This window comes from Thermobia domestica, chromosome 5 (genome assembly GCF_964235325.1).
Source record: "Thermobia domestica chromosome 5, izTheDome1.hap1.1, whole genome shotgun sequence".
Taxonomy (NCBI): domain Eukaryota; kingdom Metazoa; phylum Arthropoda; class Insecta; order Zygentoma; family Lepismatidae; genus Thermobia; species Thermobia domestica.
The window spans coordinates 238,586,079-238,658,167 of NC_137458.1; the positions used below are offsets into that span (position 1 = coordinate 238,586,079).

Sequence of the window (72,089 nt, forward strand, 5' to 3'; positions counted from 1 at the left end):
ATAACTCACATAGGAAACAATACTACCGTAACCAGCCAATGTCCCAATTTTGGGACGCTCGAAATAAATATATGAGAAATTTAACTAAATGCACTTATGTTGCATAGCAGACGATCATATTAGTTTGAGATACATGTTGTCATAGAACAAACGTTATTTTATTGAATATGTTGTACAAATATTACGCTAAAACGGAAAAAAGTTTGCACAGCTGAAAAATGCAAATTCGACATAACGTTGCGCCATATCTTGGCCATCGTATTATTAAAAGTTTGCAAGTAACTTCTGTATCATGCAGAAGAGACTGTAAACAAATGAAAGGAAATGAAATATTTGAAGAATATCTTTCCAAACACTTTCAAAAAGTAGTAAAAAAGAACCGTCCCAAAAAGGGACAATGGCTGATAATGGGTTAAGAGTGGATTCAAACTTTCGACCTACAGTTTATCACTTCCTTCGATTCCACGCACTTTAGCACTGTGCTTTTTTTTTTCGGTGAATAATATCGTTCTGTTGATAATTCAAGTAGACAGACTGAGTAAGTATTGCATTTTGTCAAAATCTTGTTCTAATTTTCTTTATTTACTTCAATATATACAGGGTTCCCACAAGAAAATGAAGATCGATTTCACTTATACAAATTCTTGAATATAAATGGGAAATTATGGGGTAAGTTCTACCATACACTTTTTTTTAACGACCTTCTCCATCCCCATAGCAGTCTAACACACTCCTTTAATTACCATTTACGAATTAGTTATGTTTAATATGAGTAATTGTAATTTACACAAAATTTATTATGTAAGTATAATAATATATGTATGATACAGTACTACATACCTTGACATTGCAAATTAGACTTCTTTTTAGCTTGAAGAAACAATTAAAAGCAACATAACATGTAGTCAAGAATATATTGCCAACTTTCCCCGAGACCTAAACTATCAGTCCTAAAATGACATGAAATCTATAAGTTTTACGTTCCACGGTTATGCATGGTTCCATGGTTGTACTCGAAGTATGACTTGCATATGACTCTTGGCTAAAGGAGACGATGATAATGAGAAATGAATAAAATGGTGGAATAAAGAGGAGGAAGGAAACGGGAGAACCTTGAGAAAACCCACGCACAGGGAGTTTGTCCACCACAAAGTTTGATCTGGTACGAGCTGGAATCAAACCAAGGACTCCATGCACAAGAGGTGAACACTACCACTAAGCCACCGTGGTCCACTATCAGTCCTAATATTACCAATTCTGAGACATGTTAATCCTCAGATTTACATTTTTAAACAGATTTTTGTTTTGCTATCAGTTCTAGAATTTGTTCTAAAAGAGCGTGTTGTTCTTGTTTGTAGCATTAGTCCATCTGTCTTTTCTTTGCTTCCAATTTCTTAACTTCAGCATTTAATTTTCTTTTTTCACCTTTGATTTTACTTTCCTCTGCACTTTTGATTCGTTTCTCTTCAAGGTATTCATCATGGCGTCTCCCAGCTGGGAGAAGCATTCTTCGATCAACACGAAGAAATTCGATACCTCTACAGTACATAACTACATCGTGCACCCGCCTCTGCGCTACCATAGAATCTTCGATTTGGTTTTGTACAATAAGTGTCTTATTGACTGAGAACCTACCCTTCACTGAGGCAGTGCCACGGAATGAAATTAAACATTTTCACAACATACCACAAATCATAATATCCTTGTTTCTTGGACATTACCTTTCCAAAGAAGTCATCTAACCTGATGCTGCCCATCTCTTCGTATCCTCTGAAGTCAAGAGACCCCTGAATTTCAGCACAGAAAAACAAATTGACACTTTGCTTCCTCAGCTACACAATCAGATATTCTATTATGCTCATGCAGAGTTTGTAGGATGCGTTTCATCCTACTCTGAGGAAATTCTGGATTTTTTCTTTTGCAACCTGAGGTCCAAAGCTGACAGAGCACGTACCAGTTTTTACTTCCGAGGGCTCCTTTTCACAACGTTCTTGATTGTGTCCAGCAAAAGTCTCGACAATCAAGTCTGAAAGCTATGCTTTCAGTTCTTTCAATAGTTTTTGTCTTAAAATCGATATCCACGAAGAGACATGTCATACTTCGATTTCTGCTTTTACATGATCAACTATCCCTCCTGTCTCTCACAAATACAAACGTGTACACAGTACCTCACTGCCTCAGCAAGAAATAGCAACACTGCATCACTGTCATTATTGGGAATGCTGTATCTTTGTGGTCCTCTTCACATGTCAATGTATACAACAGAGGAAACTTTTTTTTTTTTTTTAATAACTTACACTTGCACATTTACGTTCCCTAACTTTCCATGACATTTTACGCAAAATGTATGATTTCCCTGATTTTCCAGAATGCGGGAAATTGCCCTGAATATATTGCACCCTTGCTACAAAAGTGCCACAACTCAAAAGTTGTCAATTTTAAGTTATGTATATATTCGGATTTGTGAACCTATCCTTTATCCGGCAATATAAGAATCATGGCTCTAGCTTTACTAGAAGCTGCGTGAAAGCGCTAGTTTCACTAGTGAATAACATCAAAGTGAATGTATTACAAACACTTTCAAAAAACAATTGTGCCATTTGTAGCAAAAGTGCGATATTATATATATATATATATATATATATATATATATATATATATATATATATATATATATATATATATATATATATATGCAAATCTGTTTAGATAGAACTATTCAGACTGTGCAGACAATGTATATAATTACTTTATAGGAGAAAAGGAATGTAAGAATTCAAAGTTAAAATGTTTCGATGATCTGTGAGCACAGGGTTAGAAATTAAAATCATACAGAAAAATGCATTGCATTAAGAAGTGCAATATAAAAAGTTTTAAAACAGTTAAATGCCACGTAAATCCCATGCGATTTTATGACCTTTCTGTATGAGCAGCAAATAATAATGAAACTATAAAAAATACACATATACTGGGCCGCTTTCAGAAAACTTTTCCTCATGGTCCGTCGGTATATTCTATTGGGAAAAACCACGATCGACTGACGGACTTTCACCAAAGTAGTAACATATGGTACATGGAGGACTCATGGGATATATGATGAGTTTACAGAAATTTTGCTGTAGGTCCGCGGCAGTTCTCTTGTTAGAAAGAAAAGTAACTCGCCAGGGACGTACCCAGTGGGTGGGTTCTCGAGTCTAACCTCTCCCCCTCCCCGAAAGGCCGACTTTTCTGCGAATTTTGCATACTTGTGGGGGCGATTTTACAGAGTTTAATACAAGTTGTACTCATTGAATTTGGTCCCTGCGGAGAAGCTTTCGATTTCCTTCTAAATGAATTCCTGCGTACGTCCCTGGATACGATGAATCACATGTTACCACGAAAGAGGAGAACCTTTTTAAATATTCTTGGTTTTATCCTGCTGATTTAGACATACTTTTCATGAATTGCTCCTTAGTTTGGCTTCAATGAAGCTGAATGGGCAAGGTCATGCTTTTGGGAAAGTCGAATTGGCAGTGAAACAAATCGTGTGAAACAGATGGTTAATCTAGGGTGACAAACCAGTTCCTGAGTTTGCTCATATGTAAACCATACGGATCAATAGGCTCAATACACAAGAGGTATGTAGGAAACTGAAAATTGCAGGTGTTTAGGACATGGTGTTAACTACAGAATTAAGATTTCTGGGATTTAGACAGCTATAGTCATGTTTGTTCGTCAAACATGAGGGATGACGTCCCTCGGTGATCACATTAATCGGGGATTTGGAGAAAGAAAGCGAGCTGGGACCATTAGGTTAGGTAGCATCCCGGCATTTTCTTGGTGTGAATAAGGTAACTTCACTCCTGCCCCTTTTACTTTCTTGACCGACCCGCTCTTCTTGTTCTCGAAGATGTTCATAAGGAATGTTCCTGATGAAATCACGGTCATTTAAAAGCTTCTAAAGCGTGTAGTGTTTCCCCAGTAAACATTACCTTTTGCATAACCACAGAAGGAAAAGAAAATCTTAGAAATGGTTTATCTAAAACCTTGTCCAGTAATTTCATGGATTAATTTCGTCCTCAGCTGATGAATTATTCCACAGTAACGATCTAAATTTGTTTCTGCGAATATTGGATAGACTATTCTGAATACTGTAATCCAGACCGCTATCTTTTGGTCATGCAGAGATTTCATCTGCGGCACGTGGGTTGTTGGCAGACCAAAAATATGATTTCCGTGAGTATACATACCCTGAAAAATGGAACAAAATGCGTTATCGGTATAGAAAAAGTCCAAAAATTACCACAATTGTTTACTACAAAGTGCTGAACCATTCGCAGTATTAAACTAACTTTCCAGTTTGTGATCAATATCATTTCAACTGCTTTGACACATCGAGCTGAAGTGACACCCTTCATGGCAAACTGTAATGTAGTTTGAGAAAATGTAAAGAATCATTTCTGGCGTTGAATTTATGTTGTTCTTTGTCAAACTGATTGAGCTGATTGTATCAATCGTTTGATTTCTCCTACCAGTGTCGCATGCTCTTTAAGTGATGCATATACTACTTATAATGCCTGTGAAAAATAACCTGGAAGTATCAGCTCTATCTTATCAGCAATGTTGATTACGAATATAACAACTGCGACAATACAATTACCTGTCTCATCGTAAGAATATATTTAACAACAGCCTGTATCCTCAACATAACTAAAAATAAATGAACTTGTAGAGTCTGTGATCAACTCAACCCAGTCAAATGATGTTCCTATTTTGCTTTGAGTATGAAGTGCATATACAAAACATTCCAAATCCTGCCCCTTTTATAATTTCTACAGAACTCCACATAAATGTAATGTTATTGACATCCACAATATTGTTTTCAGATTGGTGAATAACCAACACAGAAAAACGGACGGCTGTAATTGAGTTCTTGGAGGGGAAAAAAAATTGAGGTACCAGAGATCCATAGAAGACAAACCTTCATGTGAAGATGCCACAATTGGCAGCACTGTGGTAAGACTGACAAATGTTTCAAGAAGGAAAAATCATAACGGAGAAACAACGTAGTGGAAGACCAATAACAGCAAGATGTGAAGAAGGTGAACGAATTCATTAATAGTGATCGTCGTCTGACAACCAAGAACTTCGTGATGTAATTCATGTGGTCAGTGATATGGAAACAGTGACCAAAGATTAAGACAAAATTGACCAAACAATCGATAGTGATTGACTGGTTGATCACCGCTTGAGTAACGATTCAACAGCGAAACTAAAGTGATATCTAAAATCTTACATATTAAAATCTTTTGTAGAAGGATAAATGAGTGCGTTTGTTGTGCAACGCTTATGTTCCTCCGATTAAGAACAATTTAGAAAGGTATTACTCCATCTTACAAAACTTTCCTCCTAAAAGTGCATTGAGGAAATGAAAGTACACTCTCAATAGCAATTGCACAAAGATAGATCGCTAAAATTTTCAATCTGAATTAGAGAACGGAATTGTAAAGCTTGGCCACTCTTCATTTTGCTTATCGAAAATTCTTTTGATGGTGGATACCAAGACACCAATGAACAAAATCAAGAAAAGGTGGAGGTCTAATAGAATCTTTTGGATTGTTTTGAAAAGGACTACGACTTTCTAAGCAATGTGATAACCTGGTATAAAATATACATATTCTCTATGACCCAAAACGAACGGCATAATTTCTTCGCGTACGAAGAAAAAGGCGAGAACTTCACACTAAAAATTTGTGATATTTCGGGATACACGTACTGTCATTTAGATTAATTTCCTTGAACAAGGTGTTCTTCCAATCCAACCAATCCAAGGCCATCAGAAAGAGCAGACTAAGCATTCTACGTAATAGAGCTGACTTGCACTATCGTACAGCAAGCACCCCCCACACACACACCACCTCAATGGGGACTGCACAAATGGGATAGTTTAATGCCTAAATTTGCCCATACAGCCCGAATTTGGTCCTTTCATACTTACAGCTTAACGTGGGATCCGAATCACATGAGCTCCCGCCGGGTCTCCCATGCCAAAGGTACGTATGCTATCCACGAACTCGACTGGTTCCTTCGAAAACAACAGGACAACACTGATGACGTGAAAGATGCTGTAAAGCTTTGGTGAAAACAGTAGGAAGAATTTCTCCAAAATAGTTTCACCCAGTGGATTCAAAGATGACCCAAATGTATGCAAAGCCAAGGACAATACTTTGAATAGATTTTATCAATTCCCGATACTTCATGGTAATGTCACAAGTATTACATATATATGAATAAGAAATCCCGAAGCGAATGTGGAAAACAAGGAAAATATAAGGCTTTCGCAGAAATGATTACAATAGGAAGAAAAAGTAGTAGGAAAATTAAAAAAAAAAAATCCATAAACACATAAGTAGCTCTGAAGTGTCCAGGTGGGTGCCTATTGAAATGTATGATCATTTGCTAAGTACTGCCAGCCTAAAAGCTTACTGAATATAGTGTAGGTATCCTGTCATTGCACTCAACAATCGATTGACAAGCCGCTCCGATTCCTTCTGTGTACGTGAAGTTATTCCATTTTCTACCAGCGAATAACAATTATCGGAGATTCATGTATTTCAATCAAGTTTCCGGAAAGATAAACGGGAGAAAAAAAAAAATCTTTTAAATCGAATGCTCTTAACGTAACTTTCTGCAAAAGCATGAATTTCGTACCCGTTGTTGTTACAATCGGCATATGCACACCAATTCATTACTTGAAATAAAAATTACGTGATATATATATATATATATATATATATATATATATATATATATATATATGTGTGTGTGTGTTAAATATTAGGATTCGTACTTCCTATGGAATTTAATCCTGTTACACGCTTGAAAACTAACCTACTTACATATATTCACAACATGTGGACCAATTCAAACTCAGTATTCTATACGTAGTTTTTATTCTGTTTTGTTATTTTTGTAACAAGTGAACTTAACATATCTTAAATGAGGTCGTTTTCTTTTAAAAAAAGTTTATTACATTTATGATCACTATCTGTGTACTCACAGAAGTCCTTCACACATTACATCTCGTGAACAGCGTTAAATACATAAAAATGACGACGACATGACAATGTTTAAATATAATATATTGACTATCTTTTAATCTTCAAATTTTATAGAATTCACTTCAAACGTTATTTGTCCACCTCTATAACTGCCACGCTTCTTTTTTGTCTTCTCATGGCGGAAACTTTTTCCTTTGACGTTCTTCAATACTTTATAGGCCTTTTCACCCCAGCTTCCTCGTGCTCCTTTCTGAAAAGTATAATAACCTTTCATTAATGTTTCAACGTTACAATAAATGTTAATAATAATCACTATTGGATTGGTGCGATTGAGATGTCCAATTTTAAGTGGTGAGACACCACCCTCTAGCTAATGAATGGATGTCACACATACGTAGTCACATTAAAAAAAAACACAACAGACATACGTGTTAAAAAAAATAAATCTATTACAATCGCAAACGGTCAGGACAGTGGTTGGTATGGTGGGGGCTATCATGACTTTCTCCATCGAGACAGAAGCATTATTATGGACCGTTACAGTGCGCTCCATATGGACCCGCTAACATCAGTAACAGTCTACAGACTTGTCATGTTACACGAAAATGTACGTCCACATGTCGCTCAAAGGACACGGTAGACTCCCCGAAGTTGCGCATTAATCTCCTCGCTACACCTATCTTTCCTCATATTTTCCTAACTTCTCTCCCACCGACTACCACCTGTCCTGACATCTCGACCATTTCTTGGAATGTAAGAACTTCCCTGATGACCGGGCCGTAGAAGACTTATTCGCATTGTACACTATAAACTTCTTTCGTCATGGAATCCAACTGCTGGTTGAGCGATGGCAAATGTAAAAATTTGTACATGCAGCCGAAGATACTTGCACCAAAGATCAACCATGTGTTGTGGTTTCCTTCTTTTTACCTTTTAAAAGTAACATTAGTCGAGCACTTCTATCGCGCCAACCCGACAGATAAAAGTGCATTTATTTTGTCTGAAACTGAATTTTCAAAATTTCAATTTACAATAAGGAAATAAATTAGTCCTATGCTTTTCTATTAACGTTTGGTTTAAGGACCTTCAAGGTTCAGCATCGGAAAAAGAAGGCACCAGATGATCATATGTGTCGAACTAATCAAGTCTGGTTCATTACTAACTTGTTTAACATTAAAGGACACTGTGAAAAGCATAGTTTACAGGTCTTGGTAAATATTTGTCACTAAGATTTAGTGTTTTCCATTACAAAAATATGCTCAGATAAAACATTCACAGGTTGCCATTTAATTACCAACAATACTAGTTTAGAAATCCAAAATTTGAAGATTTAAAAAAAAAAAAATATCTCCATTATGCATGGTAGATTCGGAAATGATTCTCAAGTATAATATACTACAAGTATCCATATCTATGAATGAGAACCCAATATAGGCACAAAGTATAGCACCAACTTGAAAAGAGTCTTACTTTGGTGGCAACCTTGCAGCCAAAGAAGCTTTTACAGTATTTTTTACTTTGTAACATTATTTAGTGTCTATAGTATAGTTGAAATAATTCCATTCAATATAATACTATAGTAAGTTTTGCATCATTTCACTTCCTGAGTGAATTCTACCGTCTTTATAAGCAAAACTAATAATTTCACAGGAATATGTTTGTAAGAAGTTGGAAAGTATTAATATATAGACATACAAATCTCATCAATTTAATACAAACACATCAGATGTCTGGTTTAAGTAGTGTGTTAGGGCAAAACTTACTATGTTAGCAATAGAATGGCAGCGTGAATGGACAGATGGCAATACTATGAAATGATCAACCTCTAGTTTCCACACTGGTAAATTGTTGGTGCTCGGTTATGTCGTACGAGAGCAACGAAAGTGGTAAGTGTCTTGGGTGTGTCGTGCGGAACAGTATCCAAGATGATGGACTATAGAACTCCATCGGTGAAGCGGAAGTGGTTGGAAGAAAACAAAGTGACAGGTTCCACCGAGCATTAAAGCGGATTATTGCTCAGAACCATTGTGTGGGGCTTCGGTGCAAGGATGCAAGCACCTCGCACATGCTGTCGATAATCACAGTTCGCAGCGAATTACCTGACAGACATACAAGGTTGGGTTGCACGGGTGAAACCGCTAATAAGGGACTACAACAATTTAACATGACGTCAATGGTGCCGTGATCATGTAACATGGACCGCTGATGACCGGAAAGGTGATATGGTCGGGTGAATCATCTTTCACCTTATTTCAAGCCATGAGCCGTGTTTGTGTGGCGGCTGTGATGCTGTGGGCTGCAATATCCTGGTTTTTAGTGAGACATGTACTAAAGGCTTATCAGCGCGTCACCAATTTAGGACACTAAATGCATTCTGTGGTTCACATGTTCCACGCAACTATGCTATATTCGAGGATAATATTTCCCCATTCTCAAAGCTAGAGTTGTTGCGGCGTGGTTCGAGGAACATCGGGACGAAGTTGAACACCTTTCCTGATCCGTCCATTTCACAGACTTGAACATAATTGGACATCTGTGGTCAACTTTGGAGACACGATTAATCTGTACTTTTCCCAACTGCTTCTATTAAAGTGGCAAGTATCTGTATATAAAAAATCCTCTCCTTTAGTTTAGTGTAGTGTCTTCGGTAGGAGAGCAGAAAAGATCAATTTCACTTTCACTAATCTTTTTCTCCTTTAACTTAAGAATAACTGTGAGACGTTAAAGTTAAAAAATCATTTCATATACATACAGGATGAGCTATTTATCTTAAAACGCCCTTATAAGCTTAACGCAATCGACAGAAAATGCTGAAATTTTGCACCGTGCAAATATCAGCAGTGGGACAACGTTTGAAATACTCTCGAATACCACCAGATTAACAATGTTGCGAACAGTTTTATTTATTTTTTTTTAATAGCACGACGCTAGGTTATTGTGTATATATATTAAATCTAAATCTTAAACGAAAAATTACAATACCACATTGTTCAGTGTTGCAAACGAAGACTGCTACAGTATCACAATCAAACATCGAAAAACGACCAAAATTTGAAGGCCTCAACAATAACACAAGACTGATGGGGCAATGCACGTTCACAGTACCTTAAGGGTCCAATACTATGATAGTATGAGGTATTTTGAATTAACAGAAACAAAATTACAAGGAATACAATTACATGGGTCGCTTCAAAAAATGATAAGATCATAGGGCCGCTTACAGCAATGTGATCTCAAATCAGTCCGGAGATATAAACATGGCAAAGTTTGCGACAGTGCTTAGAAGCAGTCTGCAACATTGTTTAAAAGCAGTTTGCAACAATACTTAAAATGCATGTATTAGGAAGAACTGGTATTAACTGCAATTATCAAAAACTGTTGCTGTTATGTCAAAAACACAAGAAAGCAGCAATCAAATCAATTTCCCAACACAACATTTTGAATAGTATAGCAATCTCTATCCATGTTTTTCGTAATTCCGGAACGGTTTGAGATATAAAATTAATATAAATGGCACTACGATCTTTACGTCTATTGAAAACCATCTACCTGATCAGATGTGATACTTATCTAAGCAATTTATCGAAATAAAGCCTTTGGAGAAACTTTTGTCCCTATTTATTCGAAGTACTTCATATCATGATCGTAGCACTAGATCAGTGGCCGCCAAACTTATGAAGCTTCTGAGCTACGTACAGTTTCTTAAATTCTACTATGGGCTCCAGCTAAAAGATCAAAATTAAAAAAAAAAAAAAATCTTACATTTGTTTATGGAAAAATCAAGGTTAGCCAATTGGAGCGTTAACGCGATCTACCGAAAATGTCCCCGCGAATTACTAGTAGCTCGCGATCGACTATTTGGCAATCACTGTATAGATACTAGGTGCATTATCCCGTCCGTTTTATATGCGTTTTGACTTACAGAGGCCTCCAAAATTTGGTCATTTTTCGATGTTTGTGGTACTGTAAGCATCCTTAGTTTGCAGCACTGAGCAGTGGGTGTGGGATTGTATGTTTTCATTTAATTTGTAAATTTCACATGTAGATAATCTGACGCAGTTCCATAAAAACAACTAATGTTGATCTGGGAACACTATAATCTGGTGACACTGGAGAGTAGAGTATGTCCTACTGCCGACATTTGCACGGTGAAAAATTTTAGCGTTCTTCATTAGTTTAAAAATGCAAGTTGAGTTTCAAAAAGATGTCCCATTCTGTATATATATATATATATATATATATATATATATATATATATATATATATATATATATATATATATATATATATATACATACACAATCGTGTACATTACTTAAATTTCTAGTTCTTTGAATGCAGTTTCCACATTTAAGATAAATGTTTTACAATCATGTTTCTATAATCACCTTCCCTCAGTAATTTTAGAATTCTCTGATGAACCAAGGTCAATATTAGAAGTCGCCCATTATTATTATTTATTATTATTTAATGATGGTCAATTACTCAATCTTAAATTGAAAAAAATTAAAGTACGCAAGATTTAAAACTTGGTTCTTCATACTACACCAAAAATATTAATAGAAACTTAACATTGTATTTAAAATTGATAACGAATATAGTACGATTTGAGCTGTAAAAAGCTCAATATAAACTTTACGGCTAAGAACTCCGCAAGCAGCGGTATCTACTAGCTTAACGCAAACGAACGATTGCTGTTTATTATTACGATATTGTCAGTTACTCCGTAGCTTCCGCGTACTCAGAAAACATTTACATATTGTTAACCACACATGTAAAATATTCCCTCAATAAACTTTGTAGGCAAATTTGATGACAATGAACATCTTACTTCCTAATATTGTACATATACTATGACCCAGTACATTAATCAGTAGCGATCTTGCTTTCCAAAAATAGACACACTCGTGCGAAAGCCCACGATATGATACATAGAATGAACTATTTACCAAAAAACATTCTTTCGCTAGAAGGTTACCAGGCTAAGAATACACTGATTTCAGTAAAGTCAGATACAACTAAAGTAATAAAGTCTTTAAAAAATAATCTACTTTTAATTCCTGTCTGATGAGTTTCGTTAATCTTTATATAGTGTATCGTTCTAGTGTATGCTGACTGTCTTTAATTCATTTTCCTGGTAATTCATTTTCTATTCTTGCTTCAAGATTCCTTAGCCTCAACTCAAATATACATATATCGATATTTCTTACTAACCTCTGCTTACGATTCGTTCTTCAGTCATCGAATGTGATTTTCTTGTTGCCACCTCCGCTTTCTGAATTAAAATGTCCACTTTCTCTGTTTTTGAAGTCACCTCGACCACGGAATCCACCACCACCACCTCTTGAACCAAATCTGTCTCTATCACCACCTCGTCCTCCTCGGAAGCCACCTCCCCTCCCTCTGCCAAAGCCTCCTCTTCCACCCTCATTGTCTCTGTTACCAAAACCTCCCCTCCCTCCTCGACCGCCACCGCGGAAGTCTCTGCCGCCACCTCCTCTTCCCCGCCCACCACGGAAACCTCCCCGAAATCCTCCTCGATCACCACCTCCACGAAAATTGCCTCCTCGTCCACCACGAAATCCCTGTCGGTCTTCCCTCCACTTCTGTCTACCACCCTCATCATTATCTCTGCCCCAACCAAGGCCAGGCCTCCCGGAAGAATTCTCTTCATTTTTATTATCATCATCACTATTCTCATCTTCGTTATCCTACAAAAGAAAAAAAGCAGTAAGACCAACAAAGCATGAAAGGCTACAGTTTTTAATCATAAACAAAAATTTGAATAAAATGACCTGGAAATCGAGGACTTATCTGGAAAAAAGGTAAACAAGCTTGTGAAACGATCTCCGCACTTTCATGGTTTGTCGGTCCTACAGAAACAAAGCCATGAATTAAGGGATTTACCTTGGCTTCGAATGAGTTATCCTTCAGCCGAGGATCTACTTCCACTGCGTCCTCTTTTACTCGCCTGTAGGGTTCACTTATCTTGTCGAAAACGAAAATAAAAACTGTACATTAGAAACAAAGGGAAACAATCTGTTTAATTCATTAATACACAATAATCTATACTTGCTATTTCTCTATTCATAATACGTTACTAAACTTTTTTTTTTTTTTTTTTTTTTTTTTTTTTTTTTTTTTTTTTTTTTAAGGCACTGATGAATACCAAGAGAATTAATGTTGAATGGCAACTTGCAATTTTACCAAGCCATATAAGTAGTAGTCAATGTTAATATGGAAACTTAATCATGTATTTTATTATTTCTAGAGTTAGGAATGTTAGGTGCTGCACCTTACTTTAAATTTTATTTTTATTTATTTATTGTTATTAAAATGCTTAAATTAGCTTATCTTTCAAAGTAAACAAAAAACTGTTTTTGAATAGACCTTTTTGCACTTTTATTTTTAAGACTAACACCTTTTCTTAATGTCCATAAACACTTTTGCAGTTTCTTCCTCCTTTTCCTGTAATAATTAAAGAAGGAACACTAAACTTGTACAGAATCACATTACTTTCGTTTCAGTGGAATCCCGTTACGCGAAAGCTATTGAATAGAAACTAAAAACAGAGACAAGCTGAACAATAACGGAGATCAATCTCAGTGCCTATATACATATAAAATATTTACTTAAGTGACCTAATGGGTTGACTGGTTAGCTGATTTGGACTTTAGTATTCCCTTTAGCACAAAGGCTATGTGACACGTGGATCTACACTTAACGTGGGATCCGAACCCCACACAAGCTATTACCCGTAATCGAACCCGGGTCTCCCGTGCCAAACTGCTTACTAATCATACAGCCATGTGCCTTACTGATCGAAGATGCAGTCTCATTAAAACAAGTTAAATGCCATCTGTTTTAATAATCTCGGACTTCTGACGTTAATAACATTGTATTCTGAGCTTGACCTATGTAGACTTCAATACATCAGTTAATTTTGAGTCCTTAAACATGATGGACTGTTTGTATGAGTATAAATTTGAAACACTTTTATTATTACTTATTTATTTGCACGAAACCAAAACTTTGCAACTAACATTCCTAACTAGTTATTGATATGTAGCTAAAACTGAGATTGTGTTATTTGCAGTAACTTTTATTCGTTAGGAATACGCAAAGTATCCTTACTCAAAAATATCTCACTTTTGATTAGCTAGTTTCTGTAATTATATAGGAAGGGTGGGGAACTGGAATATTAGTAATGAAGTAGGTTATACGAGAACTTACTGTGCGACGAAGCTGGCTCCCTTTTTCTGAAATAGTTAGTATCGTTTTTATAGGGTAGCAGACCGTATTTTTACAGCTGCCAACGGCTTAAAGCGTTAGGAAACTAAACGTGCTAGAGAAAAAAACAAAGTAATCGCGAGGGAGAGGCAGTATCGATAGCAGCTAATACATGTTAGTGCTCGGTATCTTATCTTAAACGATCGGCATACGAAGAGCAGAAAAAAATATTTCAGATATAATAAAAACTTGTGCTTTCTTCTAATATTAAACAACACGGCAAGACCATTTGAAAATACAATTATTATTATTTAACAGTTATGATGCATTTGTTGTATACGCGGCGACGCAAGTGGTGGGTTATGACCCTGGGTTTCACGCTTTTAGAGGCCTCACAAAACCAAAGAACGGGCGACAGGTAGTGAGCTTTATTTCGAAAATTTTTTATTATTATTATTATTATTATTAGCTATTTGAAAAAAAAGGAAAAACTTTTCTTACCCAGGGATCCGCGAACATTTTTCGCCAAGGTGGTCGTAAGAATTTACTATGCCGCTAGCTGTATGTTGCCTTAATAAATTGAAATTAATTTCTTTAAGCAAGCAACAAAATGTTTTTGTCTAATGCAAGTGTAATATTATACTGCAGTGTATAATTTCTGTAAACATCTCAGATTTTAATACGATTTGATTGCCGATTTTTTTTTTTTTTTATATATATATATAACCGGAAACAAAGGCGATATCTGGGGTAGATAAGACATGAAACAGAGGTTAAAAGGAATATTCAGGTGGTGAAGATAATGCATGCACCCCGCAGATTTCGGTGAACTAGAAACATCTGGGAACTCCTTGTCATACTTTTTGTGAAAACATTCGAAATCCCAGTACGATCAATCGGTTCTCGTTCAATTGTCATACCAGTGACAGTGTGAAACTACACGAGTGATTAAACGGAACGGTGTGATCTTAGTGAACTCATTCTCATTAGTGTCCGTAATTTGTATCAAGTTGTGTTTTGTGTACTCTGTATATGTACTTGGTAGAACAAATAAAAGCATTTAGCATTCTGGTTTAAAAATCGCTGAAATCTCGGGTTCAAATTCTAGACTCCTCAATTAGTAGCAAGATTGTTCCGCGAACTACGGATTATAAATCAATGTTACTGGCGCGAAGTCCAATTGTCCATCAATTACCAGTTATCCGACTAAATTTATCAAATTCCCTCTAAACACAGTATTAAATAACATTGCACAACATTATTAAATTAATAATGTACTGAATAATATTTCAAAATTCTCGTACATTTTACACAACATGCGATCAAACAAAAATGAGTGGATGCTTTTTACTTGGGACGCAGATTACTGAAACATATTCTGTAGTTGGTAACAATACTGGCAAGGGATGTTTTGATGTTGGTTTCACTTGTGGCCACGACCCGCTCACCGCTCTGTTGACCTATATTTTATATAATCTTAATGAGTTTCCTGACATTTATGTTAATTGGTTGATTTATTATTATTATTACAAATTACTGTATGGTTTATTACATATTGAATTACAGAATAACGACAAATCTTGTAAATAAAGTATAAAGAATTTAAAAGAACTGAATGTGGAACAATTTAACTTAATTTCACTTCATTCACTTAATTTACAAAACGGAGATTTTTAAAATTATATTCCTTTATATGCTAACAGAAATGTTAAAAAAAAAAAAAAAAATAATTTGAACTTCCTTGTTAAAGTAAAAGAGAAAATAGGAACGTGATAATTCAGGTATCCTGAAAAACAGTAATGGCTTATTAGTAGTAAAGGGGATGCCACCAAATGTACACTACAGGGAACTGCTCTCCTGGATCTTTCATGATTTTAAAATATGCAGTTACGAAAATACTGGGAGAAAGCACATTCAACAAAACCACTCCTCTTGCATAATATGCAGTGCATTGGCGAAACTGGAAACAAGAACGCTGCTGCAAACTCACCCTATTTTTAGATTTCTGTTCCAACTGAATGTTTATTTCGCCTTGGCCGATATTCTAAAAAAGGAAATTGAAAAAAAATAAAAATAAAAATTAGCTTTTGTCAATGAGTTAACTACCTCTGCTGTATTTCGTTATTAGTAATGACCAATCTTACTTTCCAATTATACATGTAGCAAAATTAGAAATGAATTGACAGTTCAGAACCACGTGAAAATTTGTGCTGAGAATGGAATCTACGTCATGGGTTTATTAAGGTCACAGTGGTATCAGACGTTGTGCTGATACAAGTGGGAAGTATCTGCAGAAGGGAGCAACATTACAATGTTCGATTTGAGTTTACTGTCCTGTTCAGCAACGAGGCTACATGAGACGTGAACCACACATCTCAACATAGGATGCAAACCACATGAGGTGAGGTGATTTTAGTTTAGCGTCCCGTTCAGCAGCGAGGCTATATGAGACGTGGACCTACTGATTAACGTGGAATCCGAACCACATGAGCTCCCGCCGGGAATCGAACCCAGGTCTCCCACGCCAAAGGCGCGTACGCTAACCGCTTAGCCACGAGGGAGCTCTGCAAACCACATGAGCTCGGTTGGTAATCGAACCCGGTCTCGCGCGCTAAAGGCGCGTAACGCTATGCACAGCTACGAGGGAGCTCAACATTACAATGTTGTTTTGTTATGTCCTGAGAAATGTTTGCCAATTGAAGTAAAAGAAGCACATCTGTAACTTCTTAGAGGCAAAGGGAAAGCCCTTGGTTTGGCGGAGATTTTTTTTTTTTTTTTAGATCAAAAATGATCTACTCTATTACTCAGTCCCTTTTTAGGTCAATGCATTTTATTCAACGGTTTTCGTCCCGTCAGATGCCAAAATCCCTGAAAAGTGTAATTATAGGTCTGCGAAATACTCGTCTACTGCTTCCAAACCTCTTCACTGGACAAACATTTTCCAGCCACAAATTTATTTAGATGTGGGGAAAGGTGGAAAACAGAAGGTGCCAAATTTGTGATTCGTAATTCACAACCCTTTTTTCACCACTGCCAAAGCACGTTAGTGGATAGTTGCAGTTTTCTTTTTAACCCAAACTTTTTTTTTTTTAATTAGTTAATCCAGAAGACGTAGTATTCGTCATTTAAAGTTTTATAGTTTGCACGGTAATCAGTAAGAATCCCTTTTGCATCCCAGAGAACACAGGTCAAATCTTCCTTGCAGATGAAATCTATTTAGCTTTTTGGGAGGAGAAAAGGGATGCAAAACCAATGACTTCCACCTATTGCTTTGATTGAGGTTTCGTTCCTGGTGTGTAGAGGTAGGCCCTAGTCTGATCCACGGTCAGCAGTCCACGAATACGGGTATCCATTTTCCACAAAGCCCTCTCATTTAATTCACCTAAAATGTACTGTACTCTTTCTTCTGATATGCTTATGGCGTCAGTTATTTCACACATCTATCCCTCAATATAATATTGTGCACTTGCTCGATGGTTTGATCTGCTGTTGCAGTTGACGAATGTTCCTAATGTTGATCTTCTTCAAAAGAAGTACATCAATGTTTAAATTTAGCCGTCCATTTTTTAACTGGTAAAAATTTGGTGGCAGAATCCTTGCAAACATTCAACTTTGGATTAACTTCCGTTGGCAATAAACAGTCCAAAACAACTTTATGACGACATTATATTCCAATTTATCCATTTGAAGGAAACGTGTCTACTTGCAAACAGCTCATACTTGACTTGCGTTATTGCGAAACATGTATTAATATAAAATTTCATTGATATCAACGCCATCTCTGTGCAAGGCCAAAATTGTTTCACCTTGCTCACAAATCTGTACGAAATTATTTTTGTTTACTTACACGTGTTTGTCTTCTTATAGTTTGTAAGTAATCTGGATTTCAAGTTTTAATGTAAATATATTTTCTGAGTATTTCTTCGTACTGAGTATTCAAATTACAGAATGACTTCCGGGACCAATGTGATTCATGAATTTTACAGTTGTCAGGAAACAACTTACGATTCTATATCTGCTAATATCTTATGTCGGACATGTGGTTTTGCATAATATATCTGCAATGTGTAGAACAGGAATGTCAAATTCAGTATCCTAACTGGAGCAAATAACCATTAATGTACAATAATGCGGCCGGCTTAAAAACTTAATGATGTATTTAGAGTTAGTAAATATATAAAATCTTACGTAATACTGCAGTACATCAAAAACAAAGGTGTTGATTTACAAGCGATACCTACAAATTTATTTCTCGACACCTGGTATATTTCTTCGGCAACCAATTTCTGATGTCGGGAAACATGCAGCTCACACTAGCTACTTTTGCAGCAAGTTAGATGTCGTAACTTAGATCTCGCTGGAGACTTACTTATTTTCATACGGAAGAAAATATCCACACTTATACGTACTGCCGAGGATGGCAATCAGGTACAATGCTAATTTGCGGGTTTCTGGGAACTTCATTATTAAGCAAGTATTAGTAAAATTTTGGGATATTCACTTTACTAAATTTTGCTTTCGAGTTAGGTGTTCGAGTTGCACTTCATTCCTATTAGTTCAATCTCCAGACAGAATAGCACTTTCCCAAAGTGGGTTGAAAAATTAGCAGGAAACCGGGAAAGCTCGTCTTCGATCATCGAATGTCACGGAAACTTTTTTCGAATTCACTCTTCAAACCCTGAAGCTTAACAACTATTCTGTGCAAAACGGGCTCATTTAGCTTATTTTCTGCTTTTCATTAAGACGGAAAGAGCTCAAGTCTTCATTCCGTAACTTTCTTCCACAACAGTAACTTGCATTCGAACGTTTTTCCTGATTATTCATGTCTGTAATAAGTATATATTTTCTTTGTAGTTTCAAACACAAATTTCTCAAGTTATACCTTCAGCCATAAAAGATAGATCTCGACCCCCCCCCCCCCCAAAAAAAAAATCCAAGTAAGCTAATGTTTTGTTCTTTGATTTACAAGAAGAAAAAAAGATTAATTTTAATTTGATCTTTCAAAATCCAGAACCTTTCGTGAACCACAGACTATGACAGCCAGAATATATGCTTTTACAAATAGAAAATTGTTACTGATTTAAGTCATGACATCTTATGATTTAAATTATACAAAGAAGGACCCAAAAGAAAGTAGCTCTTAAAAATAAAGTTTTCTAAAGTTCTTTCAGTCTCCTTCAAAGTACTTTCTATTAGATGCAATGTACTTCTCCAGTCCTCTTCCCACCGTTTGAAGCACCTCGGGTCTTCATGGTTCAATGTTCTCTCCGAGGCTCTTTTTACACCTGTTTTTATCTTTTTTCAATTTGCGGGAAGAGATAAAAGTCGCATGTGGTTAGGTTTAGCGAAAACGGACGGTGGGGAAACGATAGCCCATCCCTGAGAGCCGAAACAGCGGTTCACAGATAAGGCAGTGTGTACGGGGTCGTTGTCATCGTAAAGGAACCAGTCATTTGACTGCCAGAGTTCCGGGCGCTCCCGCCGCACGTCCTCCCATGAACTTCTTACAACCTCCAAATAAAAGTGATGGTTAACAGTCTGACCAGAGAGGACAATTATCCGGTGCACAAACAAAACCAATGATCATCGACTTAACATTCGACCTCACTTGTCTTGCTTTTTTGATCGAGGGATTTTTCTAGTTAGACTCTTGCTTGGTTTCGGGGGCAAATCCGTAACACTGGATCTCATTACCTATAATGACCATCAAAAAATTAGACACACTTTCAATCTGATTTTTGTCTTGGCTCAAATACAGACGATTTATTTTATTTTATTTATTTATTAATTATTATTATTATTATTATTATTATTATTTAAATCTTGTCTGAGCAGGCGAGGAACAAACTTAACGGAACATGTCTCATTTGCAAATCCTCAAAGTCCGCTGGCATGAGCTTCAACTCACTACTGTTCTGAAATTTCGTCGATCGTCAAACTATCCTAATTGATTTTTTAGGATCTTTTCAATGCTTTCGTCGTTTCGAGATGAAGGCCATCCAGAACGAGCATAATCTTCAACATTGATTTCAACAAGTTTTAAAGTGCCCAAACCACTCAAAAATTGAGGGCAGCGTAACATCCTTCTTGAAAGCCTGTTGAATTTGGAAAGCTTCCATTGCTGATTTTTCGAACAGGAAGAAAAATTTCAAACATTCTTTGTTCCTTTAAATCTGTCAACGATTTCACTACTGCAAACGAGAAGAGTTTAGAAAAACAACACTACCATTAAACGTTAATCTCCTATGCGACGCCACTTGGGCAACTGATTTGGGAAGGTTTACAAGATCCGCCTAGCGGTAGAATTAAGACTACGCCTAGGAACGGCCACATGCTTTCTATCTGGTTTCCTTTTGGTCCCCCCCTCGTATAATTTTGTTGTTTTCTCAGAGTGAACAGAACCGCCCGCGAGTTTGACATGCTTGGTGTGAGGTTGTGGGTTCGAATGCAGAGAAAGACGTCTTTGGCTCCCACACTTAATTGTAGATCTATGCCTTTTTCACATACAGAAATAAAATTAATTTTCACAGCCAATTAATGTTCCTCAAATTCAAGAATAAACCTGCATACGGTGAACTGTATTATGATTCGTTTTCATTTGTTAATCCATCTTCCATTTGTCGGTATTTTACAGTGTTTAATAAAAATATATATAAGAACTTTTGACAACTGGACGTGTTATGCATATGCATCAATTGACCAAGCGCCATTTTTCGATTTTGGAGATTTTTACGTCAGTGTGTAGGAGACAATGAATGAATGAAGAAAGAAAAAAAAATACTATTTGCTTAAACGTTCAGGAAAAGCTGTTCGACCAAGTGCCAAGAACTGGATCGTAATGGTAACATGTATGTGTTTTCCTTCAATATCTCAGAACTATGTTTTGGTGCTTGGTCAATTTTGGTGGATAACACCGTCCAATTATTAAACAAATTTTTTCTCCTCTCTTCAAACAATAAAACATTAGTATCACCATCCAAACAAAAAATAAGCACTATTTCTTTCGTCAGAGATGACAGTTATAGTAGACGGGTCAACGGAACATTTACGACGTGGTAACAGGAAAATACACGTTCCTCTGTCAATTCGTTTCATATTTTGCTCCGAGTACATTAACCAATACCTATTAGTACACATATACATGTTACATACTAAACATAATAAAAGTAATGTAATGTTTATTTAACTTGTGAGTATTCTTTCATTCCAGTTTACAATTAAACTACTTAGGTATTTAGTTATACAGTAAACGAAATGAGGGTTCTCACACATTTTTGTAAACTGTTCTCCCTGGCAAAGGTTTACCTACTTCCCGAACAAAAATTTCATTTTCCCACTTTTTAGTAACCATGTTAGTTTAGATAGATATCTAAAGGTAGGGCACTAACTTCCTATAAAATGGGCCGGCCTAGAAAACACGTGACCAAATATTACATATATGTTACATAAATCGGTCTATGTGATACGGAATTTTACGTGAACATACACATGGTATTAAGACTACCAGCTGTTGAGTTTCACGTCTAACTGTCATTAGACGCTGATAAAATTCATAGAATCTGCAAGAAAGTATAACCTTTGAAACTAAAAGATAAAGCAAATACATCCGTTGAAGTTATGCGCGAGCAGGCACACAATGAAGTCCGTTAATTACATTATTAACACTATCATCTGTTGAGGAGTTACATGATCTAGCTCCGATGACTATCGTAAGATCGTAATTAAATTTATATGAAACCACTGTGAGAACAATCTTTTCAAACAAAAAGTAAATCAACCAAATTGGTGCGCCTATGTTGAAATTAAGCGTGATCATACACAACTATGGTATGGTTACCAGCTATTGAGAAGTCTCATGGTCTAGTTCGAAGAATATGGTTAGATCCTCATGAAATTTATGTGCAACAACCAGAAAAGAATATTCTTTCAAACAAAAATAAATAAATAAAATCTCTGCACCTGTGCAAAAGACTTACACTTGAACATACCCACACACAAACGAGTGAAATTGAGAATCTCGTCCTGTTTTTGAAATCTGTTAAGACTCAGTTCAGAAGGTCAGAGATGACACTGTCTACAGTAAGGATTCAAGATGCTGTAGCTGAGATCAACGCGATTTGCATATTCTCGGCATATTATATAAAATCATCTACGATCCCTACACAAATACGAAAGAATATTCTAAATAATATCCTTTACATACAAATATGTAATGTTTGCAACACTTACTTCATTTAACGTTCCATTTGTGAATGTTTTACTCTTGTTAAATGGTGACTTCTTCTCTACAGCAGCTTTTTTCTGAAAAAGACAGAATCCTCACTAAGTTTATATATTCAAACACTGATGATATGGAAAGACGTAAAAGACTATTAATCGATATATGAAAAAATACCTCTCTGCCCCTACATGGGTACCAAAACATCTATTTCTCTTTCAGAGTAACATCCTGCAGGTATATATGAACGAGATTTTCGAAATAAGGTCTTTGTCGAACATTTATCTTGTCTGCTTGGCTATTGTCTAGTATACAATTCCACTACTTAGAAAATTATGAACCAGAAATTCTTTCCTCAACCTTCCTTAATTTTAAATTTATTCTTGTAACTCATTTGGGTCCCCAGTTTCATTACTGATCACGATGGACAAGCAAGTTCTGACATGAAAATTCCCCACTTTGATTTTTTTTTTTTTTTTTTTTTTTTAAATAAGGCCGAAGAACCTTAATGAAATTCATATGCAACCCTTTAGAGAACTCAGTATAAGAACGAACCTGTTAACTAAGAAATATACAAATCGAACCGATTTTATTCTTGAAATATTCTTTATGTACTTAAATTAATTACCAACAATGTAATCATACAAATCAGCCCAGAATTTTGTGTGTCATTATATCACTACAAAATTTTAATTTCGATGAAAGGTCCAATACTGTCAATATGTCATATCTTGAATAAAAGCATTAAAAATTTTCACCCTGTTATTTTTATCCTTAGAAACCAGTTTTATTCTCAAAGCCAGCTCACCGGATAAAGCCTTAACACCACATATTGCTATAGTACATTCCCGAAGTCACTCGCAGTCGAAGCTTGTAACGGAAAATTTCGATCCGTTACATTTGTTTGCTTACCTCAAATATCGACCAGTTCCGATTTTCAATTATCATTCTTGAATCTATTGTATATTATGTGCGAGTTTAGTTGTATAACAAAGAACAGAATATTCAGAGGAAGGAAACGTTGAGGCCCACCTTAAAAGCTTACCACCTCTGGTATAAACTGTCCTCGAAACTTATTTTAAGAATTCTGAAGAATGTCCCATTGACTGATTATCAAGTTCAAGAACTTCATAAGTAGCTAAGTCTTAAGAAAGAGGGGAAAAAAATCACCTGTTGAGGTTCTTCGTCACTATCGCTCTCACTTTCTGAATCTGAACTCTCGTCTCGTTTCCTTTTCGCTGTGGATACGGGTGTTTTCACTTGCGTTTGTGGTTTTTTGGCTGGTTTTTCCTCCTCTTCCTCTTCAGACGAATCGTCCGAGTCGTCCGAGCTTTCTGCTTTCGCCTTTAACTGTGCCTTAGTTTTTGTAGTGGCTGGAGTTGCTACAAAAACGAATACCATGAACATTAATAACTATATTATAACGTAAGAATCTGATTCACATTACCAGATGAAAGAAAATACTTTTACACACAATCATTCACGTAATTCTTAAAACTAAAATTATGATTTTTCAGCTAGTTTATATTGACTGACAGTTTTATTATATGACAGACAAAAATTTTAGAGGAAAAAAAAAAAAAAAAAAAGCGATCTTGGCCAATAATCAGTTTTTGGATCAGGAGTCACAAAATTTTTCAAAGGCCCCTAAATTGGGTTTTTGTATTTTTTTACGGAATAAGCACATCATAGTCAGTTAATTGTTAATTTCGGTTTGATACTATATGTAGTTCTCCATATATGGGACGTACAAGAAAATGTTTGAATGAAATATGTTGAATTTTTTAGATTAGAGGCCACAAAATTTTTGAACGGCCCCTAAATCGAGTTTTTGTATTTTTTTACGGAATAAGCACGTCACACTGAGGTAAGTGATAGTTTTGGTTTGGCTACACTATATGTAGTTCTCTAGATATAAGGCCTACAAGAAAATTTTTGCTTGAAATATATTGGATCCAACAAGCAAAGAAAGAAAGAAAGAAAAAGAAAAAAAAACTCACTTTTCACAGTTGGTTTAGCTTCCTCTTCTGATTCTGAATCGGAATCCTCTGAATCTGAAGATTCCTGCTTCTTAGCTTTGGCTCCTTTGGCACCTTTATTCACAGCAGGTGTAGTAACTTTAGGAACTTTCTTCGCAGTTGGTGGTTTTGCAGTCTCTTCTTCGTCAGACGAGTCTGAACTCTCTGAACTTGATTCTGTTTTAGCTTTGCCGGACACAGGTTTTACTTGTGGAGATGGTTTGGAAGGTTGTTTCTTTGGAGCAGGCTGTGGTTCGTCGCTTTCTGAGGATTCGGAAGAGCTGCTGCTGTCATCTTTTTTTACGGATTTAACTAACTGTGCAGGGGATTTGCTTTGTAATCCTGGCACCTTTCCTTGAACTTTTGGAGATTTCCCCTGAACAATATTTTTGCCGGGCTTCTGGATAGTTTTCACTGGGGGAGTCTCATCTTCACCTAAAAACAAGGAATCAATACACATAGCAATCTATAGTAATATTATATCTGAACATGATTGTTATTAATTTTAATGGAGAGAAGATGGAAGCGTTAAGACAAAGTGGGTAAATAATTCCATGGGATAAGCAAACGTTATTCCAAGTACGCTACTTATGCACCATCATTATCAAAGGTAAAGGATAAATAAGTTTAGAATTATATGAAAAAACTTAGATTATACAATCCTCTTTTCATTTAATTAGTCATTACTTGAATGGGTACCTTAACACATTCAGTTAAAATTTCAACCTTTTTAATAGGTAAAAAGATCAAAGAAAATCGATATAAAAGAGACTAAATATTTTAAAATTCGGTATAATGTGACTCCAAAAAGAATATTTTTTGAAGTGTTCTCACTTTCATAGCGATATAGTAGCCAGAACGGACGCAGAAACAAATCTTCTCAGAAATACGTAAGTTACTTTGTCTTTTTTTGTGAGAAACTGTTAACGATGCTGTTGCCGTATTTTATAGTGCCTCAATAAGAACGAGGAATTTAATATAAAGATTATGTAAATAAAAATGTTTAATATTTTTATATCATTACATAGGGTTTATGTTTGAATTTAAGAATAAAAGATGGCATCCGACATACGTCCCCCCCGTCTTTCTCTGCAGGATTTCATTCTCAAATTTATAATTATTTTCTCATACTTGCCCATGGAGATAGATATGTTCAATTTCCTCACTGACTTCTCGCATTAGTAGTTTTAACCTGTTTCCGAAACTTCGCACAGAAGTAGTCGCAAAGAGTAAAATCACATGACCTAACTGGCCAGTTTTGTCACCACTGTGAGAGAACAAGCCACGGAAATTTCTCACTTAGCAACAGAAGCCTCTCGTAGGAGGTGTGGCAAATAACGGTATCTACGTTTTGCGTTGAATCTACGCGCGTTCAGATATTCCGCTCAAATGTGTCACAAAAAAGTGGTAACCATACTGCTGTACAGTTCATTTTATTGTTAAGGCATTCCCCAACACGTTTCTTTATATAGCGCTCCACGTCAGAAGTTGCAAAAATAACTGAACGGATCTTTTTAAGAACAGCGTTACCAAACCGAATCATAAGACGTTGAGTAAATTAAACTTATTACACTGGTATCTTACTATTAAACTTATTACAGTCCTATTTAGACATGAAAAATTTTGATTGGTATAGGACCATTGCTTAGAATAGGACTTGTACTCAAAACTTGTGTCAAAATGATTAGGATTGGAATTAGATTTCTGGCCTTTCGGCATCTATGAACATGCTAGTTCATTACGGATAATGGATTATTAAATCGGATGAGAGAGAACCCTCGATGATCAAACTACCAGCGAAATTGGTAAGGAAGAAAGGGGAAGAAGAGGCCTGGGACCACTATCGTAGGCACCATCCCGGTATTTGTTTGGTGTTAATGAGAACAAAGCCCAATTGCTTTTGTATTTTAGCATTAAGCAGTGTTTGTGTTTTATACCACCTCATCAATGTATAATAACAATGCTAATATTTTTTCCATGGGAACGAATTAGTAATTTTCTCTGTATTCCTTATGGGAACAATTTGTTTGGTATTGTCCAGTTTAGTGAAAGTTCAAGGGACTGGAACGGATTAAGGACGTATACCGAGATATCACTATTATTAAATCGGATTATTCACTAATCGTAAAAATATTTTTCATTCTTAATAATAATAATAATAATAATAATAATAATAATAATAATAATAATAATAATAATAATAATAATAATAATAATGGACTGTCTAATACAGATTTGCTTTTAAATTTCAAGTTTTTTTCCAAGGCTATGTATATTATTTTTCAGGTCTACATTCTTTTAAATGAAGGAAAGTTGTTGTTGTTAACAACCTACCAGAAGGCCAGCTGAGAAAAATGTGCAGTAACTAACACAAGCAAGCTTAGTTGTTACATTTAACTCCCACGTGATTCATATCTCTTGGTATTAGTAACGTTTTTAACCTAACCGAAGTATATATAGAGATACAGAGGGAATGACCACCAAAACCAAAATCGAGAAGTTAGGACTTACAGGAGAAAAAAAAAAAATACTCCGGATTCACAATTAACTTTGTTAGTACAATCAAGTTACGCCTAGTCTAAAGTTAATATTCAGAAGTCACTGAACTGAAAGAAACAATCCTAGATACCCAGGTTACTTTTGTACCTTGCTTTATTAACAATCCGGTCTTAGCACATTACTCTTGTTAAGTAATAAAAATGTGTTATGATTGGAGTTTCTCCACTACAAGTTTTCTATGTTTCTTAAATGATTAAATCTGCAGTTTTCAAACACTGATAACATTCTCTCTCACCCACCCATATTTTATATATATAATGCAAACACATTAAAAAGAAGTCACTAAGAAAATAATATTTCGACTGCTTAACATCAGGCACAGCCTTAGGGGAAAGAATTACAATTTAAGGTTTCTATCAACGAGCTTTCGAATTGTTTAATAAACTTTTGTTCATCCACCTTGCTTTAGAAAGCTATATCCTGGTCATTGTACATTTTAAATTTTTTCAAATCACAATTTAAGGTTCCCATCAACGTTGTTTCCAGAATCTGAATTTTATTAGGAAACTAATGAATCACAGATTACGTTCCTAGTAAAAGTTATCACGCCAAGATTGCTTTCACTTACTCTAGAGCTGCTTCCACATAACACGATATATCAAGGATTAGTACTTCAGAAAACTTTACATATATATCAGTGCACTCCAGTATTATACTATACACATGTATTGATTTTCAGATAATGGACAGACTCCACTGTAATCTTACAAATGACAACTAATATTTTTCTCTTCCTTGTTGGAAACTCAAGATTTTATACCTAGTCTTACCATAAATAGTGTCCCTACTTTTGAGGGTGGCTGTACTTCCGCCTGTACAAGCGAGCAAAGTCAAGAGCGGTATAGTGAAGCGCGAGTCATTGCTGAATGAGCTCAAGAAGCGTAAAGTGTTCAAGATGGAATGAGGCGTGTGTGAAAATAGTGTGGCCGTGATAGCGTTGCACAAGTTTGGCAAACAGAGAGGAGAGATTTTCAAAACCCTCCAGAAGCTGCAAATTAGTTTACCGCACGGCCCTTTGTTGAGACGAACTGTCAAAGATTGCCACGGCAAGGAAGACTAGGCACAATACGAATACCGGAATTTGTGAAAGCAGTGGCGGCGGTGTCCGACGAAATTAGCTGGGTTCTCAGTTATGGTTCTAGGCTGAAGATATCGAAAATGTCTAGCACGTTAAGCACGTGACCCGGACTCCACATGCTTACGAACAAAACAAAGGACATCATCTGACGAACTGAAGCGCCAGAGGCTCCTAAAAGCAACGCGCTTACTTAAGCGTTACACAGTAAATGGATACTGTCGAACCCTTTCCATTGATGAGAAGATCTTCAGTGTTGAGACTTTCAATGTCCAAAATGACAGGATATATGCCACATCTTGCGTCAGTCATGGTATGGTAGGGTGTGAGCTACGAGGGCACAACGGAGCTCCATTTTTGTGGAATGGAGGTCAAAACGTCAGCCAAAGTGTACCAGGAGACAGTGCTTGAGAGCCTAGTCAAGAATCTCACCAACACACACTTCCATGGACAAAATGTAACTTCCACCAGGACAGTCTCAGCAAACAAGGCACAAACAACCCAGAGCGTCCGGAGGCAAATGTTCCGGACTATTTCCATTTCAGATTGGCCTTCTGCAAGTCTGGGTCTAAATCCTTTGAACTACAAATTGTTGTCAAAGCTTCAGGAGATGGACTGCAAGAAGAGAGATCCCAATACTGCAAGTTTAATGCAGTCTCTTCTCTTCGGAAGACAGCTACAGATTTTCCAGTTAATGTGTTGCGTAATGCAACTGATGAGTGGGCACAAAAACTTAAGACTGTGTGGCTAATGATGGCCATTTTGAAAAATTGTAATTTTGATTCAAAATATGTCCATGTAACTCATGTTAGTAAGATATTAAAATACCTCTAACCATTTCGTGTCAATGTGAAACTTTGGGACAGTATTTATAGTAAGACTAGGTAGTAACTGTCTCGTTAAAAGAAACGTTAATAAAAGTAAACACTTGGAAACAAAGATGTGCCTTTTTTGCTACAAGAATTAAATAAACTTAGATTCATACTCACTTTCACTATCTGATTCTTCTGAACTAGAGTCCTGCGCCTTTTGAGAGACAGGTACCTTCTTAGCCTGTGGAGGTGGTGTCTTTCCTGCCACTTTAGCTACGACCTTCGCCTTTGAATCCTCTTCTGAATCGGATGAACTTTCGCTTTCACTTGAAGATTCCTTCTTAGCTTGAACTTTTTTCTGCTGCACAGAAGTCTTTGTTTGAACTACAAATCACAAAACAAAATACACTTTACAAAGCGTATTAAGACAAATATAGTTTTGTTCAAAACAAGATCTTGTCCACTCAGGTCTCTGTACGAAGTTCTCATCTCTTATTGATAAGCGAAATTAAATAAATGTGAAACTTCTTGAAGATGGACGGACGCACATACTAGATACATGGAGTTTCACAGATTGTTTAAGTACGCAATAATCCTTTTAATATGTAAGATGAAAATGGTAAGGGGAAAAAACAAGGGATGTCACAAAACTACATTTTCTATAAAGAAAATCTACATTTGTTCACTTGCGACTATAGTACGAATGTAAAGACTTAACGAGCAATATTTTAAAACCTTTTTCCCGATATCCAGGTGCCAGACTAACCATTTTCTCCTGATCAGCGGCATTTAGTACAATAAAGGTTTACTAATAAAGAATGTAAAAGCTAAATAAAGGCTTGATAAATAACAATGGATAAGCAAACGTGAACTAACTAAAGAATTGCTACTTGAGCTAAATTTTATAAATTTTACTTGCATAAGAAATGTTTAAACATTATATATATAAATATTGACAACCTCCTCAGTTCGTGTCTTTAAAACGGGGATGAAAACGTTGAACTGAGAAGATCACCTTCCACTCACCATCTAGAATGAGTGGGAACGTTTACAATTTCTAAGCGAGAAGTTAATGATTCAACCATGTATTTACAGGAAATTACCAAGAAATGACAACTCAGATATCGAATTAATGATTGATGGTTATATTTCTCATAACTTGTGTTGCAGTGTAAATATGTGATGTTCAAATTCGGGTATCTAGAATGTTTGCCAGAAGAGCAACGCATACCAAGCATTGAGCGGTTGATCATTGTTATTAAGGTTACACATACCTCGGGTTTAACTTCAGCTGGTGGTCCTCTCCTGGTCTGGTCTCTGGATAGGAGATATCGCCAAGTTGATATCTTTATCGGGATTGTGTCTTACTGGTTAAGACACCCTACTGCAGTCATTGGTGACGATGATCTAGTCCAGCTCTGCGTCCAATGTACTCGATAACTAACACCAACGTTAGTTCGCTAAACGTAAACGATTTGAGACTCCAGTCTCAACTTCTCTCCAACTTCTCAGCCTGATTCGTACTACCGAGTCGTCCTCCTGCGTCTGACTTTCTCAGTCTGAGTGAGTCTCTGAGTCTCGAGACCTCTCGTCCCTCCGTTTTGTTGAACTCTTGTCCCAAGGAATTTGACTGTGTCAACTGATGTCAGGCGCGTGTGCCCTTCTTTCTTCGGGAAAACGAGGTCGCTTCCTTGTTGCAAACAACAACTGCAATACTTGGAATGCTCTGGTCTCATGATTCTAGACAATTTCTACATACCCGAGAATGTATTTTCTTGTTCACAATAATTGTACAAATGCAACATAGTAAATTCTGTAGATTGCTCTCACTTACACATTTTCAGAATTCAGTTCCTGAATTCTCAGACAGCGAACAATGTGCTCCGATGATTTTAAAAAGCTGACAATACAATCGTACAAATTTAGTGAGATTATTTAGATTAACAAATTATTTCCTTGCTTTTACTCCTTCACCAAACAAAAATTAAAATCTTCAATAAAGTTGATATTTCAAAATATACATAAAATTAATCATTAAATACTAGCAGCGTTCACCCCGCTTCGCTGCGGTCACCCCGGAACGCAATAAACTTTGTTACTTAGATAATTTTTACTTTTTCGCTTTCAAGTGATATGATAAAAACCATAGAAGATTGCAGTAAATGTTAACATTTTATCGCCTGTCATTTATGTTAACCCGCCCCGCTTCGCTGCGGTCACCCCCGAACGCAATAAACTTTGTTACTTAGATAATTTTTACTTTTTCGCTTTCAAGTGATATGATAAAAACCATTATAACGCCTGTCATTTATGTTAACCCGCCGAGTGACACGGTCATGTGGGTTGCATATAAATACGTTTATTTTTACCTATGATGAACTAACAAAGGATTTGTGGACACCTGAATGGTCAATTATCTCAAGACACTGGTAATTGAAAATTAAAGTGATATGATAAAAACCATCTAGGGTCCAAATCCTAATAACCCCCCAAAAATGAAAGAAATTGGTTCAGCCGTATTAGCGTGATGAGCGGACAAAGGATTTGTACGTTCTCTTTTATATATATAGATAGAAGATGGGCTCTGCTACATGAAAATACAGGCTCTGCCACAATATATAATCAATGGAATATTTTAAGAAAGAAAAAGAAATTGGCCACCCTTCTCTCTAACAAGCAGTTGTAACATGATTTCCAGGAAACTTTCAGGATAACACTTCAAATAAAATAAGACTCCTAAAAAAATTAATAAACAGGAATATTTCCCGGAGTTTAGTGGTTTTATTTTTTTTTTTCGCAGTCTATATATTTGCGATAAAATAAATCTAAATTGTCAGTCACCTTATTCACCTGACTTACTTAGCATTCACAACTGAATTTTTCCGCTTTCCTCAATCGGCCTGCGAAAAGATGATAGAGTGCTAGGAAAAATGATTAAAGACTTAATATCTTGATAAGCTCCCTGAATCTAATGACTTATGGCAAAAACTTCAACTGATAGGGCGAGTCGAATGAACCAGAAGTGGCTATCACAACTATTATACTTGCAATATTACTAAGTGTCAACCTGGATTTTACGTATCTGGAGTAATATTTGGTATCCCTGAAACGTAAATCACAAAAAATAGCAGGTTATTTTATTCTCGCATACATTATCCCCCCATAACCTGTATCAAAAACAGGACTGGGTCTACTGGTATGCGTTCAAAAAGGACGAAAAAATCCAAATCATAACATGATCGCTCTCATGTGTTACGTTATCTATCATTCTAAACATAAAATGCACTTGAAGCTAGGACTTAGCTCCTCATTCGCAAAAACCTTTATAGTATTTGAAAGATAATTTAAATAAAATATCCAACATAAATTCACAAAGATTATTCATCGTTGTGTATCACAGAAAGCAACAATAGTCAACAATTCCCATCATTTTAAGCAGAATGCAGGTTTTCCGTATCTCTAGAATGGATTGAGATATATTTCTGTAAACGGCATTATCATTACGTCTCTTGAAAACCATCCAGTTCATGAATGGAATACTTATCTACGCAATTTTCAAAATAAATCCTTTACGAAAAAAAAAAAGTAGCTTCATTCCTATTTATTCAAACTCGAACATCACGATCACGGTACTCGAAACTAATATTACTGTTATAGTTTCCAAAATTTAGGTGTTTGTGATACTGTTATCAGTCTGTAATTTCAAGTTTTTGTTAAGCATGTAGATTTAAAATGTGTAATGATCTGACGTACAGGGTGTCTATTAGAATTCCAAAATGAAATTTCGTGACTTTTTCTTTACTAAACCATAACATTTCGTACCACTCTCAAGAGCGAATATGGGTGCGAATTAAGCCGAATTTTCATGCATGCGATAGAAGCGTGCTTGTTTGCGATTTAGTAGCGTCTAAAGCCGATTACAGACATTTTTGGTGGTGAATTTTGACATTTTATAGAATAAAATTTTCTAGTCTGTACTTATATTTGTACAGATAAAAAAACAAAAAACAAAAAAAAAAAAAAAAAAAAAAAAAAAAAAATCGTGATCCAAAAGCTAAATTTCTTGACTTTCATGACCGATAAACACCCTGACGTAATGCCATTTGAAAAAAGTTGAATTCGTAGCAGATATAACCAAGTGAGACAAGCAGAGCAATGCACATCCCGTACCCTAATACCGAATACTATGATTGTAACGATATATTTCAAATAAACGGAACAAGATATAAGGGACTGAGAATTTTAACTTTTTGGCAGATTTATTTTAAAAAACTGCTTAGATGATAAGTATCACATTCAATCATGTAGATAGCTTTCAGTATTTATACAAATCATAATGTCGCTTTTAGCAATTTGATACCTCAAATTGCTCCGGAAATATGACAAGCATTGGTAATTTGCAACACTGCTTAAAATTATGTAATTCCGAGAATTTGTAATTAAAACTACCAACAATTATTGCTGTAATGTTATGAAGTAACTATCATTTTAAACATTCCCCACAAATACTCCATTTGAAACAAGTGATACAGCAATCTCTACAAATATCTCGAGCAAGGTTTGAGATAGCACATCGCTGAAATAGCATTATAACTTTTACATCTATTGAAAAGCTGAGTGACTGAATGGGATACTTACCTAAGCACTTTTATATTTGTTCAGGAAGCTGAATGAAGTGCCCAATACTATTAATTCACATATTTTCCTTGAAAATGACTGACGCATAAGCAGTGAAACCATATTAGAAACAACTGTCTTCATGTATTGATTTTAGGTATGTGACTTTTGACTTACAAATATAGAAACAATATATAGTATAAAACGTAATTAAATTTACCTTTCGCCTCCTCTTCACTGCTGGATTCACTACTACTACTGGATTCTTTCTTGCGTTTCTGTTGAGGTGTTCCTTTCTTAGGTGACTGCTGAAGAGGCGATGGCTTTACTTGCGGTTTAGCAATCTGCTTCTGTGGGACATTTTTACTTTGCTTAGTATCACTCTCTTCTGAGCTTGATTCTCTACGGAATAACGAAACATTAATAAATACCAAGCACTAAATCTTTACATCTAATCTACGACAAATTATATGGATTCCGAAACCAACCACACACACTGTATATATTTAAAATATTAAGAGTATTTTTGTATATATGTGTACTGTTTCGATTTATCCTTAGTTTGAATTTATTCCAATAATAATAAGAGGGTCATTTTTCTTAAATTATCAAACCTGTTTGAAAACACTATCTGGATTTCTACATTCGAACTAAATAATCGAATTCACGGTTTTCACAGTCGAAAAGCTTATACTAAAATCAAGGAACACTAATTGGCACGTGTTCCGTCGGCTGAGACTGTTGAATTTTCATGACGCAAGTCTATGACAGAAGTGAGACCCGAGCTTGAGACAACCGGATAAAACTTATGAAATATTTGACAACGAAATCAGAATTTTTGACGTATATTATGTATTTCCAATAAATTATATGAAAAGTTGAAAACAAAGCACGAAGTTCAAAGATGTCTCCAACCAGCACCGCATTTTTGTAAAACAAGCAGACCTTGAGATATTTTACAAAACGACACAAAAACACCAGTCAGGATTGTAACTTTGCGATGGTGTGCTCCAGTTACAGAAAAGGAGCTTAATCAGGCATAACGTTGCTCCTCTTCTTTCGATAACAATTCCTCAAGTAATCGTGAAAAAGTCATTCACAATCTTTTTCATTGTAGAATGATCCTGACTTTTTCCTGAATCAATACAGCTTCTTGCATTCGTTCTTTTATTGCAGGTGACTAAATACCGATGACCTTGCTTCCCGCTCTCATCGTGTGGATGAAATAGAACACTGCAGTATTCCGTCAAGGTTTTGATAGTCTCTTTTAACCCTGGAAGTGGATATACACGAAGGTAAGGCATGGAGGTTGTCATTTGTAACATGTTAAGTCAGTAACTGAGCTCCAGATGAATGTGCAAACTACCATCGCTGAAAGAAGGCACGAATACAATGTGCCCAGGAGGATTTGTAAATTCAAGTATCTGTTGTTGAATCCAGTCAAGCAATACTATCTTCATCTTTTCATTCAAGAACTTGAACTCATTCTGAAGTTAGTATATTGTAACTGTCCAGGCAATTTGTCGAAATTGCGATTTGACTGGATAGTAAATTTCAAATACTTGCTCCTCCGTCAATTGACGTGAAACTGGTGTCGCGCTTGCTGTTTTATGTTCAGAATAGGATTAATTTTCTGGTATATCGAGTCTGGAGGAGGAACCACTGAAATCGCCAACGGTATTTGCGAATAGGTGCAAGAGGTGTAAAGAATCAGTGCCCCTCCCCCACCCACACTGTTTAAAGCTCGTATCACTTAATACTGCACTGAGGTATGTACAGTATAAAATTTGTTTTGATTCTCCTCCCTTGTTAAAATGTAAGTAATGATGAAAATTTAAAAATAATTTAAGTATTAAAACAGTTCGTACGAGAGCTATCCAGAAAGATATTTCGGCGGGATATCACTATCAGCAGGGCAAGCAACGCCACTTACAGGGACTTCTGCCCGTTAACTGAGCATCCACCTGTGGATGAGAGGTTCACGTTGCGTCTGCTCTGTTCACAATACGTTAACATGGGTGCTCAGACTGAAAATCCCGCATGTTATGAAGGTCGGTCGGTCATACAATTTTTGTTGCCGAAAAATACTAAACCGACTGACGTTCATAAACAGTTTATGATAAACGTCAAGTGAGGGGTTGGCACCTCACGTTTTATGATGGCCGAAAAAATGTTCTCGATTAAGACCGTGCTTTGTAACACATGAACTAGTCGCAAAAAATCAATGGCAGGATTCCTAAAAATAGCAGTCCTAAGGTAACAACTCTTATTTGAGTTTCCGCAAATTTCACGGGCCTTATTGCATGGAGTTGTGACCCAACGTTAGGCTAACAATCTTTGTGAGAGAGGGGTTCTGAATACTTTGACAGAGGAACAATATTCAACGGATGGCAGCCACCTTGAATTTCCTTGAGGCCTCTAACAAAGACTGTGATTGCTTGATCGTATCGTTACTGTGAACGAGACTGAAGTTAAACATGTTACGGTAAAACAAAAGTCCATGGAGTTGAGACAACAGAAAAAAGCAAAATCATATAAAATCACATTTGCAAGAAAATTTATACCTAATTTGTTTTGAGGTAGGGAATGTGTACTGCTAATCGACTTTCTGTAACGAAAAGCAACAATTACCGCTGAAAAATATTGTGATACATTACAGAAGAGTTGAAGAGTAATTCAAAACAAATGCTGAGAAAAACTAAGTGCAAAAGTTATGCTATTTAGTTTCATGACAACCAACCCCCGCACTCGGCCAGGCAGACTCAGGAACTGGTAAAGGCCTTTGCGAAGAGTAATTTAAAGGCCGCGTCAAACAATGCAAAAGTCCTGCTGTTTCATGGCAACACTCAGCCAAACAGACTCATACTTACAGGCCTTTCATACGAGGGTTCCGACTATCCGCTATATAGCCCGGCTCTTGCACCAAGCGACTAGCATTTGTTTCCCAACATTAAGACCTGGCTAGCAACGCAATGCTTTGATGATCTAGACCTTCAGGCTGGCGTGCAGGAATGGTCGAAGTTACAGGTGGCACGCAATTTTATAACAATGGACTTTTAAACTTGTTCATCGCTATTAGTACCTAGACTGGCCAGCGGCAATGTCAAAAAGTAGTGTAAGAATGTGGCTTCGAAATGCATATAAAAATTATATTTTCACTCGTCTTTTTATTCCAAAACGTTACGTTCTGGATATCCTTCTATAATACACAATGTCTAGCAATAACCAGCCTGGTGTAAGCCCTTGAATGCACAAGGTAGTCCAATAAATCTTCTCACATTTTAAAGACTAATAAAACGAAAGCATTGCAGATAGATCCTAGTTTATTCAAAAATATAAAATGATATTGAAAACAGTTGTAACTAGCGATCGAAATTTCAGCTCAATCGGCCGTTTCGAATTTAGTAGAATTTTTTTTTCTTTCAATCAACCCGTTATTTAAATACAACATTGAAACACTGTTAACATTACTAAAATTTGATAGTTGCTTACCAATGGACAAAAGTGACACCATAATCGAGTTATTTGCTGCTCCACAATTATTATGGCTGGTGTCAATGTTTTACAACATGCGGTTCTGTTGCAGCAAGGTAAGAACTACGTGCGTAGTCGAATGTGATAGAGCTCCCTCGCTGGACTACATACGCGCCTTTACCTGGGTTCGATTCCCGACAGAGTTCACGTGGTTCGGATCCTACGTTAAATTGTAGGCCCACGTCTTCTATATGCTCACTGCTGATGTTAAAATCTAATCCGATCGAGAGTGCTTATTCGATTCTATAAAAGAGAGAACAATGTGGGCAATTCATACACATTTATTCAAAGATATATTTGGAACATAAAAATATTTTTAATTAATCAATTTACGGTTCACTATCTGAATCGTGGTCAAAGTTTTGTAACTAAATTAGTTACAATATCTTCATGAATAAGAATCCTTACAATGAAGAATGAACAAAACGTGACCGCAATATAACATATTGCTTCTTATTCTTATCGTTTATATTGACAATATTTATGGCAAAACTTACTCTGAACTAGATTCCTGAGCTTTTTGCTTTCCTTTCTGAACTGCAGGGCTTTGTTTCGGTAGAGGAGCAGGAGATTTCTTCACCGGTGCTGCGGGTGTTGGTTTCTTCTGCGGAGGTGCTTCTTCCTCGGAATCACTTTCTTCCGATTCACTGGACGATGCCTTCTTTACGGCTGGGGATTTTTTGGAAGGCCCGTTCAAAACCGCATTCTTCTTCTGTAATGGAGTCTGTTTTGTCGCAGGTTCATCATCGCTGGATTCTGCAAATTTAAGTCATATTGCAATGCAAATACAAAAATGTTACATTTTGTGAATCATTGCTTCATAAAGATAGGGGAATATTGATTTCATGACATTTCAATTGAAGTACACTGAACTAATTAATCACAATGAACTATAAAGAAAACAATGTAAGTTTCATGTAATTTCAAATTAAAACTTTTAAATACTCTCAAAAAAATAAAAAAAAAAAAACTGACGGTAAATATAGACGGAAGTTTTACATTTTTTTTATTGTGCATGAACTATGGGTTATATTCGTGGACTGTCTTCTGTACATATTCACTGATATCATTCCGTTCAAATCTGAAGTCAGATTGCACGAGGACATTCTTTTCGTCACGGAGAAAGGTTGACATGGACACCTGTATCACAATTTTGAGAATTGTGTCGAGCAATTTGGATGCTATGTAGACATGCAAGGGCTCGGAAAAAACAGTCTGTTGTAATATGCCATTACAGTCTAATGAAATTATGTTTTTAATAGGAGGGTGCCCGAAATTTTTTGCACCGACTGTACTTGATGTTTAACAAAAAATTTCTGGCTGTTCATATAATTCGTAATTTTATTTGTTATTCTATTTCAAATTAACATGGAAAAACTGTAAAAAATTCATTGGGAATGATAGTTTTGGGAATCAATATCTTTATTTATATTTTAAATTAGTTATAAGTCTTGCATATGTATATGTAAATGGATTATTACAATTCTTACGGTGTCAGTGCTATCCGAAAATATAGATCCACTATTGGACGGAACTTTCCAGATCAAATAACCAATCTAAAATTCGACAGAATTTTTAGGACCACCCTTCACCTCTCTTTTAGATACCTAGGTCCTTCTAAAATCTAGTTTAATCCAGATTTCACCAAATTTTATTCGTTTCAAAGCCCCACCGCCAAAATGCTTAGTTTTGATTGGCTGATAAACCCACGCTATGATATTAGGGCGCAATTATTCCATTTCCAAGCCGGAAAATCTTGCTGACAACAGCCAGATTTCGATCGTCGAGCTTAAAAGGTCGCAACGGAGTGAGAAAAACTGCAGTAAAAGGTAAAACTAATATAATAGTCGAATAACTACCAAGCAGGAAGCTACGGAGCCATAATTTGTTAGTTTTTCCTAGTAAAAACCGGACTGAAGAAATAAAAAATAGATGACGCCATGTTGTGCAGATATTGTTAGTTATGGACAGGCTTTGTAAAGTGCATCAGTTTGCGAGTTTTCTTAGGAATCTATAAACAGTTTCGGAGGAGTGGTGTTTTCTCCCTTAAAATATTCTTATCCTTAAAATTATTCCTTTTTTAGTTACGTAAGGCCTGCCTCACTACCGTTTGTGTTCGTGTATGTAGTGGATGTGATTTCTTTTTGTATTTATTTATTAGTAACATGGCGGTATTTAATTTTGTGGTAGTCAGTCCAGTAATCACAATGCACGTGTAAATTTCAGTAAGGGCTCCTATCTGACTCCCAAATTGGGAGTACGGCTTCCAGCGGGATGAGTTGAACATTCAGTTTGTTTCCGGGTTCCTGCCCCTTCAGGGCAGGGGTCCTATTGCTAGCTAATACTCTGATATGTCCCCTCAGGGCATCGATTAAACAGGTTGATTTCAAGAATGTGATTTAGTAAATAAAGAGCCAGTTGGCCCTGTTCATTTCTTTCCTTTCGTTACCTTTCATAGAGCCGATTTAACATGGTGAAATCTGAATGATTTCTGTGTATATTTATTAGTATAACATGTATTAATGTAGTGTGTAGTATGAATGTGGCATGATGTGTCTTGTAGTTCGAGTAGTATGTGTATATCTGTAATGTAGTATCAGTGATAGTGATAATTAAGTGATGAAAGAGTGTGTTGGACAGTGTAGTATTTACTATGCGATAAATTTTTATTACTCCGTCATTAAGTGAACGTAATATAGTATAATAATTCCGTGTACAAGGTCACATTCAGTTGTTCAAGGGTTCATTATATCGTCGCTAGCCCTAGTGTCAAAAGTCAGTACTAACCGCCATTCTTCTGTCGAGGTGCTTAGTGATTTAGTTTCCGTGAAATTGACCTTTCTTTTCGAAATAAAACCTAGAAGGTATAATTCACAGCCCATATGAATGTACAGTTAGGTCAAGTGACCCAAAATTAATATATTCTGAAAGTTTCAACATTCTGCATAGTCTAGAAATCTAAATATTTAAATAAATAAACAATACGTAAATTTTTAACAGAAGTCGGGCGATATGATGCTAGTTCTTCGCTTTGAAAATATATTAAATGTCCATTTTTCTTCGTGGCTGTAGAATTTCATTGTTGATGCAGAATTTTATAAACATTAGACATTATCGCAGATAATTCTATTTTCAGTGAACATACGTAGGATTTTTTTTTTTCTTTCGTTCTTAATAAAGCTACCAAGTATTACATAGTATTGTGTGTGTGGTAAAAGAGTCTTGGGTTCGAGTGAGGTTGTCGTGCGGTGATCGGAATGGGAAAATGTTTGTAGTGATTATAGATTTTAAAGTATTATGATGAAATGTGTAAATAGGCTGGGCGTAGATAGAGGAAACAGGGTGTTTGTAGAATATAGCGTCGTGGCAAATGAATATTAATGTGAATATGAATATTAATAAGTATATGAATATTGTAGTAAATGAATATAGAATATAGGACACCCATATAGTTAAATATATAGTAGCCCAGTGAATACTTCGCCGCGTGTTGATATATAGATATTGAATAGATACGTGTAACTACAAACATCTCAGGTTCTGACCCCTGCACCATAATATCACGCGGACCGGAGGGCGATATATAGTCGGACTACGGTAATACTTTGTAGTTTATGTGTCATAATAGTAATCAACCATAGTAATACCATCTGATAGAATGGGTAGCATCATATAATCGCTGACTAGACATATTGAATAATAAATTATGAAAAGACAATAGTAGTTAGACAACAGGGCTGTAGTGAATCATATCTTCTGGTCGGTTTTAAAAATAGAATGTACCACTCCGTGAGATTTTTTTTTCCTTCACGTTACCTACTCAGGCTAGCTTACAATGTTCATGGAGGCGACAGCTCTGACTGGGTACAGAATCAAAACAATTAGTTATTGAAATTTATTTTCGCGTACCCGGATGTCGACCCCTAGTCCCTTTAAGTATTTTCATTTCTTTTCTTAGTTTAATTAGACGAGGGAAATTAACGACATCCCAGACTGTGGCGTGTCTGCGCGGGGTAGCTATCGGTGAAGTTTGGCATAGAAATCACCGATCCAAAATTCAGTTTATTTAATTTTCTTTTATTTCGGCAAATCATTAGTTAGGGATATCTTAGATAATACTTCTATTCTAGTTTCATTACTGTCCTCGAACCTTCTTAGTTTTTCTAAGGGGTCGAATATTTTTTTTTCTTAGAGATTTCAAAATTGGGGACGCAGTTACCTGGTCCCTTTCCCCCTCTCCTTTTATCCTGCTGGTCTGGGCCGGATACGGGGATCGGATTTCAATCTTACAAGCCAACTCTTGTGGGATTGGGATCTGATGGACACAGAACTTGCATCCTTGGCAGCAGGACGCCCCTTGAGTCTACGTATTTGAGTAGACAACCCTTTTGGCATGTTAAGAATATTTTGGCTATGGATTTTGTTGAGAGCGAAATTCGACTTCTAACTTTGTAGCGTTAGTTATTTCTCACTTAAGTCTTTGGCGCCCCTATTCTTCGTCTTCCTTCTTCTCTATCTCTCTCTCTGTCTTCATTTCTTCAAGTTTTTTTTTAATTTTTTCAACCTTCCCCCCCCCCCCCCAAGATTTTGAACTTGTTACTTACGATTTATTTAACGTACAACTCTGATCTGAAATTACCAGCTGAGACGTTGCAAGACACGATTCATGAATGGAGTAGATAATGATTGGGTCCTCCATCACATTTTGACCTATCGCTGAAATGAACAAAGACTTAGTATTTGACGACACTTCGATTACGTTCTTTCACCGTCGTTCCTCTTAAGTTTTTTTTTAATCCGTTGGTCACTTTCCTTTCTGTTTTGGTTTTCAATTACTTTGTAGTTAACCTGGGCCCAGAAATTGTATTTTGATTTACCTAGTTATATCTAGAAATGCTCTGTGTTACGTGCCTGCCTCACAAAGTTTTTTTTTTTCATGATTTAAACACGAATTGATTATATAAAAGTTAAAAATTTATAGACGCGCGGTATCAGATAAAATTTAATTTGTTTCCAAATGTAATGTTGGAAGTCATTTGTTTTCTTGGACAATGTTGCAACCTTGTAAAATTTTATTGTTGGGGATGATTAATTTAAATGTGTGCGCATTTATTATAAATATATATATATATATAGAGAGAAATAAATACTTCGAAATATATGTGTAATTAGTATGTGAATATGATGTTAAAGTAAAAGTATGATATTAAATGTATTATGAATATATGTAAGAGCGCTCGTGTCTGTCCCCCTAGACGTGTATTGGTTGCTATAGTTTACCAGAAGTCTTCCGACGAATTTAAGAATGTAGATTTTGTTAAGAATACCGCCGTGCACTTAAGTAATTTTCCTTTTCTTCTGAATCAATGTAAGTGATAACCTCTGTAATTATATAATGGCATGCATTGAAAAAATATCGGCAGGTCTAAACGTAACCCCCATCATAACAAATATTATCCCTGGACAATTAACCTAAAACCATTGTGGAAAGTGCACCTTGAATCCTTCTCACCTACATGTGTATCCTGTGACTTGACCAGTTTTTTTTTTTTTATCCTCAATTTGAACCATCATACTCCGTACACTTGTGGAAGATCATTTTTTTTTTTTTAAAATCCGAACCATGTATAAACATATACGAAAGTGATCCTAATGAAAGGTCTCGTGAAGTGTCCCAGTGTTGGATAAATAACTTGAAATTATTCGATTAATAAATTTGGAAATAGACCGTCTAAGAGGAGAAACTTCCTCTAGTGAAAGTTATTTTCTCGAAATCCCTAGATGGGTATAGACGTAGCAGTGTGCGATTGCAGATATAAACTGTTACCAGTTACAAACCAAATATAGACGACGAATGGTTTTGTAAACCAATAGCTATATATATATATATATATATATATATATATATAGAGAGAGAGAGAGAGAGATATAAATGACCACAAATTAAGTTAAATGGAGCGAAGCGTTTTGGACACTACGACTAGTGCGTGAGTTGTGATTTGGACGCTCGAAATTATTAATATTTTAATGTCTCGACGTGAGGTAGAGACTCATATAAGTTCTAATACACCAAAAAGTTTTTTTTTCTTTCCTCTTCGTCAAATTTTTTTTTAGTGAAATAAGTTTTTTTCTTTTGCGTATGTCGCAAATCATCATTTTGCTTTAGCATGCCTAAGATATGATACATGTAATTATTTTTTTTTTTCCCATTTGTCAATATGATTGAATATATAAAAAATTACTAAAATATAACACTATGTACTCTATTAATATATAACCAAGAACTTGTGCGTTTAATATTTTCTTCATAATTATTTGTTTTGTCCTTTTTTTTCACTATGAATGTAATAAACTATTTGTACCTTTGTAGTTAGTTGGTTTCCTTTAAACATATATACACTGTCCTGAGTGAGTGAGCGTGTGAATGCATGATAGATTTAATATAAGTAAGTTTAGTGATATCATTTGTCATATTAACATCTGTAATATATGTGTCATGTTTTAATATATGTGTTAAGGTAAATAACCTAGGTCATGAAGGACCGTCACTAATGGTTTAAATCGGCTCGAGGAGTGAAGCAAAAATAGCAGGATAAGCCTAAATACGACATCTTTCTTCCAGGAAGTTGAGACTTTTATTGATACGATACATAAATTTATATTGAGTTTATAAGTTTGATTTTTTTTTTCTTTCCTTGGCTAATTCATATGTGTGGTCGATCCTAGAGGACAGAGTTCAGATGCTGGATAGTTATCAATCACCGGTTGGAATAACTTTACAAAGAATTAAATTTCACTTTTCTCATTTCCAGGTCTAGGTCTGGGCAACCCCATGATCGTGGTGCCTGGAGCTAGGTCTGGGTGGTATGAGGGAACATGTGTCTATTCCGAAGCATTCCAAAATTGATTAGTTGTTAATAACATTTAGAATGATTCATCTCTCAACGACTTTCCCGACCTTTTACTATATTTCCGGAATTATCCAGTAATCTGTTTCTCATTAAAATACCCTATTTCTTTTCTTTCTTCTTTACCTACCTCCTTCTTTTACCCTTCTACTTTCTTCCCTTTCTTTCCTATTTCTAAATGAAAGAAAACGGAGTCATGATTGAGAGTAGTCGCTATTGGCACGGTCAATAAGTTGTTTCGATGAGTTTTCTTCGGGAGTCCGATATGGAATAATTAACAATAACAAAAGGTTTATTGGAAGTTACTCTATTGGAAAATAATCTGGATTTCAATCAGTAAGTGATCTTTCGTAATCGTCCTCATTAAAGAAAATTAATTTTAGCGACTCCTCTCCAACTATTACATTAGCTTTTTTATCTTCGTTAATTTTTTTTTTTTTAACGTATTCTTTCAATTTTGGCTAACCGTGACAGGACCTGTTGCCCTAGAAACGGCGGTTTCTATGGCAACGTACGCGAAAGTTTTCTTTCACTGGTTTGGAAAAAACTTTTTTCTGCTTAGCTATTCTGCTTGGGAAATTTTTGGCTTTTTTCAAAATTCTGCTTCATATTGATAGAATAGACTTTGTTTCGCTTCTCTAACACAAAAAAATCATTTAATTAGTGGTTGTTGCCGATAATATAAAACCTCGAAAATAAACCATGAATTTCGAAAAGATATTTCAAACAATTTATATTTTTAACATATTTGCATTATGAATTCCAAAGGATTAACCAATGTATATAAGAATTTTTTAACCTCTTATATACAAAAGCAAGCAGGGTTGGCAAGAACCATGGTTGTTTTTGAAAAAGCCAAAAACCCTTTTTTAGGGGAAGGGTTAAACCAGTTTTTTTTGTTTAAACCGGGATTTTGGGTTTAAGTATTTTGCTGTATGTATTTATAATACATATTGACAGAAACAAGTTTGTTTCACCTTGGTGTTATTATGCAACAACAGGATTATGCTGGAAGGGGTCACATAAGCTTAAAGAAATCCGGTCAGTAAATTTCTGAAATTGGGAAACTTTTCCGCCTTAGCCATCGGGAAAATCCCCCCCATTAGTTTAAATGTAAAACAATAACGGAAAAATCCTGTCATTGTTTTGCATGTAAAATTTAAGGTCAATGTATCAATCAGTACGCTAAAACTGAGGTATTAAATTACAAATTTAGTATGTAGATATCATTGAAAGTCCAATCCAAGCTAATGTTGGAAGCTACGTAGGCAGTCGATAAAATTTGCCAATTTCTATCTATATTAAAGCAACCCTAGCTTCTTTATAAAACAACATGCATTCAGGCAAGCAGAAATATACAATTTGGTTTCGTTTCGTATATTTAGGCTTAAGATCCTTACGTAATACCGAGGTTATCAAGGAGAAGACTAGCTTAAAAGTGACATCCGAACCGCTACTTGGTTTGTTCGACCAAGAATTGAACATGAGACACCTTGATTAAAAGGTGAAAAGGAGATAAAACTAATGCAGATGGTTTGATATTTGGAAACGTCACCATGAAGTTCACACAATTCACATTTTTCGTTCTTATTTTTTTGGTTTGAACCATTTTTTTTAAACCAGCTGCTGTATACCAGCCAATCCTGAAAGTAAATACTTTCTTTAAAAAAAAAAAAAAAAATACACAAATAACTAGCAAAATTGTATGTAGTATTTTCACTTCAAAATGTTCCATACTTTTTTTAAAACAAAATAAAATTAAAATAAAACATATCTAGAGCTAACATATCATAAAAGGTCGCATATCTAGAGCTTTGTTTTGGGTAGTTCTGTATATTCTTGAAATTCTACAGTCAAGTTTTATATAATGACCATCATGGTTTACCCAGTCCTCAAGGTTTCTAAATTTTTAACAAGGGGAATTCAACATATGAAGGGTATGAGGCAAGAACATGGTAACCCATTTTAAGAAATTAGAGGTTATCCTTACTTAATACCGAGGTTATCAAGAAGACTTCCGCTTAAAGTGACAACCGAACCGCTACTTGGTTTACGCATGAAAGAAGGGTTGTGGTTCGATCGAGAATTTTGGTTTAAACCAGTTATTTAAAAAGCTGATGTAAACCAGCCAACCATAAAAGTAAGCACTTCTTTAAAAAAAACAACTAACTAGCAAAATTGTATGTAGTATTTTTACTTCAAAATACTCCATACCCTCTTTTTGAAACAAAATAAAACAAGAGAAATACATAGATTTATATGATACACTCAAAGGTTGCACATTAGAGCTTTTGGTTCTATATATTCTTGAAATTCTACAGTTAAGTTTTATATAAAAACTATCAGTTTACCCAATCCTCAAGTTTTCTGAATTTTTAACAAGAGGGATTAAAAATATTACGGAACTCCTTCCCCCCCCCCCCCCCAAAAAAAGGACTACGGAATATATTTAAGTTAAGCTAAATATAACTGCACAACCAACATGACTGAGTGGTTAGCTTTTGCGCTTCTATCAGGAAGTCCAGGATTCAACGCAGCATTCGACCATTCTGACAAAGCTTTTCTTCATTCCATCTGTGAATGTAGAAATAGTGCGTGTACTGTGAGTTGTCCGACTTCCTTTCTTATTGTTTTTAAATCGTTATTATTACTAATTACCAGCAGTGACAGTTTTGCGAAGGTTAGAGGGAGGTCTTTTGGACTGAAACCTGTTCCCCAAGTTACGAAATGTATAAAACAAACGAAATATCTATTAGTTATGCCTTTACTCCCGTCAAAAAAAAAAAAAAAAAAAAAAAAATGTTTAGAAAAACTAAACATTAGTAAGAGAAACTCCTCCCAAAATACTTTTCTAAATCCCGCAATGATTCTCAGTATAAAATGATCTTCAAAGTTATATCCGGAAGATTATTGCTAAGCATATAAACGAAATGAAATATTAGTTATGCCTGTACTCAAACTTCAAGCACCTCCCAATTAAAATTATAGGACTTTTTAGAAAATGAAAATCAGAGAAACCCCTCCCAAAGTACTTTTCTAAATCCGCTACTGATTATTTGTATAAATTGATATTCAAGGTTGTATCCGGAAAATGATTGCTAAATCATTGCACAGCTACAGTATAACAAATGTGGAAGTACGGTTTGACGTATATATTGAAAAAAACGTACGGTTTGACGGATATATAGAAAAACGTAAGTTTTACTTTTTCGCTAGAAGCTAGAGTACTAAGCTCTTAGAAATGAAACACGGATGACAAACTAAAATGATCTAAGAGAAGAAAAAAATAATGTCGATAACTCAAAAGTTAAAATAAAGTTAAATAGCCTCTAAAATTGCCCTCAAATACTACATTCTTCATGTTAACTTCAATTCGTAAAACATGTGCTCCATCCATCTTGATGGTGAATTTCAGAGCGAAATGCGGCATTTAGGTCATGGAATCCTTATCTAACTATAGAATATATCAGGGTGGAAAAAAATCATTATTTTTTTTAAAAAAAATCATTTTTGTTGATTTTTTTGATTTAAATCAAATCTTTTTCTTCTTATAATACAAGTCGCGAACTGAAGAAAAAACATTAGGAATTAGTATTAAATGTTAATTATGTCATTTACGTGAAAGTATTGGGTTTAAATTTTGAATTAATCCCCAATCACTAACCTATTTCAATCCCAAACAATGTTTCTTAAGCATTAAGGAAAAAGTACAGCAATGTATATCAACATGACACTTTTCTTTTCACGAAAGTTACTGATATTTGGCAGGGGCATATTTTTAAACAATTGGAACTAGCTAGCGGCACGAAATCCATATAAAGTACATAAATTTCGCCTAAAATTAACTAACTCACTCTATGACCTATGGAACCCGGAAGTTCAATGCCATGTTCACAAAAGCTCTCCACTGACTGCTATCCTTAGTCAACTGGATCCAGTTTTTACTTTGTATTCCTATTTCTGCGAGATGCAACTTAATATTGTCCTCCCATCTGCGCCTAGGCTTCCTAATGGTCGTTTTCGGATTGGACTTCCAGTTAAAACTTTGAAAGCGTTCCTACTTTCTTCCATTCTAGCTACATGTCCTGCCCACCTGGGCCTCCAAGATTTGATGACCCCAACAATGTTTGGTAAATGGTATAAATTATGCAGTTCCTCATCATGAAGTTTTCGCCATTCCTCATTTCCGTTCCTTTTGGTTCCGAATATTCGTTTCAGGATTTTATTCTCAATTACTTTGTCTGCGTTCTTCCCTCAGCGTAAGCGACCATGTTTCACAACCATACAGCACAACAGGCATAATTATCGTTTTATATATTTTAAAGCTTCAAATTCCTCGACACAATTCGCGACGATAAGAGATTTTGAACTGAATCATAACACGAATTCCCTGTAGGAATTTTCTGCAGGAATTCCAAAATAAAAAAAATCAAGATGATCAGTTCCAGAAGAAGAAACACTTATGATTGTTAAAAATATGCTTTATGTGACGTGAAAAACAGTTCAAATGCGAGTTGTCCGTGCATTTAAGACATCTATACATAGCAGGCACGTTTTAATACTTTTCTGTTGGCTATTTTATTTTTTCTGACAATTTTTCCTGCACAGGCACGGCAAACCTTTGCGATCACATCGCAGATCGCGGCATGTTCTGCAATGGGGTCAAGTATCCACTTTATCAAAAGTATTATTCGATATTTTAACGCATCCAAAATTTGTCGTATTACGATCTCGAGGAACTTCTTTGTGTTTAGTACATAAATTTCGCCTAAAATTTTAAAATCTAATTTTGTTCTTGTTTCGGAGAGGGGATCGGACCCCTCTAAATACGCCCCTATTATCTGGAAACAAACAAAGACGTGTAGACAAAAGAGTTTTCATCTTAAATGTCCATGCTGATTTCCCCGTTGGAATAGAAATTTTAAAACCTTGTGTTACAAAGAGAAGAAAGCAGGATTCACCCGTAACCCGTTCAAACGGGATTTTCCCTGATCGTTCCCTACATGATACTAGTTTTCATACTGTGCTTACATACATTTGAGTCTCATTGTATTATGATTATTATCTTCCATAATCGAAATAACAGAAGAGAAACGGGATTTTACTTACTTTCACTTTAAATTAATTCATTTCGGAATTTGATTTAAATCAACGATTTTTATTAAAAAAATCAAGTGATTTAAATCTTGATTAAAATCGTGATTTAAATCAATCCACCCTGGAATATATCATGAAAATAATAAAAAAAAAAAGAATTTCCAAAATTCTCGTCTTTTTCCCAAAAAAGCCGGCTTTTTTGCATCTCTAGTATGCATGTTTTTGACTTATCTGCTACTACTTTTAGTAGCTAGCACCGAAACTATTGCTTTATGTCACTTGCGAGTCAAGTGTTCCTACTACGTAATATTTAATTATGAGTATTTTTATCGAACATGTTTAATTTTCAAACAGGAAAATTTATTTTAAAAAGCTAACTTTGTGAATTTAACATTCACAAAATGAAATAATTACCAAGCACTGTTCTCTGTTTTGCATTTATGTAGGCACTATGTGATTCATACGATGTCTCCTATTTTGAAGAAAGAAAGAAAGAAAAAAAAAAAACTCAAGTTTTCCCGACCAAGACAAAAATTTCCAAATTGCATTTTAGCGAATCAAATAAACGCTGTGTTGCCCATTAATCACCTACAAGTACAAAGTAGTTTAGAAAATACGTTTACTTTCATAGATGCATTGGACGTTAACAGTATCACTATTGTTGAATATACGGGACAATCACAACAAACTACAAGTAAATTCGAAATAGTTTTGATGAACTCTTTCCCCATACGGTAGCCATCCCTATCCATCCTTATTTTTAAAACAACTGCTCTCTTGTTCTAATTACATAAGAGTAAGTAACAAAACAGATCATATACATAACAGGGGAAAAATTTTTTTTGTAAGGTATAAATATTTACAGATGCAAAATTTCCGAATGGGAAATTATAAGACTACACTGACTAGATTATAATACTAGAAACTGCTGAGTTACATCGCTTACGATCAACTGTCTTATTGGCGTGTTTCCTTCAAATCTTTTTTTTTTTTTGCTCGTGTTTCGTTTTTTTTTTTTTTTTTATTATCTTTCTCTCCTCCCACAGTCCTCCAGTAGCTTGCTTCCTTTCAAACCATTTTCCTCCGCTTCAATTTTTAAGTTCTTTCTCTGGAGAGCAGGGTTGGCAAAAACCATGGTTTTTATTAAAAAAACAAAAAAACGTTTTTTTTTTTTTGGTTTAAACCAGGCTTTTATGGTTTAAATAATTTGCTCTATATATTCATACCATATATGGACAGAAATAAGTTTGTTTCGCCTTGATATTATGCAACAACCGGGTTATGCTGTAAGGGGTCACATAACCTTAAAGCGGAATAAAAACCGCTTCTCGAGTTACATCCGAGAGAAATTGTCCTCCATTTGAACTCAGAACCAGGACTAATTGGCCACAAATGCGATACGTCTGCCGACTCACTCACGAAGGAATCCTGATAAAAATAAAAAATACGTTGTACTGATCTTTACATGCTTCTTAATATAACTGTCAAGAGTCATTTCAGAAGGACAAAAAGATAAACAGTTGCACAAGTGAAACCATTACACAGAATTACATATGAACAATTTCAAAGTACTACGGAGTACAGAAGAACTAATTTAGTTCAAGTTAGTTAACAACGACTTTTATTGGTCCAAATTAAAGAAATACACCGACTTAATCTGCATATAAATAAGAAAAGTGAATAAAGATACGAATTATTTGAGTCCACTTTGGCTCAGACTCATTTATACATAAATAGATACCAAAGATACTTCTTACTTCACTAAATGCCTCTCGTGGGGTCTGTAAGACACCCCCACACACACACACACAAATAAAAGGTACAACATTTCGATGTATTTTATCAATAGTAAACATTGCTTTTGTAGTATAATCTTTTTGAGTAATGAATGGGGAATTTACGTCTGAATACGAATAATATACGGGAGTGAAACGTGATAACCCACAAATGTGTGTTCATCAAGATTTTACAAACACTTACACTTTTACGATTTTTTTTTTTTTTTTTTTTTGGTTTAAACCAGTTGGTTTTTTTGAAAAAACCAGCTGGTTTAAACCCGCCAACCCTGCTGGAGAGCTTCTTTCCAGCTGATATTCGCATTTCTTGCTGCATAAATTAGTTGTTTCGGGATGGAAACTGACTGAAAAACGGCCGTGTAATGTGACAGCATCATGTACCACTCTGTAGAACTAGACTTCGTGTGTCATCCAGACATGGTACTCCTTATTCAAAGAGAAACTACGCTTAATAATACTAGAATCATCTTAAGGAATCACCAGGACAGACAACCGTAAGTGATGCAAGCGATCGCTAGTCTAATCAAGAAAGTACACATTCTTGCGCTAACTTCGATCAGATCAATATATTTCTTTTGTACAGCGGGGGACACTTCTAAATGGTACAGCCATATGGAGATTTACGGCTAAGGTGTACCATTTAGAAGTGTCCCCCGCTGTACAACAGGCGAGAAAAAAAAATCACACTAGAAAAAATTCTTTTTATCCATATTACTTGAAGGGAACTGCAGATAAAGCATTTACGCTGAAAATTTGCAGTCTGGCACTTCTCTAAGCCACTTTACTCACAATTTCCTTATCAAACTATATACTTTATTAAATAAAAAGAAATTATTGTGAAAATAAAGTGTCGTAGAAAGAAAATTAGCAGGTGAAGTACTCACGAAAAACGAGAACAAATTCTACATGAACATGGGTCAAAAACATTCCGTTTCGAAGTTCTACGGTGCAGAAAATGCTAAGAATCAATTTTTGAAAACTATGAGACATATCAAAGGCGGTTCAATGAATTATATAGAAATTGATACAGTATATAAATGTCCATATTTCAACCACCTGCAAGGCACATTTTCTTTTAGAGAAATTCGGATTTGGACCGTATCTTTTAAGTACAGACACGTCCTCTATATAAGTCGTTCAGCAAGAGACTAGGCATTTCAAAACAACTCTCATACGTTTTGGTGACAAACTTCATGCTGAACATTTTTTCTTTTTCTTTATCCTCTCAAATACTCAAGATTGATGAAATGTTTCCCTTATAAGCTATATGCTCTAGTTAGTATTTGGTAAAAATTTTAAGCGGATAAATTCATTGGTCACTGACTTAAGATGTTTCCCCTCTTACTCAGAGAGGCACTAGGAAACAATATAAATTTTGATAACCTGTATTTCCGGAACTATACGAGCTAGAGAAGAAAAATTTTAAATGTGTTCTTAACTAGTTGGTCCTAACAGCTGCATGGGGTACATGACCTGGAATGACGCGCTACCGTATAACTAATTAACACCTTACCTGAACTTGAATCAGATGAACCTTTCTTCGCCTTCTTAGAAAGTTTTGATGTATCAAGAGAGAGTCTTTTTCTAAGAGGTGACGTACTGGAAGAAAGAAAGAAAAAAAAATGCAATGAAACTAAGAAACAGCAATATATGACTAAAGTAATATATTTAATACAAACCAGGTTTTAAATACAATAAGAACTATTTACACTTCCAAAGCTCATTCTAAAACAACTTAACTAGTAATGTGGGATGGCAGCTCTTGCATTTGCATTTAAAATAAAAGATTTGTTAAACATTTATGAAAGGTACAAGGCCAATTCAGTAAGAGACTGCACTGATCTGTATTGGTAACACGTTTAATCATCCCTATTATCTTAGAAGTATGCTTTCCTCCCACTACGGATAACGCCGCACTAAGCTTACACTCATTCTAATCTTGAGAATTTCAAAAAAACAGCTTTTAATGTCCCATGGATATATCCTTTGGGCTAAAGAAGACTAATAACTAATTAAAGTAAATAATCTCATGAACACAATGTTCAAGACAGAAAAAAACGACCGCTATCAACGCTCTATTGGCTTGTTAATCCCACCTACCTACGTTGGGAGCAACATTTTTTAAAGAATAAAATTAATGTACATCAAGCACGCTTACCTGTTAAAATGTTTGACTACATCAACAATAGTTGGCGATCCTTTTGTTAGAGGTGACTGTAAAGAAAACATAATACAAAACATAAGTGTTACCACCATTAGTGAAAAAAAATATATAATTTTGAAAAAAGAATTATAAAAAATAAAAAGAACAACGTAATATGGAAACCTACTATTGTCTATGGTATGACAATACATACATTGTATTGACCTGGCACGTTAGTCAGGGTGTCATACACTAATCGAGATAGTGTTGCACTGAATTAAGATTTGCCTACTGGGGTAAAGCTGTTACAGTCTCCGATTGGAAGAGCTTCAATATTGCATTTTTGAATGTGTGCTCCATATTTATATATATATATATATATATATATATATATATATATATATATAGTCATTCTTCCAATGTATGTCTAAAACTGAAGCAGACCTTGTATAAAAAGGATTGTGCCGCTCCGTGCGAAGATTGCAATATTACACTTCATACTCTGAACTAAGATTTCCTTCAGTAGACTAAGGCCTTTCCAAATTTTTGTTGAATACCGGCAATCTTTAGTACGCAAATCACTTAACGGAAATTCTTTAAGAAGAACAAGGGAATCAGGTGCTCTATGAGTTGAAGCCAATACAGGGTGTCTACTAAAATTCCAAAATGAAATTTCGTGACCTTTTCTTTACCAAATCATAAAATTTCCTAACAATTTCAAGAGCGAATTAGACCGAAATTTCATCCATGTGATAGAAACGTACTTTGCTTGCGATTTGGTAAGTCTAAAACCGGCAGGTGTTTGATGGTGAATTTTGACGTTTTATAGAACAGTTTTCCAATCTGTACTTACATTTGTAGTTTAAAAAAAAAAAAATCGTGACCTTCATGACCGTTTTCTGATTTCGTGACTTTTTCGTGACCGATAGACACCCTGCAATAGATGCTGAACGGCGTTTGCCTATATTATAAACAGCTGCTTGAAACGCAAAGACAAAGAGATTCCTACAACGTATTGTGATTGGGGACGAAAAATGGATTCATTACGATAACCTCAAGCGCAGAAAATGGTGGGGATTACCTGTCATTAACCATCAGTTTCCTTTAGGGACATTTCTGTGGGACGTTAAACTAAAATTTCATCCCATTAATTTGGTTGCTTCGATAAGAGACGTCCCATACAGCAATGACGCTGAGAGAGACTTGGATCTACAGCTTAACATAAAAACTGGACGACATAAGATCTCACCGCGAATTGAACGTACGGTAACAGTTTCGAGACGGTGGGCCAAAATTAGTAAAAAAAAAAAAAAACAGGACGTTTTACAGAAGAAGTTATTTGATATTCCTGTTTCGATGTTCGAAAGGTTCTAGAACACAGGACCCCCTTCCCACTTAGCTGTAATAAAGACAGAAAACAACGTACCCTGCGGGGATCTAATCCGCCTCCACTCGCTAACTCTCGCTCAGCAATACTCTGTGAATTAAATAACTTGGGTACAGAAAAGTACCAACCTAGTTATTAACCTATTTCTGGAGACCTGTGTTCTAGAACCTTCCCTTCGATGTTCAATTACTCAACAAAATATCGTAGGGGACCTGTACAATCCCGAAAGGTAAGTGGAAGTGACTTACGTGGGGAAAGAAAGTAAACTATTTGAAAGGAATACAAAATAACGGGCCCTGTGGGGCTCTAAATCACCTTCACTCCCTAACGCTAGCTCAGCAATACTGTGCGAACTAAATATTAACAAACCCAACCTAATTTAACGTATACAATCATAAAACGACCATATCTGAGAATATAGCAAAAAAGTAGGTGAAAAAGCCGGTCCCCAACGCGAAAAAATATCCTTTCTGTCACACATTCCGAAAGTATCTTCGTAAATACTTTTCTTCCCAATATCACTGTGTATCCATAATGTAATTCCGTGCAACAGTGCACTGTACTAACATGCTAATACCAGTGAGTGCGCATTATTATCAAATTAACGCTATATTTATTATTACCAATTTGAGTCAAAAGCTCGTCAATGTTCCCATATGTATATCTATATTAACACACATGTGATCTTAAAATCTCCATTAACATCATAGAAAAACGAAATTTTTGAGTTTTACGTCCCAACACTGTTAGTAACTCAGAAAGATTATCCTGCTGCAGTCTTGCTTTCCATTGAAGACCGCGTGGAATTTATCACATCCCTCAGGCGCTATTACGTATGCACTGACATCATACGCAACAGCAAACTTTAACTATATAACTCACAAATTATACAGTTTACTTGTATTCACATGCTCATACGTAAATAATGTAGAGTATCAGCAGAAACTTTCTTATAAAATCCACTGGAGTAATAGGAATCAATAACATGCTCTCCCACGTGGTACGCTTGTCCAAGACTTAAGACATCAGACACGCTACATAAAAAGAACGAACATAAAGATATTCGGATATTTTGTGACAAAATTACAATTAATACATACCGCTTTTGTTTTCTGCTGAAAAACTTTAGCTAGGTTACTATCTTTAGCCTCAAGATAACTTAAAATCAAAGAGTCTACCACTCGTTCCTCCGCCAACGCCATGTTTGTAACACTTAAAGAATGAACACTCGCTCCACGTATTAATATATTCGATGTTCTTGTGTTCGTTGTAATCAAGCGAGCCTGTTTGTGCGTACAAGATACAATCAGTGATGCCAGGCTCTAAAAAAAAAAATCCATCCACGGCATATATACCTAAAAGGGGAAAAATCTCCCTACAATTAAAAATAAAACAGAGGAAAGTTGAGTAGCGTAACTGAAAGGAACGGCCTGCTATATGATGTTCCCTACCCTATGCCATACTGCGTCATTACGCAATATATTTATATAAAAAAAATATAGAGAATTTTGATATTCCTAAGAGATTTGCTTTAAATTCATTTTACCAAAGGTTGTCCACGATAAAATTTGTCGACTTATACTGGTGCTTCTAAATCACGCATTTAATCACAGTTTCATCCCAGTACATTGCTGTCCACACGGAGTCTGTACTTCTCAACATTATCAGTTGAACACCATACGTGAAGCGGTGCAAAAAAAATCAAGATGGTTTAATCATCAGCTAAGCAGGCATGTGTCTCAATATCCAACAATAAGCCCGACACGCCCCGCGGTGGTACATGATCGGTCGGAAATAGTGACCACTGGTAAGGCCCGCTCGAAATCTTATTACAATGTTAACACCATTAGAACAACAATGACACAGGACAATCTTCACACACAGAGACATTGGATAATATGATATGATAACCCAAAAGCAGAATTTTCAACATCAGGAAGAACCACGAGTAAGAACTGCGTCACAAAGTACTCAGACACCGCTTTGCAAAATGTCAATACAACACAGGTTGGCAATTGCCAGAAAACTGCATGAAACATACTTGTGGATATGTGAAAACGGGTGTTTATACTGGATAAGTTGTGATATACCTAGATTAGACCAACAGCGTTCAATCCAATTTCTGTCATCGAACGGACATGATATAACATTATCGTTATATATTTTTTAATCAACCCTCGTGCTTGATGAGGATTTCTTGGAATTGCTGCGCACCAGAAGAAAAATTCTTGGAAACCGAGATGCTGCGAATTTCTTCGTTCATACATTTCTATAAGTGTGTGTGTGTGCATCCATCCACCTACTCTCCTTTTCGTGCGACCAAATACGGAAAAAAAAATCAACTTAGCTTAACATCCTTCTCCCCCCTACCTAAAGCTGAATTCCGAAGCCAGAAGACAAGTGGATTATACGTCATAATGTGCATATTTTATAATAAAAAGTTATTACGTATGTAATTATGTGCCTAAATATGATTAATACGTTCCCAATAAGATGTTATTCAATTAACCATCTTTTATTAGCACAGAGATTACTTAAAAGTTAAGTGTTGTGTGGGAGCTATCCTTTATTTCACCAGTGCATCCATACGCATTCACAGTGCCTACAAGGTGTAATGCGCAGAAAGGGCGGGGGGAGTTTGGCTCGAGAAACGCGTCGTATTAGTCGTTACTCCTAAATCATTTTATAAATGACAAATTTTTGTTAAATTTTGGAAATATTTGTGTGAAATGTGAAAATAGATATCTCCAGTAATATTTCACAATTTGGATAACCTGTACACATATCGTTATAAGTTAAAACTTATCAGAAATGTGAATAACAAGTTGTGACCGTCTGCCCGGCCACAAAACTATGTTTTTGGACGACCAGTATATTTCTTTTTAACTTTTATTCATGCAACGAAATTATTATTTTACTCATAGAAACGAATAGCTATTTTTCCTTTTGGTAAGAACTTCAATTATTTCTGTGTATGCAGGTGTTCTTCAGTCGTTCTTATCGTTTCTCACGGTGGAACAAAGAACTTGTTGTTTTTCAATGCAACGCTTATCGTCTACACAGAGTGCTTCATCGCAGCAAAATTATTTTTTCTTTCCTTAAAATAGTTTCCAACTTGTAGGCTTCGACACCATGACTTTTCCGCATATACGGTTTTCATAACCACATTTATTAAGATTGAGAATATTTTTGGATACAAAGTTGATATTGTGTGTGAATGATATTGTGTTTGTCGTGTTCTCACGCACTCATATTACGTCGTCCTTCCTGCCATGAGAACAAGTGTTCATGTCCTGCAGGAGTCGTAGGTGGAATGACTCATACACACAATTACCATCGTTCGCTCCTTTTCACTGAACTGTTTTATGTATAACAGTAGTGCATAAAAATCCAATAACCATGGGAAGAATTTATTAGTTTAAACTCCTACACTTTTTAACTATTATTTCCAAGCTTCTTTCTCACGGGACCAAATAAAATGTTGCCAGTGTTCTTTATTATAACATCGACCCATTGGCATTGTCTATGAATGCAGAAAACATTGACATTTTCTTTATTGTTTGATATAGTGCATTGTCAACCCTAAGTGCAGAAAACGGATTGTTCCCAAGAGTCAGTAGAAGTGGGGGGTTAGCAAAAAGAGTTCGTTATAAGAAGAAGTGATAGCAAGAAGTCATAGTATGAAGAACTTTGTGGTGCTACATTAATATATAGGATGTGAAGCTAAAGAACAAACGGATACCTTCGGGATATGTAGCGTCCTTTTGGAGTCAAAATACTTCGTTGACAGCGTTTTTCCAGCATTTTCCCTTTCCCCTTGTCATTATTACGTAGTGAAAGTCTCGACTCAGTGCGAAGAGTCTATTTATAGTGCAAGTGATATTTAAACAAGGGCTATGTTTCTAGTGTTCGTATATAGTGTGCGCATATCTACATTTGCCATGCAGTGTTAAGAGTTTTATTTTCCATTTCGCTTATTCGATTGCCGCAGCACAATTTCTTCTGTTTGAGCATTTAGCTCTATCAAGTGAGAATTTTGTGTGTTGTTAATATATATATATATATATATATATATATATATATATATATATATATTATTCCGCTCCGTACCCACATATATCCATATTCAACAAATAGGAATTTACCTAAGTAAATATTATCGTCTTCATTCGTGTGTGTGTGAATTCCTGCGAGCAGACGGCTTGCCGGTTGCGTATATGTATGCGTGTGCATGCGCAAAAGTAAGTATAATACAACCTGAGACTCAAAAGCACCAACGTGGCTCATGTCAAATCACTTGTCATATTTGAATATTATCAATCTGCGCCCAAACAGAGTATGAGCCTGGACATGAATTGTTATCAGCTGTTTTCTTAGGGAGTTCTTCGGGAGCCAGCACCCAAGGAAAGCGGTAGGTAGCAAAGTGCTCAAATTATACTTCTGTAACGCTGAAAATCATGAAATTAGGAAAAAGCGCCTGAAAATACTCTCGAAGAAACTAATTTTCCAAGTGATTGGGAAAAGAAGAATATATGTTTTGTCTTCAAGAACTACCGCGTGTTTCCATGAATCTCCGAAACCGCGATATTCGTGTGTTCTCACCGGCACCGTCTCATGCGAGTCTAAACCGTTAACAAAATTTATTTTGTTTGTGTTATACAAATATGTTTCCAGTAACCTAAAGATCAAAATATACGTATTAAATATCCCTTGCGTGTGTTTATTTTCAAATTAAGTGATTACACGTTAATAGTGCTGTTGTGTGTTTTATTGTTATTTTTTATTGTTTAGCAGGATAAGTATTGGAGTATACCGCATGCATGTTTCAATATTTCATTTTGTCATAGTTATAGTGCATTAAATGTGGCACAGTGCAAAGGTACTCTCTGTGCAACCATCCGGTGTTAGTTTTGTATTTTGTGCTCCTCACGAGTTTCCTTTTCCGGACTATGGATAAGAGAGGTTTTAATCCCATTATTGTAGTGTAATGGACCCATCAGTGGCGGTAGGCACACGACCTAGTCTCCTTGTGGTAATCCAAAGCACCCAAACCTGAAGACCGCGAGTGTGTATTCTTCCTCTATAATAATAGAAACACGCGAGGATCGAACCCAACGCACACTGATAAATGGCTATTCCCGAACCGGGTCATCCTAAATTCGAACCCTATACACTCATAAATGGCCCCAACCAGTTAAATGAATTAAACACACTCATAAAGTGGCTTTCTCGAACAGGGACAAGCAAGGGTCGAACCCAGGACGGTCATATATGGCGCTCCTTTCTAGGGACAGATGTTTCAGTAGGTGAAACTGAGTCTTTGGACATTTTATTACTTTAATCTATTGTGTGTTTACGCAGTAATACATGCATGCATTTTTACCATGGCAGCTAATTACGAATTAGAAACATTGTTTGAAGCAATTAATCAGGTATATATTGAATTGCGCGAAACGCATGAAAATGTTGAACGTAATTTTCTTGAACTTTCAAATCAGTTAACTATTTTGAAAAATGAATTAATGGAACTGCGCAGTGAATCGGAAAAATGTTGCCAAGAAATTTTAAATGCTATCGAAAAATGCAGGCAGATTTTAATTCATTTAAACTAGAATGCAAAACAAGTATTGACAATTTAAAACGCGAATTTGGAAATTAACGTTTTGGTAAGGAAACATTCCCTTGTATTATTTTACATGTAGCGTTACTTGCATTTCTATATTCCTGTTAGATTCAAAATTTTGTATACATTTTACAAATACATATACAAAATGTTAGCATTAAATTTGATGAATTTTAGAACACATATAAAGTTAGATAATGCTAATGTTATTTAGCATTATCTAACTACACAAAATTTCGCAGATATCAACCTGTTCTCTCTGCGGTGTCAGTGTTTTGTTTTGAATTCAACCTTGACAGTGAATTTCTTCGACGTGTCTCACTTTTAGTGCATAATCACCGCGAACACTCGTCGTGTCTTCTCGTTGTCCTGGGCCTTTTTGTTAAAAATTCTCCAGTAACCTAGAGAATTACTATCGAACCAGGAGTGAAATACTCCGTTGTATTTTCAAACTTATTAGAGACAAATTCGTGGTTTTTAGACTGTTTATAGTTATTCACCAAGTTCGCTTCACCCCCCAAATTGTGAACTCCTTTCTTGGTGTCGCAGTGTTTCAAACCAATATCCTTCGAACTTCGTGAATTCGGTTCCTCAATTATACTTGTGTTAACCTGTTATATTCTCATATCCTTAAAACTGTGATCTAAAAGTGAAAGTGATTTCGTGTTATATGTGCAATGCTCTGTGCTTACATTGTGTGGTTTCAAGTGTTTTACTGTGTTTTTGTTAATTAGCGCATAGATTGGAGTGCTTAAATAATGTTTACTATGCTTATTTTTTTACGCCTATTCTAGGTTGTTCGTAGGCACTTTCTACTTCTTCATTTTTAATATTTCTAGTAACTTTTCCTCTCTTTTGGTCTAGTTTTCTTAATCTACATAACATGTAACCCGTAACCAACATAACACTAAGTAATAATATTCGTAATACTGCAATAATTATGCTAAAGTATACTGTACTTCTTTCCATTATACCCACTATCTGTAAAGATATAGAAATATAACGGGATATGAGGCTTTATTTTCGCTTTATATTTTATCTATTCCAAAACTATTTTTAATTATCTTTAAATTTCTAAATTGTGTCTACCTTTCTACTGCAGTTGAAATCACAACTCATTCTTCCGGTAGGCCTACTTTTTGTTCTCTATATCTTTTATATTGCATTCTTCTGTGCATATATAATGCCTAACGCATGCAACGAAATATTTTTCTACACTTGTGTATCTACTTAGTGTTATCGGACACACTAACATTACATCTTACATCTCCTCATATCTTCTCTTTTGCTCCCTTTTTTAACGCCTCGATACCGAGACAGACTATCCATACAATTCATATATACATCAATAAATACTCATTTCAAATACTCTTACGTCTCTAAGCTTGTAATATTTACTTTATTAATCCTCCTTTTCTCTTTTCTTGTCAGTATAATTACTTATTAACTCATAATTAATACGTATTACAACTTTATTCGTACTAGAGTGCTCATTTCATCTTGCAAAGGCGTGTCTTGACACCATCATTCTTTTCCGCAAATCCCTCCACCTTAAGTCTTCTTTCTTCTTTCTTCTTCACCATTATCGGTGATCCTTGTCAGCATCAGCTATTATAAGCTAGTATGCTATAAATGTATGTAATTTGTTTGCTCAGCCAATACATGTCTTCCTTATTACAGTTGAATGATTATTTTTTAGAAGCTATATTGTTTATGTTGTTATATTAGGTTTTTATTTTATTTATTTATTTTCCAAATTGCCCTTGTCCAAATTTAACTTGAGATTTACTTCCAGATGTGTTGGTTATATTTAACTTGATCATAATATAGCTTCATTGAATTTAAGTTTCTTCTTTTTTTTTTAATAGATATGTATTATTATTTTTTTTCCTATATCATAATTCTTCTTCTCGGGTAATGATCTTAATTTTCATAAATAGTTGTTGATTCCTGTATTCTTATGGCTGTAAAGTTGATAGTAAGATATGAATATTTTTTTTTATAAGTTGATACCAGTTTCCATCAGGAATTTTATAATCAGTTTTATTGAATTCCAATTATGAGATGCCAATATAAATTTATATGAAAGTGGAGTATTTTCATGCACTTTGATCAAAAGTTCATATAAGTTTTTTCTTATATTTTGGTACAATTCACATTCAAATAATATATGGTTCATAGTTCCAATCCCTTTATCACACCAACAGTGGTAGGTTTCCTTTTTTTTTTATTTGGTATAATTTATATGGAGTCAGCGCAGTACCAAATAATAATCTATAGTATATAATAACTTCTCTTCTTGACCAAGATTGTAGAATTTGGTGGAAATTTTTATCTCTGTTATAATATATACTCCAATAAAGCTTTCCTGGCAGATTTGTCTGTTGATTCTTGTACCTTTGAATTTCGTTTTTTACTATGTTTTTTAGTTCTGAATTTAAATTTTGATGGCTGATTTTTAGTGATATTCTGATTCCGTCTGTACATGATTTCTTAGCAGCTAGGTCTATTGTATCGCTATTTTTTATGTTTACATGAGAGTAGAGTGGGGACACTTGCGGGTGTTTTTTTTCCTACTGCGCATGCGCAAACCCTCGACGCTGATTGGCTGGCGCAGGTCACGTGACCCCGCCCCCTTGGCCACGCCCATTGACGCTGATTGGCTGGCCACGCCCCTTCACGCTGATTGGTCGGTGCAGGTCACGCCCCCCGCCACGCCCCTTCACGCTGATTGGTCGGTGCAGGCCACGCCCCCCGCCACGCCCCTTGACGCTGATTGGCTGGCGGAGTTACACCCCCTTAACGGTGATTTTTCACGCTCTTTTATGACCTCCTATCTACTGCGCTGACTGGCTGGCAGCGGACCCCGCCCCGTTCACGCCGATTGGCTGGCGTCGGACCTCGCCCCCTTAACGCCGATTGGCGGACCACGCGCACGGTCTGCGCAGATCGGTCGACGCTGGATCACCGCACCTGCCACATGCCACATAAGACTCGTTCCCTTTTATGAGCACTTTTAACATGGCAGAAATTACACAGAGACTACGAACACATAACATAGCACATATTACATAGCAGGGGTGCACTCGTTCCCTTTTATGAGCACTCTTTTTAAACATAGCAGAGAATAATGGGGGAGTATTCGCCCTCCATTTTGAGACCAATTTTTTGACCTACTGCGCATATGCGCAAAACTGTTCCGATTCCGCCGGAGCAGAACTGTCGTTCTATTTATCAATGGTACCAGAACACACACATACACACATCAGACCGCAGATTGTTCCAGTTTAGGAGCAGATTACGGCTATGCGCAGAAACATAAAATAAGACATAACACCCCGTTCTCTTTTACGACCACTTTATAGCAACATAATAGAGCAGAGAATAAAAAAAATAACAACACACACACACACACACACACACACACACACACAGCAGACCGCAGACTGTTCCAGTTCAGGAGCAGATTACGGCTATGCGCAGAAACATAAAATAAGACATAACACCCCGTTCTCTTTTACGAGCACTTTATAGCAACATAATAGAGCAGACCGCAGATTGTTCCAGTTCAGGAGCAGACTACGGCTATGCGCAGAAACATAAAATAAGACATAACACCCCCGTTCTCTTTTACGAGCACTTTATAGCAACATAATAGAGCAGAGAATAAAAAAATAACACACACACACACACACACACACACACACTTGATTGCTTATGCGCAGTAAAATTAAATTTCCAATTAATTACACATCGCACGCATGCGCAGAAAAATTACACTAGACTACAGCCTGTTCCAGTTGCAGCGCTGGTTCCGGTTCAATAGAGCAGACTACGTGCAACAAGCAGGTCATAAAAGACTATGACCTATTTTTCATCCCCTAAATAACATAGTATACACCCACACTTGGTTGCGTATGCCAAATCCAATTTAGTAGAAATAACACGCATGCGCAGAAACATTTATATTTCCGATTCGACCATGCTGGTAAAGAATACCGCACTTATTTCTACCAGGGTCTTATGGTTCATGTGGGATACGCCCTTTCTATGATAATTTTAACCGATTTGGATGAAACTCGGCATATGGGGGTTTTCGACCATGCTGAGTACGAATATCATACTTATTTTTAACTGGGTCCTATAGTTTTTGTGGCATACGCCCTTTCTATGACAATTTTATCCAATTTGGATGAAACTCGGCATATGGGGGTTTTCGGACATGCTGATTACCAATACCACACCTACTTTTACCTGGGTCTTATAGTTTATGAGGGATACGTCGATTGTATGACACTTAAAACCTAATAACTCAAAAACGGATCCACATATTGAGGTCGTGTTTCCACATTTAGTAACGGGTCACCAGCAACCACAAGTTCCAAAATAATGACCATCGAGGTCAAAGGTCAACTTACTTAAAACCTAATAACTCGAAAACGGATCCATATATTGAGATGGTGTTTCCAAGTCTGGTAATTGGTCATCAGGTACTACAAATTCCAAAACATTGACCATCGAGGTCAAAGGTCAACCTACTTAAAACCTAATAACTCGAAAACGGATCCACATATTGAGATGCTGTTTCCAAATCTAGTAATACGTCATCAGCTACTACTAGTTCCAAAATAGTGGTCATCGAGGTCAAAGGTCAACATACTTAAAACCTAATAACTCTTAAATGGATCCACATATTGAGGTGGTGTTTCCAAATCTAGTAACTAGTCATCAACTACTACAAGTTCCAAAATCATGACCATCGAGGTCAAAGGTCAACATACTTAAAACCTAATAACACGAAAACTGAGCCACATATTGAGATGCCGTTTCTACATTGAGTAATAGGTCATCAGGTACCACAAGTCCCAAAATAGTGGCCATCGAGGTCAAAGGTCAACATACTTAAAACCTAATAACTCTTAAATGGATCCACATATTGAAATGCTGTTTCCACATTTAGTAATTGGTCATCAGATACTACAAGTTCCAAAATCATGACCATCGAGGTCAAAGGTCAACATACTTAAAACCTAATAACTCTTAAATGGATCCACATATTGAAATGCTGTTTCCACATCTAGTAATTGGTCATCAGGTTCTACATGTTCCAAAATAATGATCATCGAGGTCAAAGGTCAACCTACTTAAAACCTAATAACTCGTAAACGGAGCCAAATATCGAAGTGGTGTTTCCCCATTTACTAATTGGTCATCAGGTACTACATGTTCCAAAATCATGATCATCGAGGTCAAAGGTCAACATACTTAAAACCTAATAACACGAAAACTGAGCCAAATATCGAAGTGGTGTTTCCACATCTAGTAATTGGTCATCAGGTACTACATGTTCCAAAATAATGATCATCGAGGTCAAAGGTCAACCTACTTAAAACCTAATAACTCGTAAACGGAGCCAAATATCGAAGTGGTGTTTCCCCATTTACTAATTGGTCATCAGGTACTACATGTTCCAAAATCATGATCATCGAGGTCAAAGGTCAAACTCGAAAACGAAGCAACATATTGAGGGGCGGTTTCCACATTTTAGTGACAGGTCATCAACTACTACATGTCCTAAAGGTACTTACCACGGAGGTCAAAAATCAGACTAGTAAACGAAGCAACATATTGAGGTGCTGTTTCCACATTTAGTAATTGGTCACCAGCAACTACATGCCCCAAAAAGGTCAAATATTTAAACCAGAATAACTCGTAGATTGAGCGTCGGAAAATTTTTGTACCAAGGAGAAAAAGTGAAGGAGGAATAAATTTGAGTGCCCTATTGAATTTTGTACCAACGAAAAATCTCATTTGCAACTAGGTTAGAATTTCTGTACCTGTTTGGGTTATTCAAAATTTGGATAGACTAAGAAAGCAAAGATATGCCGTTTTAGCTAGCTGAGTATTTAAAGAAACAAAGGGAACCTACTCAATTTTCTATCAACGAGAAATGCCATTTCATCTACCTCAGAATTTATGTCTTCTTGTACTAATTAAATAAACGAAGGAATATTGTACCAATGAAAAATGCCATTTTTCTAGACATTGTTCTAATATTTAAACAAACGAAGGGGTGAATTTGAGTGACTATTCAATTTTGCACCAATGAGAAATAACGTCCTATTTTAAATAAACAAACAAACGGATAAATTTAACCGGCTCAAAAGTGTACTATTTAAACAAACGAAGGTCTCTTGAGCGAGATTTCCAATTTTGTAGCAAGAAGGACTATTTTCTAACTAACTCAAATTTGGATGGAGTGTTTAGTTTTGTTCGAACCAGAAAAATTTGATTGGATTATTTCCTTATGTACCAACTGGGAAAAGTGAAGGAATAAATTTGGGTAGAATATCTAGTTTTGTACCTAGCAAAATAAGAAAAAGAAGTGAAGAACGAATAAAATTTGGATGGACTATTTTCTTATGTACCAACAAACAAAATGGAGCACCAGCGACAAAAAGAAACCGAAGGAGGAATAAATTTGGGTGACCTAATCAGTTTGTAATAAGCAGAATCAGCATTCTATACTTTTTTCTGCCATTCATTGGAGTTGTCCTATTTCCTTTTGTACCAACGAGAACCATTTTTAACAGACATAGAATTTGTACCAAACAGAAAAGAGGAGCTACACGATTAAACAAAACAATCAATTTTTAACTAGCTCAGAATTTATGTGCCTTTTGTAACGAAGAAACAAATTTGAAGGAGGTTCATTTTAACTAATCCTGCTGCGAGTAGATCAATTAGTACATAGTAAAAAAATAAAACAATGTGGTGTTATTGCGACTTTCATTTTCGAATACATACGAATTAGGCCACTATGGCAAAAAATTCTACTCTCTCCTTATGCTTTAGAAACCCGCTAGTAGGGCGTCGATTCAGTAATCCATATTGGAGTATACCTTTTATACAACAAACAAGCTTCTTAGCCCCACTCCAGAAATTAGAAAAACAAATTCTTTCTTCTACTGTCTTCGGCATGCATTTTAGACCAAGGGCAGCAAGATTCGATTCTCTCGATCTTCTGCCTTACTTGGAAATTATCCTCATCTTAGAATTTATCAGGTTACATCTAGTAAAAGAAAACGAACAGATAATTTTGAGACAGTTCCATATGGGTAAATACAGTATTAGTAGAAACGATAGTTTTTAATTAAGTAGAGATAAGGAGAGAGTGAAAAAAATGGAAAATAAAATTTTAAATCATTTTTATTATTATTATTTTAGAGGTCAAAAGGAAAAATAAATGAATTTGAGTGGCATATGTACGGAATTTAGTTTTGTACCGGGCAAAAAAAAATTGAATGGAATATTTTATTTTGTACCAGCTGGGAATTTAGTGCTGTACCATTGTATCAATTTAAGTATTTTGTACTATTTAGTACCACCGAGAAGGTGTAGAATATTTAGTTTTGTTGGCTTCTTTATTTTGTATTAACAACTAAAACCTTTAACACATACTTGGTTGTGTGCATTACAATGGCCGAAGTTTTTCATTTCCCTGTGGTACAACGTAATGGTCGCCCTGCTTATTCTAGGTCTACAGTTAGATATTTTCGATTGGATAATGGTATAAAGCCACGTTTTGTTGAGCACAATGCCCACTATAACGATGTGGTAAACAATTATTTGATGGATAGATATTTGTTTAATAGTCGCTATAACAAATGGTATATGATAGAATTTGTTAAGCATTTATCGCAGGTAGATATTAAGATAGACTTTTTGTCGTTGGTTACTCGTTTAACCGCACACAGTTCTCTTTTCCAATCAGCTACCTTTTTTGCCATGAAAACTAAGGGTAATAGTTATACTGTGATAGCTTTCTTTCGCTATGGGGGAACGCAGGACACTTTGGATGAGTTATTAAAGTTTTGGAATCATGTGTGCGAGTTCAGGCCAAGTATCCAGATTGCAGATTTACTTGGTTGCTTTACACGATGTGGTAAAACTGGCCTTTTTGCTGTATCTCCTGATACCTATCTGTTGGACCTCGCGGTATTTGGAAACTTGGTGAAAAAGAATAACAAATGGTTTTTCTCACAATAAAGCTATACATACAGAATAATCCATTATGGCAAAAGAAAAATACTACTTTCTCCTTATGCTTAGTTGGAGTAGACTTCGATACATTGTGTAAGAATTTCCAATTAATAGTGGTATTGCACTGTACTTATAATAGTCTGTAATAGTGCAGTTTATTGTAGTCTACCAGCAATAATGATCTCTAAGAGAGTTATTAGGTAAAGATAACAATTACACCGCCATTCTGCGAACAAATTTATAAGACCATATTCTGCTACTCAAACAAACGAAGGAATAAGCTCAGAATTTCTATACGTTTTGTGCTATTCAAATAAACCTATTCACTTTTATACCACCTTTTAGTTTTGTACCAACCACAAAAAAGGGAAGAAGGACCATTATAACAAGCTCACTATTTTTATACCATTTTGTATTACGGGTGGTCTATTTTGATTTTTGTAACGAGCAGAAGAAAAGTGAAGATGATACATTTTATACCATTGTGATGCTACATTTTGTATTATTTTTGTGTCATCCAGAGAACAATTTAAATTGACTCTCCCTTTACTATATGGGTATTACTACTATGGGATACAATGGTACAGCACTAAATTCCCAGCTGGTACAAAATAAAATATTCCATTCAATTTTTTTTTGCCCGGTACAAAACTAAATTCCGTACATATGCCACTCAAATTCATTTATTTTTCCTTTTGACCTCTAAAATAATAATAATAATAATGATTTAAAATTTTATTTTCCATTTTTTTTCACTCTCTCCTTATCTCTACTTAATTAAAAACTATCGTTTCTACTAATACTGTATTTACCCATATGGAACTGTCTCAAAATTATCTGTTCGTTTTCTTTTAGTAGATGTAACCTGATAAATTCTAAGATGAGGATAATTTCCAAGTAAGGCAGAAGATCGAGAGAATCGAATCTTGCTGCCCTTGGTCTAAAATGCATGCCGAAGACAGTAGAAGAAAGAATTTGTTTTTCTAATTTCTGGAGTGGGGCTAAGAAGCTTGTTTGTTGTATAAAAGGTATACTCCAATATGGATTACTGAATCGACGCCCTACTAGCGGGTTTCTAAAGCATAAGGAGAGAGTAGAATTTTTTGCCATAGTGGCCTAATTCGTATGTATTCGAAAATGAAAGTCGCAATAATACCATATTGTTTTATTTTTTTACTATGTACTAATTGATCTACTCGCAGCAGGATTAGTTAAAATGAACCTCCTTCAAATTTGTTTCTTCGTTACAAAAGGCACATAAATTCTGAGCTAGTTAAAAATTGATTGTTTTGTTTAATCGTGTAGCTCCTCTTTTCTGTTTGGTACAAATTCTATGTCTGTTAAAAATGGTTCTCGTTGGTACAAAAGGAAATAGGACAACTCCAATGAATGGCAGAAAAAGTATAGAATGCTGATTCTGCTTATTACAAACTGATTAGGTCACCCAAATTTATTCCTCCTTCGGTTTCTTTTTGTCGCTGGTGCTCCATTTTGTTTGTTGGTACATAAGAAAATAGTCCATCCAAATTTTATTCGTTCTTCACTTCTTTTTCTTATTTTGCTAGGTACAAAACTAGATATTCTACCCAAATTTATTCCTTCACTTTTCCCAGTTGGTACATAAGGAAATAATCCAATCAAATTTTTCTGGTTCGAACAAAACTAAACACTCCATCCAAATTTGAGTTAGTTAGAAAATAGTCCTTCTTGCTACAAAATTGGAAATCTCGCTCAAGAGACCTTCGTTTGTTTAAATAGTACACTTTTGAGCCGGTTAAATTTATCCGTTTGTTTGTTTATTTAAAATAGGACGTTATTTCTCATTGGTGCAAAATTGAATAGGTCACTCAAATTCACCCCTTCGTTTGTTTAAATATTAGAACAATGTCTAGAAAAATGGCATTTTTCATTGGTACAATATTCCTTCGTTTATTTAATTAGTACAAGAAGACATAAATTCTGAGGTAGATGAAATGGCATTTCTCGTTGATAGAAAATTGAGTAGGTTCCCTTTGTTTCTTTAAATTCTCAGCTAGCTAAAACGGCATATCTTTGCTTTCTTAGTCTATCCAAATTTTGAATAACCCAAACAGGTACAGAAATTCTAACCTAGTTGCAAATGAGATTTTTCGTTGGTACAAAATTCAATAGGGCACTCAAATTTATTCCTCCTTCACTTTTTCTCCTTGGTACAAAAATTTTCCGACGCTCAATCTACGAGTTATTCTGGTTTAAATATTTGACCTTTTTGGGGCATGTAGTTGCTGGTGACCAATTACTAAATGTGGAAACAGCACCTCAATATGTTGCTTCGTTTACTAGTCTGATTTTTGACCTCCGTGGTAAGTACCTTTAGGACATGTAGTAGTTGATGACCTGTCACTAAAATGTGGAAACCGCCCCTCAATATGTTGCTTCGTTTTCGAGTTTGACCTTTGACCTCGATGATCATGATTTTGGAACATGTAGTACCTGATGACCAATTAGTAAATGGGGAAACACCACTTCGATATTTGGCTCCGTTTACGAGTTATTAGGTTTTAAGTAGGTTGACCTTTGACCTCGATGATCATTATTTTGGAACATGTAGTACCTGATGACCAATTACTAGATGTGGAAACACCACTTCGATATTTGGCTCAGTTTTCGTGTTATTAGGTTTTAAGTATGTTGACCTTTGACCTCGATGATCATGATTTTGGAACATGTAGTACCTGATGACCAATTAGTAAATGGGGAAACACCACTTCGATATTTGGCTCCGTTTACGAGTTATTAGGTTTTAAGTAGGTTGACCTTTGACCTCGATGATCATTATTTTGGAACATGTAGAACCTGATGACCAATTACTAGATGTGGAAACAGCATTTCAATATGTGGATCCATTTAAGAGTTATTAGGTTTTAAGTATGTTGACCTTTGACCTCGATGGTCATGATTTTGGAACTTGTAGTATCTGATGACCAATTACTAAATGTGGAAACAGCATTTCAATATGTGGATCCATTTAAGAGTTATTAGGTTTTAAGTATGTTGACCTTTGACCTCGATGGCCACTATTTTGGGACTTGTGGTACCTGATGACCTATTACTCAATGTAGAAACGGCATCTCAATATGTGGCTCAGTTTTCGTGTTATTAGGTTTTAAGTATGTTGACCTTTGACCTCGATGGTCATGATTTTGGAACTTGTAGTAGTTGATGACTAGTTACTAGATTTGGAAACACCACCTCAATATGTGGATCCATTTAAGAGTTATTAGGTTTTAAGTATGTTGACCTTTGACCTCGATGACCACTATTTTGGAACTAGTAGTAGCTGATGACGTATTACTAGATTTGGAAACAGCATCTCAATATGTGGATCCGTTTTCGAGTTATTAGGTTTTAAGTAGGTTGACCTTTGACCTCGATGGTCAATGTTTTGGAATTTGTAGTACCTGATGACCAATTACCAGACTTGGAAACACCATCTCAATATATGGATCCGTTTTCGAGTTATTAGGTTTTAAGTAAGTTGACCTTTGACCTCGATGGTCATTATTTTGGAACTTGTGGTTGCTGGTGACCCGTTACTAAATGTGGAAACACGACCTCAATATGTGGATCCGTTTTTGAGTTATTAGGTTTTAAGTGTCATACAATCGACGTATCCCTCATAAACTATAAGACCCAGGTAAAAGTAGGTGTGGTATTGGTAATCAGCATGTCCGAAAACCCCCATATGCCGAGTTTCATCCAAATTGGATAAAATTGTCATAGAAAGGGCGTATGCCACAAAAACTATAGGACCCAGTTAAAAATAAGTATGATATTCGTACTCAGCATGGTCGAAAACCCCCATATGCCGAGTTTCATCCAAATCGGTTAAAATTATCATAGAAAGGGCGTATCCCACATGAACCATAAGACCCTGGTAGAAATAAGTGCGGTATTCTTTACCAGCATGGTCGAATCGGAAATATAAATGTTTCTGCGCATGCGTGTTA

General features: G+C 35.7%; 1 protein-coding gene and 1 long non-coding RNA gene across 5 annotated transcripts; one reads left to right on the plus strand and one right to left on the minus strand.

Moving 5' to 3' along the window:
* Window positions 1–6,915: 6,915 nt before the first annotated feature.
* On the minus strand, window positions 6,916–55,703 carry Nopp140 (nucleolar and coiled-body phosphoprotein 1). Of its 4 annotated transcripts, XM_081759830.1 has the most exons (12): window positions 55,535–55,703; window positions 53,063–53,118; window positions 52,418–52,503; window positions 37,601–37,859; window positions 33,790–33,971; window positions 29,130–29,336; window positions 24,489–24,941; window positions 23,659–23,870; window positions 22,500–22,571; window positions 16,261–16,314; window positions 12,948–13,028; window positions 6,916–7,290 (listed from the first exon to the last, which is right to left on the minus strand). In XM_081759830.1, exons 1-12 carry the CDS (start codon window positions 55,634–55,636, stop codon window positions 7,135–7,137), a joined length of 1,920 nt encoding a protein of 639 aa, XP_081615956.1. In that variant the 5' UTR covers window positions 55,637–55,703; the 3' UTR covers window positions 6,916–7,134. The 4 variants fall into 4 exon arrangements, with proteins under 4 accessions (XP_081615956.1, XP_081615957.1, XP_081615953.1 ...); XM_081759831.1 differs by lacking the exon at window positions 16,261–16,314; XM_081759827.1 differs by lacking the exons at window positions 6,916–7,290; window positions 12,948–13,028 and adding an exon at window positions 12,255–12,751 and having other exon boundaries at window positions 55,535–55,702.
* LOC145686481 (uncharacterized) lies at window positions 16,321–17,047 on the plus strand. The gene is made up of 2 exons (XR_014131614.1): window positions 16,321–16,671; window positions 16,851–17,047. It is a non-coding gene; the product is annotated as an uncharacterized LOC145686481 (long non-coding RNA).
* Window positions 55,704–72,089: the final 16,386 nt, after the last annotated feature.

Bases quoted from the DNA above. Each gene is read 5' to 3' on its own strand.
- Nopp140 (XM_081759827.1), bottom strand. From the start codon at position 55,636: ATGGCGTTGGCGGAGGAACGAGTGGTAGACTCTTTGATTTTAAGTTAT. The intron at 23,871-24,488 runs GTGAGTTTTTTT...TCGTTTTTGTAG, and splicing joins AGCTAAACCAACTGTGAAAA to CAACTCCAGCCACTACAAAA. The intron at 16,315-22,499 runs GTAAGTGTTGCA...TTCCTTTTTTAG, and splicing joins CAAATGGAACGTTAAATGAA to AATATCGGCCAAGGCGAAAT.